Here is a 72,089-nt window from a genome sequence, read left to right on the forward strand (position 1 = left end):
TTCTCTCTCTAAGGGTTTTAAGAAATTATGAGAGAAAGTGGGAGAAAGTGGGTGTAAAATGTAGTGGAAGGTGTGAGGATTAAGAATATGTAAAAATTTTAAGGTTTTGATGGATGAATTTGAGAAGATCTTAGAAAGAATATGAGGTTGAAGGTTTAAAAATGGATGTTTTAGAGAGAGAAAGTGTGAATAAAGAAGAAGAAGTAAGAAAGAAAAAGAAATGAAAGGGGGAGAAGGAGGAATTAATCCTCCGGATTTTAGACGCGCCCGATCGGGCAAGCCTCGCCCGATCGGGCGAATCTAGGTGCTTCGGGAATGTGAAGTGCGCGCCCGATCGGGCGAGCTTCATCCGATATTTCTTTTCGTGGCACTCGATTTCTCCAAATTTCCGCCCGATCGGGAGAAATTTCCCTTGATTTTCTTCCTCACTTGCGCGCCCGATTGGGCGTGCCTCGCCCGATCGGGCGATGATAAGCTCCGATAAAATGCATATTTTGCGCCTGTACCCAATCCGGAGCTTCTCTTTTCTTCGCCTTTTTCTCTTGAAAACTCCGTACTTTGTGATCTAAAACCTGTACAAAACACTCACAAAAGGTAAAATTTCACTCTCCTCACCACTCTGAGAAAAGGAATAAAAAATAAAATAAAAATAACGAAAAACTAGTTTAGAAAACAACAAATACGGGTTGCCTCACGCAAAGCGCTGGTTTATCTAGGTCTCGCACGACCCTCTTACCACATTGAAGCTCAAAGTGAATCGAAACTGCTTAGGTGAAGTAATTCAACTGCACCAATCGTAGCCCCCTCATGATATACCATGTGCATCGAAAACCTCCACAGAACCGAATTTATTGGCCCTTTTTACAATAAAAGGACCCGACCACCTTGACCTCAACTTTCCTGGGAATAGTTTAAGTCGAGATTTGAACAAAAACACTTTATCACCCTCTTTGAATTCTCTCGGAAGTATCATCTTGTCGTGCCACCTCTTTGTCTTCTCCTTGTAGACACGAGCACTATCATAGGTCGTCAACCTAAGCTCATCGAGTTGGTTAAGTTGAAGTAACCTTGTTTCTCTCGCTAGTTTGGCATCCAAATTGAGCTCCTTAATTGCCCAATATGCCTTATATTCTAATTCGACCGGGAGATGTCATGCTTTACCGTACACGAGTCTATATGGAGTAGTACCTATAGGGATCTTGAATGCAGTTCTGTACGCCGAAAGGGTGTCATCCAACTTATCGCTCCAATCTTTCCTTGACTTTGCTACCACCTTCTCTAGAATGGCCTTGATCTAACGGTTACAAACTTCAACTTGGCCACTAGTTTGGGGGTGGTAGGCTAAACCTATCCTATGGTAGACACCATACTTTTTTAGCAGGGTGTCAAACTTCCGCTCATGAAAGTGAGATCCTCCGACACTGATTATCGCTCTAGGCACGCCAAATCTTGGAAAGATGGTCTTCTTGAAAAGTCTATGGACCACCTTGGCATCATTAGTACGAGTAGCGATGGCCTGACTCCACTTGGATACATAGTCTACGATGACAAGTATATAGCGGTTCCCTTTTGAAGAAGGGAACAGTCCCATGTAATCAACACCCCAAACATTAAAAAATTCAACTTCTAGAATTCCGGTTTGAGGCATCTCATGCTGCCGCGAGATGTTGCCAGTCCTCTGGCAAGAGTCATAAGGCTGCACAAAAGTATTAGCATCCTTAAACATTGTAGGCCAATAAAAACCCGGCTCATTAATCTTGGCCACCGTTATAGTGGTGCTATGATGTCCTCCATATGGTGAGGTGTGACAACTAGTAAGCACACCGTGGACTTCCTATTCGGGAACACACTTGCGAAATAATCCATCTGCACACTCACGAAACAAAAAAGGATCATCCCAAAAATAATGTTTAACATTAAAAAGGAATTTCTTTTTTTGTTGATAGGACAAGTCAAGAGGTAGAGTACCACCCACTAAATAATTAGCAAAATTGGCATACCATGGGTGTTGCTCTACAACTGCATACAGGTTGTCATCAAGGAAAGAATCATCTAAAGGAAGAGAATCCTTACCCTCATCATACCTGATACGTGACAAGTGGTCTGCCCCTACGTTCTCTGCTCCCCTTTTATCTTTTATTTCGATGTTGAAATCTTGAGCAAAAGAACCCATCGGAGTAGCCTTGGCTTTGATTCCTCCTTAGCTAGCAAAAGAACCCATCTTTTATTTCGATGTTGAAATCTTGGAGCAAAAGAACCCATCAAGTACTTCAAAGCTGCATGGTCAGTAAAAACAATTACTTTAGAACCAACAAGATATGATCTAAATTTTTCTAAAGCATATATAACATCAATAAACTCCTTCTCCGTAGTAGCATAGTTGACTTGGGCTTCATCCAAAAATTTTCTTGCATAATAAATAGCATGCAAAACCTTGTTCTTTCTTTGTCCTAGCACGGCTCCTAGTGCAAAGTCACTTGCATCACACATGATCTCGAAAAGAAGATTCCAATCGGGAGCACATATAATGGGTGCTGATATCAAAGCCTGCTTAATCCTGTTGAAAGCCTCAAGACACTCGTCAGTAAAAATAAAAGGAGCATCCTTGAGCAAAAGCTGAGTCATTGGTTTAGCAATTTTAGAAAAAACTTTGATAAAGCGATGATAAAACCCCGCATGACCCAAGAAACTTCTAACTCCCTTAACATTAACCGGGGGAGGTAATTGCTCAATCACTGAAATCTTAGATTTGTCTACTTTTATGCCCTTATCAGATACAATGTGACCTAGAACTACTCCCTCTGTCACCATAAAGTGACATTTCTCCCAGTTTAGAACTAAGTTCCATTCTTCACATCGTTTTAAAATTTCAGCGAGATTAATTAGATATGAATCAAATAAAGAACCATACACGCTAAAATCATCCATAAAGACTTCCGAAATAGACTCTCTGAAATCAGAAAAGACACTCATCATACAACATTGAAAGGTAGCGGGAGCATTACATAAACCGAAAGGCATTCTACGATATGCAAAAGTGCCATAAGGGCATGTAAAGGTTGTCTTTTCCTTATCTTCAGGGTCAATCGGAATTTAGAAAAATCCCTAATACCCATCCAAATAGAAAAAGAACTTGTGGTTAGCTAACCTCTCAAGCATTTGATCTATAGAGGGAAGAGGGAACTGGTCCTTTTTAGTGGCAATATTCAGTCTACGATAATCATTACACATACCCCACCCTGTTACAGTTCTAGTGGGAATTAATTCATTTTTTTCATTAGTTATCACAGTTATCCCACCTTTTTTAGGCACTACCTGCACAGGACTTACCCACTTGGAGTTAGAAATAGGATAGGTAGTACATGCATCAAGTAATTTTATAACCACTTTCTTGACTACTTCCTGCATGTTAGGATACAATCTTCTTTGGGGTTAAATGCAGGGCTTATAGTTATCTTCTGGATGTATCCTGTGCATACAAAAATTAGGGCTAATACCCTTAAGATCATCAATATTGTACCCAATAACTTTCCTATGGGTTTCAAGAACCCCTAGAAGTTGGGAAGTTTGTAGGTCATTAAGTGCAGTACTGATGATCATGGGGTATAGTTCCTGTTCATCCAGAAAAATATATTTTAAATGAGAAGGGAGAGGTTTTAGTTCAGGTTTCTTGACCTCTGTAGGATTCGATTCCTAAACTAAATTTACTACCTTCATTGTTTCCTTGGGGCCTAACTCTTTTAAGGAAAGATCTCTTTCAATATCCTGTACCTCATTACCCTAAATGCTTGCATTATCTGTAGATAAATTCTCACAAAGAATTTCCTCTAAGGGATCCCTTGCAAGAACCTGTGGAAAGCTATCATAACAAATATCGTCCATTATATCAATTATATCAATAAAACAACAATTTTCCTCTAGCGTAGGCCCTTTCAAAACTTTCCCTAGATTAAAAGTAACATTATCATCACCAACAGAAAGGGTTAGTTTGCCATTTTTCACGTCAATAATGGCTCCTGCAGTATGGATAAAAGGCCCACCTAATATAATGGGTATTTGTGTATCCTCTGCCATGTCTAAAACAACAAATCAATAAGAATAAAAAATTTACCAACTCTGACAGGGGCATCCTTTAAAATACCTAGGGGTATTTTACAGAACGATCTGCTAATTGCAAATTTATATTAGTAACTTTTAATTCTCCCATATTAAGTTTAGCACAGGCAGATGATGGCATAACAATGACACTGGCACCAAAATCACACAAAGCTTTATCAATAAAAACATTCCCTATATGACAAGGGATAGAAAAACTACCGGGATCCTTTAATTTAGGAGGGAATTTATTTTGCAATAGAGCGCTACACTCCTCTGTGAAAGCTGCAGTTCTACTTCATTAAAGGCCCTTTTCCTAGTCAGAATGTCTTTCATAAATTTAGCATATGCAGGAACCTGAGTGATTAAATTGGTGAAAGGAACTGTTACCTGCAGGTTTTTCACAACCTCTAAAAATTTACCAAATTGTTTATCAAACTTACTCTTCAATTGTCTATTAGGGAACGGTAATTTGATAACCGGGCTCTGCACATCTACTCCCTTATCCTGAGATTTACCCTGCACAGAAACATTAGAAGGGTTAGTATCTGTTTGTAGCCCTGTAGGGTTAGCAGGATTAAAGTTTGGTATAGAGGAATCTAGATCAGGAACTGGTCCATCTTCCTTTGGCATAGGAGGTCCATCATAATGTGAACCACTCCTTAAAGAGATTGCATTGGCATGGTGTGTAGGATGGATAGGTTGTGATGGTAGAGCTCCCTGATTTGGTCTTGCGTGACCCCGGCTTGTCTAATGGTGTTACAATACTGGCAGAAATCTGCGATGTGAAGATTAGGATCTACACCCTTAGCTCCACTAAATTGCTTCCTCTTTATCATAGTGATGAATTTGGGCTTGATCTCAAATTGAACTCCATCTGGAGCCGGAGTGGGAGTAAGGTGCGGGAAATCTGTGAGCTTCGGCTGCGAGTAGTCATTGAGTTTCTTTTGGGCCGTCATCTTTGTTTTGAATCCGAAGGAATTTCTGCGTCACTAGAATCAGAGGGAGGGTCTCTTCGACTGTTGTCCTCCTCAAAACCCGCCAGAATTTGTCTATAAACTTTCCTTTGCCTATGAAACGAGCGCTCGATCTCAAGATCGAATGGAATGTAACCTGAGCTGGAACACCTGGGCATAAACAAGGAATTAAAAGACAAATATCAGAATTGCCTCAAAGAACTAACGTTCTCTTAGACAAAAGGGGATAATCTAGACTACAAAAAATAATCAGAAAATAAAAATAAAACCGTTTCCCCGGCAACGGCGCCAAATTTTGACAAGGTAAAGTCGTATCCCCTAATCAAAAGTATTACCTAAGTCCTCTAACTAATGCAGATAGGGAAGTACGGTCGAATCCACAGGGAAACAAGTCTTTCTACTCCTAATTAATTATTATAATCTAAATTATCAAGGTAACCAATGTTGTTGTAATTAAAGACTATACTACGAAGAATATAATCAGAGAAAGTAAAGTAGGGATAAATTAAATATTAAAAGGCCTAGGGCATAGGTTCACTAATAAACAGTATTCCAGGGCAAATCATAATAAACGATCATCAAGCATTGATTAATCAGATTATAAAGGACTTTCGCTACGTATTATAATCACAGAGTTAATTTACCGGTATTAAATCTCATGTGTCGAATCTCGACTTAACCATTTATAAATTAGTCTGCCTATTGAAACTAAGCCTAAACATCAATTCTCATCTGTCGAATGTCGAATTAATATTTCTAAACTCATACAATTAAATCTGGCCAAACCTAATTGCATAGCATTAATTCAACCAATAGGAAATTAACCAAGCATTGATAATCAACAATCACAAATTTACCCCTTCATATTATTTATTAGATCCCCATAAACCCTAGAAATAAAACTACTCAAGCATAATTAAATCTAAACTAATTAAATCAATAAAGAAAGACATAATAAAAGAATTAAATAAAATAACTGAAATTAAAAGAGAAGAAATTGTTACCAAAAGAAATCTGGATTAATGAATGTAATTAAGAACAATGTAGAGAGGAAGTTTAAGAGAGAAAAAATATCCTAAGTAGAGAGAGAAAATCTAAAAGAGAAGGTAATCAATAATTACGTACAAAATTCGTACTTAAACATCCTAAAAACAAATCCTTAAACAAAACTAATCAGGTCCTTAGAAAAACACGCGCCCGATCGGGCCCGCCTTTTTCACTACGCCCTTGCTGGTTTGTTGCGCCTGATCGAACCTACGCTCACCCTATCGGGCGCGGCTTCTTCCTTGGGGCTGCTTTGCACGCGCCCGCCTGATCGGGCAAGCCCGATCAGGCGTATCCTTGTCTGATCGGGCCCGACTTCTTCTTCGAGGCTTGGATTTTGATTGGGCTCGATTCCACGGCCCAATCAGGATTTCCTCATCGGGTCTTGATTACTTGATCCACTTGCCCCGGTATCACATATCGAGCCCTTAATCACCGACTCTCACCGGTCCTGGGCTTTAAGGATGGTCGTGTCCTCCTAACTCTCGTAGTTGCTTCGTGAAAAAACCGAAAAACGCTCTAAGTGTGAAATTTCCTACAAAACTCAAGCAAAACTACAAAAACACTAGAAAACACAAATTAGTAATAAAAGTGGCCCTAAAGAGCCAAAAACACTACTAATTATGACCATGGGACGATGGTAAAAAACTATATAAATTGGACGTATCAAAAGTCACACACATTGAAAAAAGCCTTTTGAATGAAATTAAACTCAAATGCATTAAACAAAGCTAATTGACTCAAGTAAAAGTTAAACATATTTAAACAAAGATTTTTAATAAAATTAAAGTGAAATGCATTTAGAAAGCTAACTTAATCAAATGAAAGTCAAACCTATTCAAACAAAGATTTTTCAATCAAATGAAAGTCAAATGCATTAAACAAAGCTAATTGAATCTGAAAATCAAAGACATTAAAAAAAAACTTTTTAAATCAAATGCAAGTCAAACACATTTAAACACATCCTTTTGAATCAGTTGAAAGTTAAATACATTTAACAAAAATAGTTGATTCAAATGAAAGTCAAATACATTCAAAGAAAACCTTTTAAATTAAATGAATGTTAAACACATTCAAAGAAAGCTTTTTAGTCAAATTTATGTCAAATGCGTACAACAATGCTAAAAGATTAAAATTAAAATCAAACACATTCAAAAAAAGCATTTTGAATTAAATGAAATTCAAACACATTCAAACCAAGCCTTTTGATTCAAATGAATGTCTAATGCATTCAACCAAGGTAATTGAATCAAATGAAAGTCAAACACATTCAAACAAAGCTGTTTTGATCAAATGAAAGTCAAACATATTCAAACAAAGCCTTTTAAATAAAATGAAAGTCAAATGCATTTAACAAAGTTAATCAACTTATGTGAAAATCAAACACATTTAAACAAATATTTTTAATTAAAATGAAAGTTAAATACATTTAGAAAGCTATCTTAATCAAATGAAAGTCAAACACAATCAAACGAAGCTTTTTCAATCAAATGAGAGTCAAATGCATTCAACAAAGCTAATTGAATCTGAAACTCAAAACACATTGAAAGAAAGCTTTTTTAATCAAATAAAATCAAACACATTCAAACAAAGCTTTTTGAATCAAATAAAAGTTAAATACATTGAACATAAATAGTTGAATCAAATGAAAGTCAAATACAATAAAATTAAACTTTTTGAATTAAATGAAAGTCAAACACATTCAAAGAAAGATTTTTAGTCAAATATAAGTCAAATGCATACAACAATGCAAATTGAATAAAATGAGAGTCAAACACATTCAAACAAAGCTTTTTGAATCAATGACAGTAAAACACATTAAAACAAAGCCTTTTGATTCAAATGAATGTCAAATGAATGAAACAAAGGTAATTGATTCCGGATTAATGTCAAAGACATTCAAACAAAGCTTTTTGAATTAAATAAAAGTCAAATGCGTTAGCCGAAGCCAATTGAATCAAATAAAAATTATACACATTAAAAAAAAGCTTTTTACATCAAATGAAAGTCATTCACATTAATTAAAGCTTTTTGAATCAAATGAAAGTCAATTATATTCTACAAAGGTAGTGGAATCAAATGAAAGTCAAAACCCTTTAAACAATACTTTTTTAATCAAATAAAAGTCAAACACATTCAAACAACACATTCAAACAAAGCTTTTTGAATCAAATGAAAGTCAAACACATTCAAACAAAGCTTTTTGAGTCAAATGTATTTAACACTTCTAATTGAAATAAATAAAAGCCTAACTTAATGAAACAAAGCATTTTGTAATCCCCCGTATTTTTAAATATTTTTTAAATGAAATTTTATTTTATTTATAATTTATATTTGTATTTTTTTGTAATTTAATTTTAAAAGTTTTAAATTATTAATTTGGGTTACAAAATATTTTAGCACAATTTATTTTATGAACCTATATCCTACATTCCATGATCATAAAAACAAAGCCTAACCCATTTATTTATTTAATTAGCCCATTATTTTAATCAGGCTTCATTCTACCCTACAATTCTCTCCTATTAATACCCCATGAATCCCTAAAAAATTTCCCACACAAAAAGGTTAGTCTTATTTTCTTTCTTCTTTGTTTTATTAATTTGTATAATTATAATTATTCATTTATGGGTTTTGATTTTATTGTTTGAAATTAATTTAATTAGTATCAAATTGTATTTTAATGATTAAACTTTATAATTTCATATTTTATAAATGTCATAATTTTCAAATTTTGTAAATTTTATAACCTAGGGTTTTTAATTATTAAAAATCATTATTTTAGGGTTTTTATGCACAATTGATTTAGAAATTTTATAGTAACGATGTTTTCAAAATTTGGTGATTATAATTAATGAATAGTTTAACTTAATTATAGATTATTTTGAACACGTAAATTTGTGATTTAATTTTGAGATTTTCGTTCGTTGATATTAATCCCGTTTTAATCCCTATCAGGATTTGAACTCATCCGATTTTTATAAATAAAGTAGTGTGTTCCATATGAAAAAACGTTTTAAGAAAGACTTACTACCTTTGGTAGTGAGTACCACACTCTCGTGGCCAAATTCACCCTGTAAATATGGTTTTCGGGTAGTTTTTGATTTTTAACAAAGTTATTTTTATGCTTAAAATTTTATCCTTGAGTTTGGTTAATAAAATATATGTTTAAAGTTATTTAAGCATAAATATATGTTTTTATTGAATTTTTAAGTGGTTTTTCATCATGTTATGTTGTTGAAAATTACTTGGATTAGTAATATTAATTGTTAGTTATTTTTTAGGAAGTGATTATTTCCTAGAAGACTTTTAATTGAGTATCAAATTGATGTTTTGATAAAGTTTTGAAGGGTTTCTAATTAACCCAAAGTACTACTTTTGATGTTTTATAAAGAGGGTTTAATCACCCAAAAAAGGGAGATTATTAAGGATTTTTAAATTATTTTAAGATTTTTATAACTTTAAACTTGCTGTAATTTCATGTATAAGAGTGTATTTTTTAGGTTTTAAGATGAAAATTTAAAGAACTATATATAAGCCTTTAATTTTAACTAAAGGCAAGATTTTAAAGTGTTGTTTCATTGGATTTTGAAGGTTTTTACGTAAGTTAGTATTGCAGTAAATTTATTTGCTTGGGTATTTATTAAATTATTGTTGTTTTGTTTAGGGGAGGACTTTATAGAAGGTGATTTCTAGTTAGTAAAGTGGCATACCAGCTCGTATATTCAAGGTACGTACAAGTTACGAAACCTTGCCTTCAGAAGCATGTTTAGGGATGTATCGAGAACTTAGTATCATTTATAGGGAAGACGACTAGGCTTAATTGTTTGGTTATACATTGTGATTTCCATATGTTGTGCACCATTTTACTTTGCAAGTATTATTTATGCATTAATTTTGCAAGATAGGCTTAGAGGAAAACGTATGTGATTTGATGGAATGATTTATTTATTACTCGTTCATGATTATTGAAATAGAATGATTAAAGGATAAATTTAAGTCTTATGAGACGAGGTTAAAGATTTTGGGGTGCCTTATGCACTCAAGGTGTTTATACACCGAGGTAGTTAAAGGAACCAATAATGAACATTGCTTGTCACTAATTAATCAAAAATTGAATAGAAAATTTGGTGTACTTGATTAAATGGATATTGGATTTATTGTATTGATTTCATATGAGTCATCACCAAGTATAAACCTGTCAATCACGTAGAGTGCATGATGGATGAGCAATAAAACTCTAGGATGGTGCACATCTAGAGTAATGACAATCAGGGGTTGGGGTACAGGGGGTTTTAGCCGTGTAATTTTCTCAAGGCCGTCTAATCTACGAGTCTCTTATTTCAAATACTTTTCAAAACTAGGAGTTAGATGAGATCTCATACTAGCTACGGTCATGAAGTCGCACCCGTGGTCATTGGATGTTTATTGATGTTTCAGAAAGGAGGCATGCGGTTTTCTTTTATTGATGTTCCAAATGAAGCATGGGATGGACAACCTTGTCTATTGCTTAATCCAGTGAATAAAATGAAATGATTTACCTATTATTAATTAGTGGAGTCTTATTAATGTAAACAGTTAATCATGTGTTTGAGTTTATAATTAAATTGTATTCAATGATTGATTATTAGTAGCATGCTAGGAATTTCTTATTATTTTTTGTAGCTTGGATGTACCTAGCTTTGTTGATTGCGTGCTTTTGTGTGTCTTTTCTTTGGTCATGGCTTTCGCCTTTCAATGACCATATAATGATCCAATATTTACACTTTTAATATTGGGGAGCAGACTCATCACAGGTGTTTACATAGTTTGACTTGCATCAAGGTGGTGGGAATTTGAGTGGAGAGTTTGTTATTGTTCACAGTTTATTTCTTTTCATAAGTTTGAATTTATTTAAACTCTTATTTTATTTATTTACTACTTTTGTGGGATTTTGAATAAAGGCCTTAATGGTTCCAACTTGTATCACTTAATTTGGTTTTATTTGTTGGTTTTGAAACTGATTTATAACTTATTAAGTTTTTCCACTGCTAATATTTTATATAACCTTCATGTTTGAACACGTGGCGGTAGCAGGCTAGTAATTCTCTTGGATTTTGTTGAGGGTATTTATAGGTTTTAGAGAGAATTATTGGGGTGTTACACATTTTGAATCAATTGTAAGTCAAACACATTCAATCAAAGCATTTTGCATTATATGAAAGTTAAACACATCCAACAATGCTTTTTGGATCAAATGAAATTAAGATGCATTCAACAAAGCTAATTGAATCCAATAAAATTGAACACATTCAAATAAAGCTTTTACAATCAAGTGAAAGTCAAATGCATTAAAAAAAGCTAATTGAATCAAAAGAACGTCCAACACATTCAAACAAAGCTTTTGGAATCAAATGAATGACCAAAGCATTCAACAAATCCAATTGAATCAAATGAAAGTTAAATACATTAAAACAAAGGTTTTTCATCCAACGAAAGTCAAAGACATTCAAAAAATGGTTGTTAAATCAAATGACAGTCAACATCATTCTACAAAGATAAATAAATCAAATGAAAGTCAAACACATTCACACAAAGCTTTTTAAATAAAATGAAAGTAAAATCAATTCAACAAAGATAGTTGATCAAATGAAAGTTAAACACATTCAAACAATTTTTCCTGAAACAAATGAAAGTCAACCACAATCAAAAAAAGATTTTTGAATCAAATGGAAGTCAAAAGTATTCAACAAAGATAGTTGAATTAAATGAAATTAAAACACATTCAAACAAATGTTTTTGAATTAAATAAATTATTATGCAATAAGAAAATCTAATCAAATCAAATGAAAGTTAAACACAACAAAACGAAGCTTTTTGAATCAAATGAAAGTCAAACACATTCAAACAAAGTTTTTTGAATTTAATGAAAGTCATATACATTTAACAAAGATAGTTGAATAAAATGAAAGTTAAACTCATTCAAAAAAAGCTTTTTTAGGCAAATGAAAGTCAAATGCATTCAACAAAGCTAATTGAATCAAATGAAAATAAAATACATTCAAACAAAGCTTTTGAATCAAATGAAAGTCATACCAATTCAAACAAAGCCTTTTTAATGAAATGAAAGTAAAATGCATTAAACAAAGCTAATTGACTCATGTAAAAGTCAAACACATTCAACCAAAGATTTTTAAATAAAATGAAAGTAAAATGCATTTAGAAAGCTAACTTAATCAAATGAAAATCAAACCCATTCAGACAAAGCTTTTTTAATCAAATGAAAATCAAATGCATTCAACAATGCTAATTCAATATGAAAATCAAACACATTCAAATACAACTTTTTAAATCAAATGCAAGTCAAACACATTTAAACAAAGCCTTTTGAATCAGTTAAAAGTTAAATAAATTTAACAAAAGTAGTTGAATCAAATGAAAGTCACATAGATTCAAAGAAAACCTTTTGAATTAAATGAATGTTAAACACATTCAAAGAAAGCTTTTGAGTCAAATTAAATTCAAATCATTCAACAAAGGTAATTGAATCAAATGAAAGTCAAACACAATAAAATAAAGCTTTTTGAATCAAATGTAATTCAACACACATTCAAACCAAACCTTTTAATTCAAATGAATGTCAAATGCATTCAACAAAGGTAATTGAATAAAATGAAAGTCAAACACATTCAAACAAAGCTGTTTGGATCAAATGAAAGTCAAACATATTCAAACAAAGCCTTTTGAATAAAATGAAAGTCAAATGCATTCAACAAAGCTAATTGACTTATGTGAAAGTCAAACACATTCAAAAAAATATTTTTAATTAAAATGAAAGTAAAATGCATTTAGAAAGCTATCATAATTAAATAAAAGTCAAACACATTCAAACAAAGCTTTTCAATCAAATGAGAGTCAAGTGCATTCAACAAAGCTAATTGAATCTGAAACTCAAACACATTCTAATAAATCTTTTTGAATCAAATAAAATCAAACACATTCAAACAATGCTTTTAAATCAAATGAAAGTTAAATGCATTGAACAAAAATAGTTGAATAATATGAAAGTAAAATACATTTACACAAAACTTTTTGAATTTAATGAAAGTCAAACACATTCAAAGAATGATTTTGAGTCAAATCAAAGTCAAATGCATACAACAATGTAAATTAAACAAAATGAAAGTCAAGCACATTCAAACAATGCTTTTTGAATTAATGAAAGTCAAACTCATTAAAACTAAGCCTTTTGATTCAAATGAATGTCAAAGATAGTTGATTCAGATAAAAGTCAAACACATTCAAACAAAGCTTTTTGAATTAAATAAAAGTCAAATGCGTTGGACGAAGCCAATTGAATCAAATAAAATTTATATACATTAAAACAAAGCTTTTTACATCAAATGATAGTCATACACATTAATTAAAACTTTTTGAATCAAATGAAAGTCAATTGTATTCTACAAAGGTAGTTGAATCAAATGAAAGTCAAAAACCTTCAAACAATACTTTTTTAACCAAATGAAAGTCAAACACATTCAAACAAGGATTTTTTAATCAAATGAAAGTCAAACACATTCAAACAAAACTTTTTGAGTCAAATGAAAGTTAAATGAATTTAACAATTCTAATTGAACCAATTAAAAGTCTAACACAATGAAACAAAGAATTTTGTAATCCCCCGTATTTTAAATATTTTATAAATGAAATTTTATTTTATTTATAATATATATTTATATTTTTTCGTAATTATTTTAATAGTTTTAAATTATTAATTTGGGTAAACAAAAAAATATTTTAGCACAAATTATTTTATGAATCTATATCCTACATTCTATGATCATAAAAACAAAGCCTAACCCATTTGTTTATTTAATTGGCCCATTATTTTCAGCAGGCCTAATCTACCCTACAATTCTCTCCTATAAATACCCCATGAATCCCTAAAAAATTTTCCACACAAAAATGTTAGTCTTATTTTCTTTCTCCTTTGTTTTATTATTTTTTATAATTATAATTATTGATTTATGGGTTTTGATTTTATTGTTTGAAATTAATTTAATTAGTATCAAATTGTATTTTGATGATTAAACTTTATAATTTCATATTTTATAAAAGTCATTATTTTTAGATTTTGTAAATTTTATAACCTAGAGTTTTTAATTATTTAAAATCATTATTTTAGGGTTTTTATGAACAATTGAATTATGGCTTTTATAGTATTGACGTTTTGAAATTTTGGTAATTATAACTAATTATTAGTTGACCTTAATTCCAGATTATTTTGAACATTTAAATCCGTGTTTTAACTTTTTGATTTCCGTTCGTCAATATTAATCTCGTTAGAATCCCAATCAGGTTCTGAACTCATCTGATTTTGATAAATATAGTGAATTCCATGTCGAAACAACGTTTTAAGAAAGACTCACTACCTTTGGTATTGAGTACCACCCTCTCGTGGCCAAATTCAGCCTGTAAATATGATTTTCGGGCAGTGTTTTTATTTTTAACGAAGTTTTTTTTATGCTTAAAATTTTATCCTTTAGTTTGATTATTAAAATATATGTTGAAAGTTAATTAAGCATGAATATATGTTTTTGTTGAAATTTCAAGAGGTTTTTCATCATGTTATATTGTTGGAAATTACTTAGGTTAGTAATATTAATTGTAGGTTATTTTTTAGGAAGTGATTATTTCCTAAGAGACTTCAAATTGAGTATAAAACTGATGTGTTTATAAATTTTTGAAGACTTTCTAATTAATCTAAAGTGCTGGAAATAGTTTCTAAGTACTACTTTTAATGTTTTATAAAGAGGGTGTAATCACCCATTAAAAAGGGAGATTACTAGGGGTTTTTAAATAATTTTTTGATTTTTTATTAAACTTTAAGCTTGCTGTAATTTCATGTATTAGAGTATATTTTAAGGTTTTTATGATAAAAATTTAAAGAACTATATATAAACCTTTAATTTTAACTAAATGCAAGGTTTTAAAGTGTTGTTTAATTGAATCTTGAAGGTTTTTACGTATGTAGGTATTGCTGTAAATTTAATTGCTTGGGTATTTATTAAATTATTGTTGGTTTGTTTAGGGGAGGACTTTATAGAAGGTAGTGTCTAGTTAGTAAAATGGCATACCAACTCGTATATTTAAGGTATGTACGAGTTACGAAACCTTGCCTTTAGAAGCATGTTTAGCGATGTATCGAGAACTTAGTATCACGTATAGGGAAGACGACTGGGCTTAATTAATTGTTTGGTTATACATTGTGATTTCATTATGTTGTGCACTATTCTACTTTGCAAGTATTATTTATGCATTAATATTGCAAGATACGCTTAGAGGAAAATATACGTGATTTGGTGGAATAATTTATTTATTACTCGTTCATGATTATTGAAATAGAATGGGTAAAGGATGAATTTAAGTCTTATAAGACGAGGTTAAGGATTTTGGGGTGCCTTATGCACTCAAGGTGTTTATACACCGAGGTAGTTAAAGGAACCAATAATGAACATTGCTTGTCACTAATTAATCAATAATAGAATTGGAAATTTGGTGTATTTGATTAAATGGATATTGGATTTATTGTATTGCTTGCATATGAGTAATCACCAAGTCTAAACTTCTGAATCATGTAGAGTGCATGATGGGTGATCAATCAAACTCTAGGATGGTGCACATCTAGATTAATGACAATCAAGGGTTGGGTACACGGGGTATTAGCCATGTACTTTTATCAAGGTCGTCTGATTTACGAGTCTCTTATTTCAAATACTTTTCAAAACTGGAGTTAGATGAGATCTCATACTAGCTACGGTTATAAATTCGCACCCGTGGTCGTTGGATGTTTATTGGTGTTTCAGAAAGGAGGCATGGGTTTTTCTTTTATTGATGTTCCAAATGAAGCATGGGATGGACAACCTTGTCTATTGCTTAATCCAATGAGTAAAATGAAATGATTTACCTATTATTAATTAGTGGAGTCTTAGTAATGTAAATAGTTGAGTCATGTGTTTGAGTTTATAATTAAATTGTATTCCGTGATTGATTATTAGTAGAATGCTAGGAATTTCATAATATTTTTTTGTAGCTTGTTTGTACTTAGCTATGCTGATTGCGTGCTTTTGTGTGTCTTGTCTTTGGTCATGGCCTTCGCCTTTCAATGAACCTGTATTGATCTAATCTTTACACTTGTAATATTGAAGAGAAGACTCATCACAGGTGTTTATATAGTTTTGACATGCATTAAGGTGGTGGGATTTTGAGTGGAGAGTTTGTTATTGTTCGCAGTTTATTTCTTTTCATATTATGAATTTATTTAAACTCTAGTTTTAGTTATTTACTACTTTTGTGGGATTTTGAATAAGGGTCTTAATGGTTCCAGCTTGTATCACTTAATTTAGTTTTTTTTGTTGGTTTTGAAACTTATTTATAACTGATTTAGTTTTTCCGATGCTAATATTTGATATAGCCTTAATGTTTGAACACATGGCGGTAGCATGCTTGTCATTCTCTTGGAATTTGTTCAGGGTATTTACAGGTTTTAAGAGAGAATTATTGGGGTGTTACACATTTTGAATTAATTGAAATTCAAACACATTCAATCAAAGCTTTTTGCATCATATGAAAATTAAACGCACTCAAATAGAGCTTTTTGAATCAAATGAAAATAAGATGCATTCAACAAAGGTAATTGAATCGAATAAAATTTAACACATTCAAATAAAGCTTTTACTATAAAATGAAAGTCAAATGCATTAAAAAAAGATAATTGAATCAAAAGAACGTCAAACACATTCAACATAGCTTTTGAATCAAATGAATTACCAATTCGTTCAACAAAGCCAATTAAATCAAATGAAAGTTAAACACATTAAAACAAAGGTTTTTACATCTAACGAAAGTCAAAGACATTCAAACAACGGTTTTTAAATCTAATAACAATCAACATCATACTACAAAGATAAATAAATCCAATGAAAGTCAAACACGTTCACACACAGCTTTTTGAATGAAATCAAAGTAAAATCAATTAAACAAAGATATTTGATCAAATGAAAGTTAAAAACATTCTAACAACTTTTTAAATCAAATAAAAGTTAAACGCAATCAAATAACACATTCAAACTATTCTTCTTGAAACAAATGAAAGTACCACAATCAAACAAAGATTTTTGAATCGGATGGAAGTCAAATGTATTCAACGATAGTTGAATCAAATGAAATTTAAACAGACTCAAACAAATCTTTTAGAATTCAATAAAGTAAAATGCACTCAGCAAATCTAATTAAATAAAATGAAAGTTAAGCACAACAAAACAAAGCTTTTTGAATCAAATGAAAGTCAAACACATTGAAACAAAGCTTTTAGAATCAAATGAAAGTCAAATGTATTTTACAAAGATAGGTGAATCAAATGAAAGTTAAACTCATTCAAAAAAAAGATTTTGAGTCAAATGAAAGTCAAATGCATAAAACCAAACTAATTAAGTTAAATGAAAGCCAAACACATTCAAACAAAGATTTTCAATCAAATGAAAGTCACACACATTTAAACAAAGCCTTTTGAATAAAATGAAAGTCAAATGCATTAAACAAAGCTAATTGACTCAAGTAAAAGTCAAACACATTCAAACAAAGATTTTTAAATAAAATGAAAGTGAAATGCATTTAGAAAGCTAACTTAATCAACTGAATGTCAAACCCATTCAAAACACATTTGGGGGCGTTGACTTTTCTCTTATCTCCTATCTTCTATGGCGATTTGAGTTTGCTTGTTTTCTCTTCAGCTTAGTCAAGTTTTAATGGCTCGAAAAAAGAAATAATCCACCCCCAAACCTCAAAATAACTAGAATCAATCTAATACATCTGATTTGATTGCTTTGAGTGATGGTGTAAATCAATAGAATGTTCTTTAATTTTCTGGATCTGCTTCAATTCCAGAAGTTGATGAAGATCCTGAAGAATTTGTCACTCCTCCTTCTCATTTGTGTTGTACGGGTGAGAAGATTACTAGAGCTGAGCTGAAAGCTCTTGAGGATTTCCATACTCGTTTGAATAAAACAATGCCTCAAACTATTGTTCCATTGGTGTTCAGAGCTACCTCTACTGGAAACAATGCTGGAAATGCTTCAAATAGTTAATCTATGTTGCTTGAAGTTAATCCTGAACTCAATTTTGGCTCAATCCCTAAGAATCCAAGTCCTGCAGTACCTAGGGTTTCTCAAGGTTCTGTTCCATTGGTTTCTAATCCCGATTATGTTTGTGTTGCTGAATCGATTGCCTCTGAGGTTGAAGTTGGAGTTCCTGACCACCCTAAAACGAATCGTGCCACTCAGAAGACAGCTCCTATTAAGCTTACTGCTAAGGGTTCTACTCTCTTCTTTGTGGCCCTTGTTCTTAAGGATGGGAAAGTTGTGGCTCAATTACAGCAAGATGAGCTTAAAGAAGGTACTCTTAAGTGGAAATTTGATGTGGTTTTCTATGTCATAGGTTATTATCCCACTATTGCTACTGTTCATAGGTATATTGCTAAAAATTGGGCTACTATAGCAAAACCCGATGTTTATTGACATGATGATGGCTATATCTTGATCAAAATGCATAATAGTGATGATATGAATGCTTTTCTTTGTGATGGCCTTCATATGTTTTTTAGCAAGGCTACTATTGTGAAGCCTTTGAGGGTTGTTCTGCTCTACAGGTGCATGATGTGAAAATGATGAATTCGGATTTAATTCAATGGGATACTCCCTTTAAGTATCTTTGCATCCCTCTAAATGCTAAGTATTTGAGGGTTTTTGACTTTGATGCTATTATTGATAAGATGCTAGCTAGGATTACCTGTTGATTTAGTAGGAATTAGTCTTATGCTGCTAGGGTGGTGCTAGTGAATCATGTGCTAATGAGCTTGCATAATTACTAGGATCAATGTGTGCTCCTGCCCAAGTCAGTTATTCTTAGAATTAACCAACTTTGCAGGGCTTTTCTTTGGTGTGGGGATGTTGTTCTATCCAAGAGTCCTCTCCTTCCCTGGTATTAGTTTTCTGAAGCCAAGAATGTTAGGGAATTGGGCCTGAGAGACTGGGGACTGTGGAATAAAGCTGCCTTAGGTAAGTGTGTAATCAAAAGTCAAAATTGGTGGTCTTACAGCCCTAAGAGATATGGTGGATAGGTTTGGAGGAAACTGTGTGCTATCAAGGAGAAGCTAAAGGTGGGGTTTGAGTAGAATAGCTTGCTGGGGAAGCCGTATAAGATTTCTAATTGCTACAATTAGCTGTAAGGGGATGATCCAATGGTGGACTGTTATAAATGGGTGTGGAACAAGTTTAATATCCCAAAGCATTCCTTTGTGGTTCTGAGGGGTACAAGTGTTTACTTTGTGGTGATGTGGTGGTGAACAAATTGCATTTAGTCTTTGAATGTATATACATTATAGAGTGCTTGCTGAAAGTAGCTTAGTGGTTGCATATTACAGTTAAGGCCTTTAGCATTAATGCCGTTTTTGGAATTATTGAAACAGACAAGTGAAGGATATTGTGTAGAAGAAAATTATTTTGGCCATTTTTGCGCAAATTGTGTATCATATTTTGTTTGCCAAGAATAATGCTTTCTGGCAGAAAGCTGTGATTTACCTAGACAAACTCATCAAAGCCATATGCAAGGTTAGTATGGATGGAATCAGGCAACTGGATTACCAACAAGTGGAGCAGGAAGCAGAGAAATTGGGTTTTTGGGTTATGTAGATGTATTCCTTTTTAGGGGTTGTGGTCTTTTTGCTTTGCAATAGCTGTTCTAGTTTTATTGTTCTTTTATGACTAGTTTTGTGTAGAGGGTTTTGGTCAGTGCTTGTGTTGGGGTTTGGTGAGTCCGACTCACCGCGGAAACAAACCCAAAAACAAGACCACACTCGTAATACCTAAAACCATAAAGCATAACTAACTTAATGACAAGATTAGGATAGTAATTATACCTTTGACGCATGATTCGCCCAACCTCACGGGGCTCTTACTTCAAAAGCAAGTCTCGAAAGTACGACGACCTCTAACAGAAGTCCACCCACAACTCGACAACCGACAAGGGTCTAATGCCTTGGAGTTGGAAAGGCCTGACCTAAACCCGCGTAATTAATGAGTTCAAAGGTTTTCACAATGGTGATAACTCTTACTCTAGTGCTTTTCCCAATACCCAAAGTTGGGTATTTATAGGGAAATGAAAAACTATGAAAAGCTCTCCCATCAATATGGGAGAATTTTATTTTCCCATTTTATTTTAAAGCTAAAATAAAATTAATATTTAAACTAGTAATAAATCAACAAGTGGGAAGCTCATAAGAAGGAGTAGGTGAGGACCATTTGGAGGGGGGGGACCAAGCTTGCTCCCCACTTCCTCTCCCATAACCGGCCACCTCAATCCCCAAAGCCACAATTATTTCGCGCCACGTGGCAGCTCACTTAGGCACCAAGGCACCTTTGTGGGCTGCCACCGATGCTGCTCAACATGCCACGAACCAAATGGCGTGGGCTGCTTGTGCCTCGGCCCACCACGCCACGCACCAAATGGCGCGGGCTGGTAGCTGTCGTCTACTAGCATTCCACACACATTGGGGCGGGCTGCTAGGTGTGGTATGCTAGCCAAGCCCTGCACTTGGTGCAGGCTGCTAGCATGGTCGCTCCCCTAGCAACCGATATTTCGATTCTAGGGGTATTTTGGTCAGTGATGATTTATTATTATTTTCACGTCTCGTCTTTTTACTATTTTCATCTCGACTTCCGACGCTTGGTTTCGACACTCCAAGCTCGAATTTCTAACGTCTATATATTAATTACTTGGTCTACTTATTAATTAACTCCTAATTAATTCGTTTTTTCGGCTTGTTAGTTGCTTGGGTGTGACCCGAAGGGTTTAGTCAAGATTAAGTTCTAATATAAATTATATATTAATATTACAGATCGGAAGCTTCCTTCAACCAGGAATTACAATCACTTGACCTCATTGAATAATGAAAGGAATGGTGTCTTTCGAACAAGTGTATTATTCTGATAGCGGGTTCAGAATTATTAGAAATCTAATATATTCCGTAAGGTCAAGTGATCGGAATGACTTAGTCAAGGCCGCTACTGATCAGTAATATTAATGTATAATTAATATTACAACTTAATCTTGACTGAACCCTTCGTGTCACACCCTAGCAAATATACGAACCGACTCGACTAATTACTTCAGAAGAAATTAATTTGACGCCCGAGTGTTAAATATTTAGACGTCGGAAATTCGAGCTCAGAGCGTCGAAACTGAGTGTCGAAAGTCGAGTAAAAAAAGTAAATGACGAGACATGAAAACAATAATAAATCAACAAGACCAAAATACCCCTAGCATCAGAATGCCCCGAGTAAACCGAGTGCAAGGGGCATTTGATATAGCATGGTGACTAGCATGCGCACAAAACCGAGCGTAGGCTGGCTGGTGCATGCAAGCGCACCAATGCTAGCATCGCAAGGCAAGCCGCAGTAGGCCAAGGCGCGCAAGCAACAACAGCTCTCAGTAGCAGCCCGCATCTTTTATGCCGGACTTCCTGGCTAGCATCGCTAGCAGCCCACACGCTTGTGGTGGGCCTGACGGCAGCCTACCTTTGGTGCCTTGGTAGCCAAGTGTGGTGCCATGTGGCGCAATTTTAGTGGAGCTTAAGAGGGTGTGTTGGCCGGTTTTTGGAGAGGGAGTGGGGAGCAAGTTTGGTCCCCCCCCCCTCCAAATGGTCCTCACCTAACCTCTCTTATGAGCTTGTCAATTGTTGATTTATTACTAGTTCGATTATTAATTTTATTTTTGCTTTAAAATATAATGGAAAAATCAAATTCGCCCACATTAATGGGAGATTTTTCACTCTCTTGTTTTCCCTATAAATACCTGATGAGTGTCATTTATGGCACTCATAGGGTAGTCTTTTAGGTTTATTTCTTTCCCTTTTTCATGCTTTTTTCTCTTATTTTGTTCTTTTTCCCTTTAGTTTCTCTATCTCCTCTTTTCTTTATGGTTCTCGTGTTTTTCTCGTGTTTTCCTTTTATTTGGCTCTTTTTCCCTTTTATTTCCTTTCTTTGTTTGCTTGTGTAGGTACTTGGAGAATCACCTTTGCAAAGGAATCAATTTGGGACCTTAATGACCAAGTAAGGAAGAAGCATTTGGCTAGAGAGGCCTTAGAGAGGCTTTGGAGAGGCCTCGGAGAGATCCCCAAGGTATTTCCAGCAGGCCGCGGGCGCGGGTCTATGAAGCCGCGGGCGCGAGCACAAGAAGCACAAATTGCCAGATTTTGGCAGGAGCTTCCCGCGGTTGCCCCGCGGGCTCTCCGCGGGTGCGGGAAATCTGGAGAGGGCACTCCGTCTCAGAGAGACCGCGGCCCCCTGATTGAGTTTTGGGAGCAGGGGATTAGCCGCGGGCGCGGCATCTTTGGCCGCGGGCGCGAATTATCCTGCCGCGGGCGCGGTTGTTGCCCAGAAAGCCCGCGGAGGGTTCCGTACCCATTTCTCCACGGCCGCGGATTCATCGGGAGAGGCCGCGGGATTTGCCGGTTTCTTCTTTACTTATAAATAGAATTGTAATTCCTTTTTGAAACCAACTTTTTGATAATATTTCATTAGCTTAGTTTTAGAGAGAGAATTTAGAGAGAAGTTAGAGAGAAGTTCTTGGTTTTTGATTTGTAACTCAACATTTGTCAATCAAGTTTGGATTTCTTCATTTTCAATCATCAATATTAGTGAGAACATCTTCCTTCTTTCATCTCTTACTTACATGCTATTTGATTTATGCTTGTTGCTTGTTTTTCTTTGGATTTGAGTTTGATAATGTTGAATATTTTGATTTCTCTTAGATTTTGATATAGAATGATAATTTATAGTTATTTGTTTTTGAATTTCACCATGATTAGTGAGTAGATTAGTTGCTAGGGAAAGGGGAAAGCATGTTTGATTAATGAAATTGCTAGTTGATGCTCTTTGATTGATTGATTTGTCGCAATTAAATTGGTTGACATAGTTTTGAATGTGACTGATTAGACTAGGAGTGATAAACCTATAAGATTAATCTAGATTGCATTGCAACTCTTAATGAAATGAACAATTGATTTGAAAGCTGCTCTAATTGATTGGGTTTGCTTGTGATTCTTCTTGATTTGCCTTTTATAGTGACACCTAGATTGGCCTATAGGAGATAGCATTTGAACTCTCTTGATTGCTACTATTGTTTGTCCATTGCAATACTTGAATTAATTGATTGAACTTGCATGTGGAACCCATATCCCTAGGTTTAGACCTTTGATTTACTTGATTAGACTTGTTTTAGTTTACCATAGTGCCAACCATAATCTCAACTCCATCTTCGAGGGAGCTTGACTTAGACTCTAGTTTTCATCATTGCATTCCCTATGGATCGACCCTTAACTTGCCCTATATTCATATAAGGTTGGTTAGGTGTTTACAAATTTAGTTTGACTTAGGGGAAGGGTAGATAACGACATACATTTTCCTCTCTTCAAAATGGCGTCGTTGCCGGGGATCGCTATTGGTGCTTAGCTTTTGTTGTTGAGTCTACTTCATTTTAATTGAAAAAAATACAAAAAGATATTGTTTATTTAGGATACGCTTGTAGCCGTGCTACTAATATTTTCTTTGAAGTTTTGCATGCATAGAGCTCGTGATCGATCCATTGTGCCTTTTGACCAGGAAATCGAAAGGACTCTCTCAAGGATAAGAATAGCTAATATATCCTTGGGGTATAGTTCTTTAAGTAATGAAGGGATTGAGGAAGAGCAAGGCATGGGAGAAAATCCGAGAGTGGCCTTGAAGGAGCTAGGAATACCCGGTGCATATAGGTTTGAGAGCGGTATAGCTCCGCCTACAACACCGACAAATGATTTCGAAATTCGGCCGACCATGATCACCTTAATTGAGAGGAGGCAATATAGTGGGGCTAAGAAGAGAGCCCGTTGAATCATCTTAAAGAATTTGAGAAATATTTCAACACCATAAAAGGCAACGGAGTTTCTCAAGAGTTCATCCGCCTGAAGTTGTTCCCCTTCCCTCTCATAGGAAGATCCTTACAGTGGCTAGATAAAGAAGTGAAGCCCAACTCCTTGAGAACATGGGATGATGTTACAAAGGCCTTCTTGTCCCGTTTCTGCCCTCAAAAGAAGACGGCGGATGCAAGAGCCTTGATTCAAGGGTTCAAGCAAAGGCCAAATGAAATTTTTTACGAAGCATGGGAGAGATACAAAGAGTATCAAAGGGAGTGCCCTCACCACGGAATCCCAACATACCAAGTGGTCCAAATCTTCTATGGCGGTTTAAGTCCCCAAGGCAAGTCATGCCTTGATGGGGGGGTCGGGGGTCCTATCATGAACAAGACCGAAGAAGAAGTGGTGGACATTATTGAGGACGTGGTGACGTACTATAGAGATTGGCAAAATAGGGAGAGGGACTCTTCATGCAAGCAATCTTCATTGTACTCGGTGGACTGCAATCAAAGCCAAGTTGGAGAGCACTTCTTCTTCTTCCCAAGCTTCGAATCTTCCCTCCCAATTTAAGGGGAGATGTACTCTTTCTATCTCTCATCCCCCTCCCTCTTCACATAATATGCCTATCGGTTGTTTGTTTTGTGATGCATGTGGAACGTATGATCATGACTCTAGTAATTGTCCTAATGAATGTGTTGATGAGTTTGATAACAATGAGAGTGAGCATGTGAATTATGTGTCAAATAATAATGCTCAAGGTTTGATAATCAAAGAGGTCAATGGAATAGGAATTACCAAAACCAAGGCAATTTTGACAACTATAACCAAGGTGGTGGTTATAGAAACCAAGGGGACCAAGGTTCTCGTGGTAGCTATAATAACCAAGATTATAGTGGCCAAAATCAAAGCCAAAATTATGGTAATCAAAACCAAGGTTATGGAAATCATAACCAAGGTAGTGGTAATCATAATCAAGGTGGTGGTAACCATAATCAAGGTTATGGTCAAAATCAAAATAGGGGTACTTGGAACAATCAAGGGAGGGTCAATTTTCAAAATAATGCTCAAAGAGGTCCCCCACCAAGGACTCAAGGTGAAAATTCCTAATCACAACGTTCTTCACCTAGGACCAATTTGGAATAAATAATTGAGAATCAAACCAAGTTGTTGAATACACACATGGCCGTTAGTGATAAAAAGTTCAATGAAATGATGACCCACAATATAATGCTTGAAAACCAATTTCTCAACTTGCTAATGCTTTGAAAGATCATGCAAGCTCTTCTTCTTTACCTTCCCAAGGTCTTGATCCCAAGAAACACGTGAATGCTATTGTTACAAGGAGTGGTAAGGTTCTTGAGGAGAGATTACCTAGGAAGGGTGAAGATAAGGAGATTCCTAAGGAAGCCTTGGTTGAGAATGAGGGGGATAGGGCATCATTGGATGAGGTTGTGGTTAAGAAACCTAGATAGGCGAGAGTAGAGAAATAAATTGTGAAACCCAAGCTCCCTTACCCACAAAAATTCATGAGACACAAATTGGATGAACAATTTGGGAGATTCATTGATATGCTAAAACAACTTCATATTTCTATACCTTTTACCGATGTGATCAACCAAATGCCAATTTATGCCAAATTCCTCAAGGACATTTTGAGTAGGAAAAGGACTTGTGAGGTTGTGGAGACTATCAATTTGACCAAAAATTGTAGTGCTATCATCATGAACAAAATGCCACCCAAATGAAAAGACCCCGGAAAATTCTCCATCCCTTGTGCCATAAACATGATGCAAATTGACAATGCCTTACGTGACTTGGGAGCTAGTGTGAGCATAATGCCATATTCGGTTTATCAAAGACTTGAACTAGGGGAACTCTTACCTTCTAACATTACCTTGCAATTAGCCTGTAGGTTAATCAAGTTTCCAAAAGGTAAGGTAGAAGATGTTCCATTGAGGGTTGGGAAGTTTGTGTTCCCGGTGGATTTTATTGTGCTTGAAATGGATAAAGATGCTACCATTCCAATCATTTTAGGTAGACCCTTTCTTGCTACCTCGGGTACTATGATTGATGTGAGGAGTGCAAAGATTTACCTTAAGGTAGGAGATGAGGTCATTGAATTTGATTTGAATGAAAGCATGAAGTATCCATCTTCTTCTCTAGAAAATTACATGATGATTGATTCACTTGATCATTTTGTGTCTTCCATGCATGAGCACTTGCTCACCTCTAACGATGCTCTTGAGAATGTTTTGTTGAACAAGGACAAAGTAGGTACACCATGCAAGGAAATGGCATTCTATGAGGAATTGCTTAATGGAAGCATGGAGGAAGTGGATGAGCAAATGTGCTTGAAAATCTCAAGCCAAGAAGCTTTGCAAGCGGCCACATCAACGGAAGGTAATGGTGTACCTATGGTAGAGCTCAAACCTCTACCATCACACCTTAGGTATGAGTTCTTGGGTCCTCATTCCACTTACCCTGTGATAGTTAGTGCATCCTTGAGCGTGAGCCAATCTCAAGCATTATGTGGTGTTTTGAGAAAGCACCAAGGTGCTTTGGGGTACACAATTGATGATCTTAAAGGTATAAGCCCTGCCTTGTGCCAACACCACATAACACTTGAGGAAGGCGCCCTTCCTTATATCGAACAACAAATAAAACTACATCCCCAAATGGGAGAGGTAGTTAGGAAGGAGATCACCAAGCTATTGGATGCGGGAATCATATTCCCCATCTCTAGCTCAAGGTGGGTCTCCCCCGTGCATGTCAATCCAAAGAAGGGGGCCATGACCGTGGTTGAGAATGAGAAGGGTGAGCTCATTCCAACTAGGACGGTCACGGGATGGCGGATGTGTATAGTCTATAGGCGTCTAAACATATCCACCAAGAAGGATCACTTCCCTCTTACATTTATTGATCAAATGCTTGAAAGACTAACAAGGCACAAGTTTTATTGTTTCCTCGATGGATATTTGGGATTCTTCCAAATCCCCATCCACCCCGATGATCATGAGAAAACTACCTTCACATGTCCTTATGGGACCTTTGCCTATCAAAGAATGCCCTTTGGGTTATGCAATGCTCCCGCTACATTCCAAAGGTGCATGATGAGTATTTTCGGGGATATGTTGGAGGAGGAAATGAAGGTCTTCATGGATGAATTTTCGGTGGGGGGTGTCTCATTTTAGGAGTGCCTTGTGAACCTTGAGAAGTGTTTGGAAAGATGTGTTAAGGTCAATCTTGTTTTGAATTGGGAGAAATGCCACTTCATGGTGGAGGAATTTATAGTGCTTGGGCACAAGATTTCAAATAGAGGCATTGAGGTAGATAAGACAAAAATAGAAGTGATTGAGAAACTTCCACCTCCGGTGAATGTCAAGGGTGTGAGATCGTTCCTTGCTCATGCGGGTTTCTATAGGAGATTCATCAAGGATTATTCACTTATTGCTAAGCCCCTAAATTACCTTCTTCACAAAGATGTTAAGTTCATTTTTTATGACAAATGCTTGAAGGCATTTGATAGATTGAAGAAGGCCCTAATCTCCACTCCTATTGTTCAAGCCCCAAGGTGGGATCTTCCTTTTGAATTTATGTGTGATGCTAGTGATTGGGCGTGATCCAAAGTGGACATCTAATGAACCTGTTGCTTTAGTCTTAGAGACTCTTGGATTTTATCCATTTACAAAGAAGGCTGAAGTTCTATGTTGCATTTCATGGGTAGATTGAAGATTGGGCGCATGGCGCGCTTCACTACAGTTTTGGCACGTTTCACTGCTATTTTGGGCGTGTGGATCCTAAGCCATTTACTAGTTATTATTATCTTATATTTTAGTTAATGTTGCTGAAATAATGCCAAGAGTTTAGCTCTTTGGCCGGTTGTAATAGGAAGTTATCATTAGGCTTTATTATGCTTTTATTATTTAGCTTAAATCAAGGAGGAAAACTGCTGGCTTTTGGCTGTTCATGCTTGGACGGTTTTCCTTGACTTTTGGTGTGTTTTTGCTGCTCCTTTCCTCTATAAAAGGGAGAGCAAAACAGAAATAAAAACCAGTTTTGAGTTTGGATAAAAACCTTGTGTTTTAGCATTTTAACTTAGAGTTTGTCTCAAGTTCAAGTGTTCCCTTATTGCTTTGAGTAAGTCTTGAGTGATAAGCTTAGGAGAGATTGAGTGAGTCTTATCTCTGGCCTAAAACCCCAAAACTTTGAGTGTGTCCTTGAGTTTTGGCCCTTTTATCTCGTTCCATGATATTTGAGTATTCTAACTATAAGTATTTTAAAATCCATCAACCCATATTCGGGAGGGTGTATTTAGATTTACATCAGGGCGATTGGAGGTTCTTTGGGACAACGTGTAGACAAGAAGCTTCATGTGATTTACTACATGTCCAAGACACTCAATGGGGCTCAAAAGAACTACACAACAACGAAAAAGGAATTTTTAGCAATTGTGCATTCTTTTGAGAAATTCCGTTGTCACTTGTTGGGTTCCAAGACCATAGTTTTCACGGATCACGCGGCCCTCAAGTATCTCTTTGCCAAGAAAGAGTCCAAGGCTAGGCTGATTCGATGGGTGCTTGAATTGCAAAATTTAGAGATTGAGATTAGGGACAAGAAGGGTGCGGAGAATGTTGTGGCGGACCATCTTTCTCGCCTTGAGGGTGATCAAATTCATGATGATGGTTCACCAATTGAGGATAGAATGCTTGATCACTTCTTGTATGCCATAGAGGTGAAGGACTCGCATGGTATGCCAACTTGGTGAATTTTCTAGCATGTAGGGAGTTTCCACCCTCTTTCTCAATGAACCAAAGGAAGAAAATCAAAAGGAAGGCAAGACATTACTTGTGGGATGATCCCATCCTATACAAAAGAGGGGTTGATGGCTTACTTAGGCGTTGTGTTCCAAATCAAGAGGTGCCTAGTGTTTTAAGGATGTGCCACTCGAACCCTAGTGGTGGGCATATGGGTGTTTCCAAGATCGCTACCAAGGTTCTTCGATGTGGTTTGTAATGGCCGCATCTCTTCAAGGACTCATGGGGCTTTTTGAAGTCATGCGACCGATGTCAAAGGGTTGGGAATATCTCCAAGAGGAATGAGATGCCTCAACAGCCCATTCTTGAGTTAGAGGTGTTCGATGTTTGGGGGATTGACTTCATGGGACCATTCCCATCTTCATATGGTAATCAATTCATTCTTGTGGCTGTGGACTATGTTTCTAAATGGGTTGAGGCCATTGCTTCCCCTACTAATGACCACAAAGTAGTGTTGAAGTTGTTCAACAAAATCATCTTCCCAAGGTTTGGCGTGCTTAAGGCTATGATAAGCAATAACGGATCTCATTTTGTTCACAACGCCTTCAAAAAGTTTTGAGGAAACATGGAGTGCATCAACGGTTCGGCCTTCCATATCATCCTCAATCGAGTGGCCAAGTCAAGGTCTCCAATCGTCAAATAAAGCTCATTCTTGAGAAGACGGTTGCAAGGAATAGAAAGGATTGGTCGGACAAGTTAGATGATGCACTTTGGGCTTATAAGACGACTTTCAAGACGTCTATTGGTACCACTCCATATCGCCTTGTCTATGGCAAATAATGCCATCTCCCTGTAGAGCTTGAACATCGTGCCTTGTGGGCCATCAAGAAGATAAATTTTGACTTAGCTAGTGCGGGGGAGAAGAGGTGGTTGGATCTTCATGAGCTAGAGGAACTTCGACTTGATGCTTACGATTGTGCTAGCACGTACAAATCTCGCTCCAAGGAGGTTCATGACAAGTTGATTGAGAAAAAGGAGTTTTGAGTAGGTGACAAAGTCCTCCTCTACAATTCAAGGATGAAGTTGTTCCCCGAAAAGCTCATGTAAAGATGGAGTGGACCATTCTTGGTGAAAGATGTTTTTGATAATGGTGCTATGGAGATTTTTCCTTTGAACTCCTCATCTTCATTTAAGGTTAATGGTCATCGGCTCAAGCAGTACTATGATAGAGTGTTTGTTGGACTTGTTCACAAAATGATTCTTTTTAAGCAACCTTGAGATGTTGGTGCACGTCGAGCTAACCACGTTAACCGAAAGCGCTTACGGGAGGCAACCCGGATTCTCATCTCATTTCTCTTTACATTCTTTTCTTTTATTTTTCCTTGATTAGTTTTTCATTTTTATTTTGAGTTGGTTTTGTGTTTGTTTTGTAGGTCGCCCATTATAATCACTTGTTGGAAAGAAGGGGTTTGATGAAGAGTTTAGAGTGCAGGGGAGAGGGCTCCCCGAGGGCTTGGAGAGACCTCGGGGGCCTCTTCACCTTTTTAAGGCATTTCAATCCAGGGACTTCCCGCGGTTGCCCCAGGGTCTCTCCGCGGGCGCGGGAAGTTTTAGAGAGGCCTCGGAAGTTTTGGAGAGGGCGCAGCCCTCATTTCAAGCTAAATTGAAGTTCAATCCAGGGAATTCCCGCGGTTGCCCCGCTGTCTCTCCGCGGGCGCGGGATGTTTTGGAGAGGGTGCGTCATGTCTGGAGAGGGCGCGGCCCTCAATTCAAGAAAATTTGGAAATTTTTATTCCAGGGACTTCCCGTGGTTGCCTCACGGTCTCTCCGCGGGCGCGGGAAGTTTTGGAGAGGGCGTGGCATTTTTGGAGAGGGCGCTGCCCCCCGTTAGGTAAAAAAGTTCCCAAAAATTCCAGGAGCTCTCCGCGGTTGTCCAGCGGTCTCTCCGCGGGCGCGAAAGAGTTGCCGCGGGCCCGACAGATTTGGAGAGGGCGTTGCGATCTGGGTTTGTTATACCCGGGCGCACCCTCTTCTCTCTCTTTCCTCTCTTATTTTCTCTTCTTCTCCTTATTTTTCCCCTTTCTCTCTCTACCTCCTCTCAAACCCTAACCCCAAAACATCAATTTTTCACCTATTTCTTCAATTTTCGCCTAAAATTTTCAAAAATTCTTCCATATTCCTCCATTTTCAACACTCCTACTCTTCTTTGTCGTGGTTTTTTCGGGAAATTTCGGGTCTTTGAAGTGCTTTGAGTTTAATTTGAGTCTCCAATCTTGGTATACTTCTAACCTTTGTAATATTTTTGTCAATTTCAATTGATTTCTTTACATTGGTTTTTTTACTTTTATTTTGAGCATGATTTTTGTGTTTTATGGTTGATTTATGGGAAATTTGGTATATTTGGGTGATTGTTACTTTTTCTTGTTGATTCATGATTATATTGATGATTGATTTTTGATATTGTTGTTTGTTGTTGGATTTTGGTTGCTGTGTTGATTGGAACAGGTACCTTGTAGTTTCTGGTGGTTTGGTTGGATTTGTAAGGAGGGTTGTGAGTAATTTTGGTGGTAGTTGTTTTGTTTGAGGGAATTTGTGTTGTTCTTGTGAATTGTGTGAATTTTGTCAAAATGGATTTGATAAGAAGAGTGAAAAGTAGCAACATGCGCTCAAACCAATCCCCCGGCCAATCTTCTCAAGGCAAATCCTCAAACCCTCAACCCCAACCGCATTCCACATCTCAAGATGATGCTCCTCCTCCTCCTCTACCCCCTCTCAAGTTTTGGAACCGGTCTAATCAAACCCCCATCTATAACAAAATGAAAGACCGGAAGTTTAGACCCTCCCGCAATTACTTTCGTGAGGACATGGCCAAGCTAGGAATTGAAAATGACCTTGACATCCTTCTAAACAACCTAAGCTAGAATGAGTTTATAAAGTCTTCCTCAAGAACCTATTTGGAGCCTTCCATTGAGTTTTTCTCCAAATTTGAGTTCAATAAGGTGGGGGAAACTGACTTTATTATTTCCTTCCTACTCTTCAATGTCAAACACACCATGAACCTAGCCGAGTTCAATGTAGCCCTTGGTTTCAACCCCAATGGTGATATCTTCGAGCCCCTTATCTCCCTAGTCCAAACTAAGTATAATGAGGTTTCTTGGTGGAAATCCATAGCCAACAGGAGGGAGTTTGATTCAAAGAAGTCCCTTGCTAGTGAGATTATCCATCCGGCCCTTAGGATCCTTCATAGAATTCTTGGGTATTCGATCTTTAATAAGCAAGATTTGGGGAAGTTACCTCGAGAGGAGATTATGGTGTTATGGATGGCTACCAAGCCGGAGTTAGGGTCAAGGATTAATTTTGGCTATATCTTCATGAATTGTTGTAAGGAGATAATGTATGGGGTCAAAACGGGGGAAATTCATTGTGGGGGCATGGTGACACGTCTTGTGTCGTATTTTAAGCAAAAGGGGTTCTTGAAGTCTTGCACTTTGGTTGGAAGGAGTGAATACGTGTGGATTAGTTTGAAACAATTTAACAATTTAACAAGATTTCCAAGGAGATTCTTATCTCCGAGAGATGGAGGCCATGAGAGCCAACATGGAGCGCATGCAATTAAGCATGCAAGGTATGTACTCAGACCACCAAACTTTGTCTTATCAAACTAGCGCCTTGTATGACGCTAGTGTGCGTAGGGGGGAGGTCACACCTCCAGTCAATTACCCTTATGTGCCGCCCCAACAAGGGCCGGTACCTTCATGGGGTGGTGACAACCTCCCTACGTACCCATATTGGCCCGGGGTTGAGGACCCCGATGTGCCATGGCGCGACTTCCCACCTTATGATTTTAGGGTCTCGGGGGGGAGTGATTATCGGGGTGATCCCGCATACTACTATGTTCACCCCCATCACCCCGAGCCCCTTGTTCAGCATGAGCCCTACGAGCAATTGACCCGATCCCAACTTGACCTATTCAAGGGTCACTATGGATTTACTCCCGGTTACACCGAAGGTTGGGATACGGGTGATGATGGTGCCGGCCCTAGTGGCCAATAGTCCCCTTATGCATTTTTGTTTCCCTTTTTGTTCTCCCCGTTCTCTATTTTGCATGTTTATAGGCATCGCGGTCGATGCCTTCATTTTGTGAGGGGGGAGGGTCAAAAAGGATGTTTTATGGTTGGTTTGGGGGAGCCACCTTGGCTCGGTGGGAAGTCCTTAATAGGGTTTTTGGTGGATTTTTGCTAATGGTCTCGTTGGTTTGTTGCTTGATGTTGTTTTGTTTCACTTCATGATGTTTTTGGGAGTTTCTTGAAAAAAAAAAAGAAATTTTTTTTTTTGATGATGATGGGTTTCTCTTGGTTTTTGTATATAGCTTGTGTCTAAGTGTTTTATCATTTGCTTTTGTTTGGAAGTTACTAACAATTTCATTTTGTATATATAGCCTTTTTCTTTAACTCACCTTGCTCGTAGCCTATGCTTTGGATTGCGGAGCCTTTTGAAGAAGCACGTTCCTACTCCTTGGGTACTTTAGTTTAGCACGGATGCTTGGTGAGGCCTTTCTTATTTTACCTCTTTATTTTACTTCTTTATTTTCCTGGTTGCTTAGATTAGGATTAGATTTAGGGGAAGTTGAACGGTTCGAGGATGTATGAATTTAACACCTAGTGTGTTTGGGGTCTTTGGCGATGTGGCCATTAGACCGCTTGTATGTCGATTCGGATAAACGTGTTATGATTGCATCTTTGCCCTTTTCCTCTTTCCTTTTCTTGTCCTTGTATAAGTTTTCCATCTTTTCTTTTCTTTTCTTTCCCTTTCTTTTATTCTTGTTTGTGTGCATAACTTTTTGAGGCTTTATTTTCACTCTTTCTCTTTTTGAAAATTAGACTTGTATGCAATGGAATTTTGCTTTTGAATAATAGTCTTCCTAGGTAATAATGGTATTCACGGTTTGAGATTACGTTTGGTTGATTCTAGGATAAAGCATGCTAAGATAGTTGTCTAGAACTAGGGGGATCATGAAACCGGATTCTATTCATTTGTGGCATGTTGGTAGTTGCTCCCTATCTTTGATTTGACAACCTTAGTGAGTTTTTGCTACAACCATGTGAGATGTATATTTGTTCAAGATTTCATCAAATTCTTGCATTAGCGGCATGGATCCTTGATTTTCGCAAACCTAATCTAGAATCTTAGCGTATGATTCCTAAGACCGTGACCGAACTACCTAGGGAGGACAAACGCAACTTTTCGGGGAGGTATTTTATTTTTCTAGGATAGTCCCTTTATGTTTACCTATTTTTTGGTTTAAGATGCATTTGCCTACTTGTTACCCCTTTGAACCTTTTTCCCTCTTTTCAAGCCGCATAATGAGATATCTTGAGCCTTTTGTTTCATTCTCCTTCTTTTTGGTTTTTGTGAAGCAAGGTTCAATGTTTGGTGATTGTGGTCTATGAAGTTGAAGTTTGGTTCGAATTGGTACGCATAATTGAGTTGTTTATATTTGGTAAATAATGGCAAATGCTTATGTAAAAGTCGTCCTTAGTAAAAGAGGCAAGGATGTTAATAAATGCATATTTGAAAAAAGCCGTCCGAATTGAAAAAAGGCAAGGACTAATGCTTTTAAGGAGTACGAAAAATTACAAACAAATTTATAAATGAGAAAATGCAAAAACAAAAAAAAAAAAAAAAAAAAAAAAAAAAAAAAAAAAAAAAACGGGAAAAACCATAAAAATTCAAGTGTCTTTCTCCTCTCTATGCATTGAGGACAATGTTTCTTTTAGCTTGGGGGGAAAAACATTTGCCCTTTTTGTTCTTATGTTTGTAGATTGTTGCTTGGAATAAGATTGGGGGTGTTAATACGTTTTTGTTTGGTGATTACTTAAGTTTGGTGTTGAGATTTGGCCGGTCTTTGCTTCACAATTTAGGATAACCACCAAATTTTAAATTTTAGCCTACCTTAACCCTTCTTGCCTTACGGTACAACCTTTGGGATGACCTTTGGACCTAGGAGTTGAGTCTTTCATCGGTGGAGGGAATCATGGGTTGTAGACTAAGGAAAGGGGATGCGAAATCAAGATGTACAGTAGCCCAAAATATTGATCTTTTTCCGGTTCCTTCGCGGAATCTATGAGATGCTCACTAAGGGGAGATATGAGATTAGTAAGGGAAAACGCGGTAAGACCGTTTGGGATGAAAGTGGAGTGTGATAACTAGTTCTTATGCTTAGCATATTTATGTTTCAATCAACCTTAGGTATCTTATAACGTGCATACCATAATTCACTTTAGAAAGGTTGTTATTTATTTGAATTATAGTCTCTTTGTAAAGTCCATTTCGTAAAGATTTTGTTTCCTTTTTCCTCTTTCTTCTCCTTTTATGGTTTGCCTCTTGGGGGTTTGGTGAAGAGTTATGGGTAAACTCTTAGGATACCCTTACGAGAGCATCACTCGTCCTCTAGGGCGATCTAGGGGTTTAAATGGCTTGTTGTAGATAAAAACAACCGTGATTCCTACGACAGTGAGTTTTAGTGTAAATTCTCGCCCCTCTTTTTTTCTTTTTGTTTTGAATAAGCCCTTCTTTTTCCTTTTTACCCTTTGTTTTGCGGGACGAGAAAAAGTCTAGCTTGGGGGAATTGCCCAAGTTGGGGTATTGGGAAAATCACTTGATTAAGAGTTGAAAAAGGCATCACCATTGCGAAAACCTTTGAACTCATTTAAACACTCAGGTTTTGGTCGGACCTTGCTAACTCCAAAGTAGCGGACCTAACAAGTCAGTGTTCGTCCTTTGTGGGTAGATGCCGTTGGAGGCTCGGTATTTTCGGAGCTAAAACTTTCAAGTAAGAGCCCATTAGGTTGGGCGAAGCACGCGTCAAAGGTAAATTCCGATTTTATCCTTTTGTGTTTATTTTTTATGCTTTATGGTTTTAATAATTGCGAGTGGTTCTTTGGGTCGGGGTCGTTTCCACGGTAAGTTGGACTTACCAAAATTCAACAATGGTATCAGAGCCACGCTTGTTTATTTTTAAAGCATAATATTTTTCAAGGTGATTTTTATGGCTTAATTTTTCTAGTTTAAGTTGCTAATTAAATTAGTAGATCGTATTATCTATTTTAACCTCGTATTTAAGCTACCTTCAGCCCCGAACCCAGATTTCGACTAAAAAATAGTGAATTTTTGGTGGAAAATGTGTTTTGGAAATGGTTTTACCCTTTCAAGATACGATTTTTAGCCAAAAAAGGACCTGAAATGCTATTTTCGAGGGTTATTTTTGTTTTTACAAATATTTTAAGTCTGTCTAACCTTGAAAATTAATTGCATATTTATGGTGGTTATGTAATTGTCCCAATACATATTTTATATGCAATTTTAAACCTCTTAAGGCATGATTACTTGGTAGTAATTTGTGCTTGAATGCTTGGTGTTATTTTTCACAGAATTGCAAACTAATTATATTAAGTGTGAAATTGTAGTTCTTTGAGGCTTCCAAGTATCAAAGATTCAATCTTTAATTATGTTAAGTAATTGAAACTTTATATTACTAAATTCCATGAATTTTTGCAAAACTTTGGTAATTTAATCATTTTTTAGTTGATTGGAGTCATAAAGTTTGAAACTTTGTGATAGAAAAATTGTTTATCTTCATATTGGAAGATATAATTTTTCAAGGATTCACAAGTATTAAAGTTGGAATCCTTATTAAATTTATGTTTATTTATCCAACTCCTTATTTTATCAAAATATCAAGGATAATTTAAATTAATTAAATTAATAGGGAGTTATTGCCCTATTATTTATGTTGCACCAAGTTAAACCAATTTAATTAAATAATGGTTCTTGAGAATTACTTTGGTTACATGCACTTTAAAAATTTTATTTAAGTTAGACATGTTTAATTTTTTTTTTTGTTTTTGCTCAAATGAATTAGTTCTAAAATTAATTAAGAATTAATTACAAAAGTCACGCAAAATTTTGGGATCAAAAACCCGAGGCTAATGGCACGCAAAATAAGCCATGCCCTGTGCGTGCAGCCAAGCCGTGGCTGGTGCGCACGGCCGCAAGCAGCAGCACGTCGACAGCAGCACAGCAGCAGCACGCTGCCATGTACATGCGTGCGTGTGTGTGTGCTGTGTTGCGTGGTGCTTGGAGCTGCTGTGGCGCGGGTGTGGGGGCATGAGCAAATGGTGCATTGCTTGGGACTTGGTAAATACGTCGTGTAATTAGGGGTATGCGTAGACGTTGCTTGCGAAGAAATGTAGTGCAATGAATTCGTTCAACATGGCCATCAAGGGCCACATTATTGATGTGTGAAAGTTCTGTGAGCGGTGTAACGCTTTGCGACATCGGCCCACTCCCACGTTCGTTGAGCATCAAACGATTGAGCGCAATGTGAGCACTCCATGTCTTAGTGCAGGCACTTAGACACTTTGGACTACGTATTTTTTCTAAAAAATTATCGTTTTAATTATTTTTAATCTAATTTGTTTTAATTCTTTTAATAATTTTGGAGGCTAGGCCTCGGTTTTGAGCAGCATTGGCAAAATTTATTTTGACTAATTTTGGGAATTACCGGCTTAATTAATTGGATTATTTAGGTTGGATGCGGAATTTAGTGGGAGCTTCAAATGTTAATTATGCTAATTTAAATAACCAATTAAAACAACTTTGTATAGTTTTAATTAGGGGTGCTAATTGGATTAACCACCATTAGTTACTAGTTCACGCGTGTTTTGGCATTGTTACTTGTTTATCGTTGTAAAATGCATGGGCTATTCACAAATATTAAATGGATGAATGGAATGTATATTCTCTCACAGGTTTTATGAAATGGCAACTAGTGGGTCTCGATTAGGATAGAAAATACGGACTACGATCTGTGATGTATTTTTGTAAATCAAAATACGGTCTGCGTACCATTGAGTATTTTTGTACCTTAATATTTAGATTAGTCCTAACCGTAGATACTAGTAGTTGCATTTAATTATGGTCAAGTCTTGAAGATAGAGGTTCTTGGAAGACATATCCTTGAAGTTGCAAATGAAGACCTTTTAAAGATTTGAAGATCTCAAGGGATCATGCTAGTTGCCAAATGCATCTATATTTATGTATTTCGATATCTATATATGTTTATGTATATGAATTATATGTTAGATGCATGTTTAGGATTTCGAATGTTGTGATGATTAATTAAGTTCACTTAAATCAACCAACATAGAAACCCTAGGTCCCTGAATATTAAGTAAAAACTTGTCGTTCCAAAACAACACTTACCAGCCGAACGAGGGTAGTGGTGGGCTATGCCAAAGCGAGGCATCACTACCTCTCCTAGGAGTGTAACGCATACCGGGTATTCAAGTTGGTTTTGGTTGTACTCAATGATATGAGTGATGGAGTCCTAACATGGCGTGGCAAAGTGAATAAATTGTTGAGAGAGAGCATTAGATGAGATAATTTATTCAACGAAGAGTAGCTTGGAGCCATTAGCAAAGCGTTGCTTACCTTAAGAGATTGAGTGTTAAGACAAGACAAAGCATGCTTAACCACTCTTTGTTTTTTTGGATCTTAGAACCGACTTATTCTCACCAAATTGGGGACAACTTTAAATGTGTGAATAAGACATTTTAAATAAGTTTGATTAAAAATGCATGAATTCAATATTAGTTAAATATCATGAATGGTTTTTCATTTCAAAATTCTATCAAATGTAGAATCACGTCTTCAACTATCGACAACAATCTTATGTTCCCAGAACTTCCCGAGAAGTTATCATTTAGCTTGAATTTGGTAAACTTCAAGGAATGGGAAGAGGAACTCCGTTTGACCCTCCGCAATTGCTACCTAGAGCATATCTTGGATATTCCAATCCCGAGTTTCTACTCAAAAGGGATTATGAGCGATATGGCTCATGAGGAGTGGAGTTATGATTGCAAGAGATTCTCTCGACTCATAGAAAACTCCATTCCGGGACAGTGGAAAAAGAAATTCTCCAACTATCTTCCGAATGTAATTCTCAAGGCTCTAGAAGATGTAGTCAATTTGAGGGTAACAAAGAGAGATAAGGGAAACTATGATGGACTTGTGGAAGAAGTGACTAGGTCATTGTCTAACATGAGGATCAAGCCACCGCAAGATGGATGTCTTATCAAAGAAAGGCAAGAAGTATGGGCTAGGGTCTATAGTGCAAGACTTAGACCCGGGATGCCACTTCAGGCCCTTGTGCAAAAGATGACAAGGTTATTTAACCATTTGGAACTGATTGGTAAACCGGTGGAGGATGAGCAAGCGGCTCATATGCTTTAAATATTATTCCACTCGAGGTATGTTGCAATTAAGATGCGACTTACCAACAATCGGAACAAAGTGTCCTACAAGGAAGTTGTCCAAGAGCTCCAGAAAATTTATTCTTGCAAGGCGGCTACGTTTGCTCTAAGGCTCAAGAAAAAGGAGTTCAAAAACAAGGCAAAGATGCGCCGCTTCTATTGTAGTAAGCAAGGCCACTGCAAAAGAGAATGTTGCGAGTATCTGGAAGATGAGGCAAGAGGAAAGATAGCCTCAATCTTAGGTATCATCCGCACACTTGAAAATAAGCAATTTATAAGGTATTAGATATCGGAAAATTTACTCATTTTTGCTCTTATTTCAGGAACAAAATGAGCGGTGTTTTTCAAGTGGTCATGAGAACACTAGTAGAAGATGAAGAAAATCTATCCAAAGAAAGCTCGTAATCTCATTTATTTTGTCTAAATTCTAAAACTTGTTAAGTTTTATCTACCATACTTTGATCTTGCGACGTTGGACGTCATTTTAAACCTTGATTACAAGACCTTTTGTTAAAATGTCTTGTTTATATTTATGGAAATTACACCTTTTGTGTGTTTAGACAAAATTGTTTATATTTATGGCTTGGCCACATTAACATCAAACGCATCAAGAGACTTCTAAAAGAAGGTGTTCTTGACTCTTTCGATTTAGAATCGTTTGAGAACTGCGAGGGATGTTTATTAGGCAAGATAATTAAGCAGCAATTCTCCAAGCAGGGAGAAAGGGCAGGAGACTTATTAGGTCTAATACACACTGATGTATGTGGACCAATGAGCTCAACCATAAGAAATGGACATCGATATTTTATCACCTTTATAGATGACTATAGTAGATATTGTTATGTCTACCTAATGTCTCATAAATTTGAATCGTTTGAAAAGTTCGAAGAATTTTAGAGTGAAGTTGAAAATCAACTTGGCAAGAAAATCAAAGCCCTTCGATCGAATTGAGGTGGTGAATACTTGAGCTAAGAATTTGATGACCATCTGAAAGAAAAGGGTATACTTTCATAATGGACACCTCCTAGAACTCCACAATGGAATGGAGTATCCGAAAGGAGAAATTGGACCTTGTTAGACATGGTACGATCAACAATGGGTATTAGTGATCTTCCTATCTCTTTCTGGGGACACGCACTTCTAACTGTGGCAATAACACTGAACGTGCACCATGAAAATCTGTAGAAAAACTCCATATGAATTATGAACAAAGAAACCTCCTAGGTTGTCTTTTCTAAAGATATGGGGATGCGAAGCATATGTCAAAAATTTGATTTCTGACAAACTTCATCCCAAATCTGACAAGGTTTACTTTGTGGGCTATCTAAAAGAAACCTAAGGGTATTACTTCTACAACAAATCGGGGAACAAAGTGTTTGCTGCTGGCGATGGTGTCTTTTTGGAGAAGGAACACCTTTCCAAGATGACCAGTGGGAGGAAAATCAAAATCGACGAAGTTCGTGAGGATGAGCAACAAAATCAGAATGACAGTCAAAGTGCTCAAACAGCATCTGTTGACGCAGGTCAAAATGATCATATGTGCAAAGTCAAACCAACAATGCAAATGCTCAATCCATTACCCTACATAGGTGTCACAGGGCGAGATCTCAACCGGATAAATATCTTGGTTTAGTATTAACCGAGATATCAGAGGAAATCTTGATTATAGATGGAGATGAACCGGTAACCTACAAGCAAGTGATGGCAAGCACCGACTCTACTAAATGGCATGAGGCCATGAGATCTGAAATGGATTCCATGTTTGAAAATCAAGTCTGGGACTTGGTTGACATACCCGAAGGATATAAACCTATCGGATGTAAGTGGATTTTCAAGATGAAAACCGAAAAAGATGGAAATGTATTCATTTACAAAGCTAGATTGGTGGAAAAAGGTTATAGACAAGTTCATGGTATTGATTACGATGAAACCTTTTCACCAGTCGCAATGCTTAAATCTGTTCGGATTCTCCTAGCGATTGCTGCATATTATTACTATGAAATATGGTTGATGGACGTCAAAAACGCCTTCTTAAATTGTGATTTGGAAGAAACTGTGTACATGACACAGCCTAAAGGTTTTGTCTACCAATACAATGCTGGGAAGGTGTTGGGAAGGTTTATAAGCTTAATAAGTCCATTTATAGACTAAAGCAAGCTAACAGAAGTTGGAATCTTCAATTTGATGAGGCTATCGGTAAGTTTGGTTTTATCAAGAATCCAGATGAATCTCGTGTTTACAAGAAGGTCAATGGGAGTGACATCGCCTTCTTAGTATTATATGTTGATGACATATTGCTTATTGGAAACAGCATTTCGTTGTCAGAGTCTTTAAAGGCCTGGCTTGGAAAATGTTTTTCAATTAAAGACTTAGGAGTGGCTCAATACATACTAGGCCTCAAGATCAATAGGGATAGATAAAAAAGGATGATTGGATTGAGTCAAAGTACTTATATTGATAAGGTACTTGCTCAATTTAGCATGGAGGGGTCAAAAGAGGTCACCTGCCAATGTCACATGGCATAACCCTGAGCAAGAAGTAGTGTCCACAAACACCTGATGAGCGGGAAAGAATGAATCTGATTTCATATGCTTTGCTTATTGGATCGATCATGTATGCCATGATATGTACTATGCCAGATGTATCGTATGCCTTGAGTGCTACGAGACGTTACCAATCAGATCCATGAGAGGCCCATTGGACTGCGGCCAAGAATATCCTAAAGTACCTGAAAAGGAACAAGGATAAATTCGTGGTGTATGGTGGTTTAGAGGAATTAGTTGTTGAAGGTTATACCGACGCAAACTTCCAGATAAACAAAGAACATTTCAAATCGCAATCTCGATATGTGTTTTGTTTAAATGGAAGAGCGTTCAGTTGGAAGAGTGCCAAGCAGAGTACAACTACAGATTCTACAACTAAAGCCGAGTACTTAGAAGCTGCTGAAGCGGCTAAGGAGGCTGTTTGGATTCGTAAGTTCATTGGTGAACTTGATGTTGTGCCCTCCATCAAGGGTCCAATAGCCCTCTATTGTGACAATAATGGAGCTATTGCTCAGGCCAGAGAGCCAAGGGAACATCATAAAGTCAAACATGTTAAATGGCGGTTTCACATGATTTGAGAATGGAAATCAGAAGGTGAAATCAGAATTTGCAAAGTTGGAACGGATGATAATGTAGCCGATCCACTTACTAAGCCTTTGCCTCAAGTGAAGCACAACAAGCACGTTGAGGCAATGGGAATCAGGCATGTAGGAGACTGGCTTTGATTTCCTTGTTTAGTGTTTTAGTTAAATTTTGAACATTTAATGTAAGACACTAAGAAAAATCATTCATTTTTTTGGAGTATTATAAATTTCATGCAATATTTTATTACTCCGTTTGTTATTTAATTGTGGTTTAGGATTAAATAATGAGTCCATTCGATTCCTGGAATATATAAAATAGGGTATCAAGACCAGTCTTGGTAAGACAACACCTATTAAGTGAACATTGAATATTATAATCGAAAATTATCCCTAATCGAGGTCATTTAAACAATGGACGATTAATGACCAATTGAGATTAGTGTGTAGTATGATTTATAGCACTGTTTCTTGTGCTACGAGAACATGATTGTGATAAATCATTTTCTTAGGTATTGATTTAGAACCATACTGGATAAACCTATGAGAATAATTTAAGAGATTAAAAGTCATCATAAGTATACTTCTCATTATGGCTATCGGAACCTATTTCCTTGACCATGAGTATTGTGAGTTCTCCTGTTTGAGTACTAGTCCGCTTTGATGTTGTCAAGCGTCTGCCGTAATAGGGGATTATAACGGCAACACTCGGGTAGCTAGGTCCTCTTAGTAAGAGGAGCTACATTACAAGACTAGGAATGTCCCCTACTAAAATAGGGAAGATGTCTTTGTTGTATACAAGGCCTCTTGTAGAGCAACATTGTAAAAATGCATGGCCGTGCTTGGATGGATTTTAGAAATCATCTGTTTATTGACAGTCGTACTCAGAATCGAGAAACACTTCTAGACGTAATAAGGATGACGAAATAATCTTACCTTATAGTTCATGAAGAGACATGAAGTGACATAGGAAAGGGGCTACACACTAAATGCTCACTTGTCCGAATGGACAAGTGGGAGATTGAAAGGAATGGTATCCTTCGAACAAGTGTATTATTTTGATAGCGGGTTCTAAATTATTAGAAAACTAATATATACAGTAAGGTTAAGTGATCGGAATTTTTGGGTGGAGGCTGCTTCCGATCAATAATATTAATGTATAATTAATATTACAGCTTAATCTTGATTGAACCCTTTTGGTCACACCCTAGCAAATATACGAACCGACTTGACGAATTAATTCGGAAGAAATTAATTTGTCTCCTCAGTAATAAATATTTAGAAGTCGGAAATTCGAGCTTAGAGCGTCGAAACCGAGCGTCGGAAGTAGAGTCGAAATAGTGAAAGACGAGACATGAAAATAATGATAAATTAACAAGACCAAAATACCCCTATCATCGGAATGCCCCGAGAAAATCGAGTGCAAGGGGCATTTGATATAGCATGGTGGCTAGCATGCGCACCAAGCCAAGCCTTGGCTGGCTGGTGCTTGCTGGTGCACCAATGCGACCATCGCAAGGCCAGCCGCGTTGGGCCAAGGCGCGTAAGAAGCAGCAGCTCTCAGCAGCTGCCCGCATCTTTGATGCGTGGCTCACTGGCTCAGAGCACGATCAGCCCGCACAAGCTGCTGGGCTTGATGGCTAGCAGCATTAGCGGCTCGCACGCTTGTATTGGGCGTGATGGCAGCCGCGCATGGCAGCCCACCTTGGGTGCCTTGGTGCCCAAGTGTGGTGCCATGTGTCGTAATTTTAGTGGAGCTTAAGGGGGTGTGTTGGCCGGTTTTTGGAGAGGGAGTGGGAAGCAAGTTTCCCCCCCCTCCTCCAAATAGTCCTCACCTAACCTCTCTCATGAGCTTGCCACTTGTTGATTTATTACTAGTTTGATTATTAATTTTATTTTAGCTTTAAAATAAAACAGAAAAATCAAATTCTCCAACATTGATGGGAGAGCTTTTTCACTCTCTTTTTTTCCCTTTAAATACCCAAGTTGGGGTATTGGGAAAATCACTTGAGTGAGAGTTGAAAAAGGCATCATCATTGTGAAAACCTTTGAACTTATTTAATCACTCGGGTTTTGGTCGGACCTTGCTAACTCCAAGGTAGCGGACCTAAAAAGTCGGTGTTCGTCCTTTATGGGTGGATATCGTTGGAAGCTCGGTATTTTCGGAGCCAAAGCTTTCAAGTAAGAGCCCATTATGTTGGGCAAAGCTCACGTCAAAGGTAAATTCCGATTTTATCCATTTTGTGCGATTTGTTATGCTTTATGGTTTTACTAATTGCGAGTGGTTCTTTGGGTCAGGGTCGTTTCCGCGGTAAGTTGGACTTACAAAGCCCCAACAATTAATTAGCTCTCTAATAATTCCGAACACCCTATCGGAACAATACACTTATTCGAAGGACACCATTCCTTTCAATCTCCCACTTTTCCGTCCGCACAAGTGAGCTTTTAGTGTATAGACCATTTCCTATGTCGCTTAATGCCTTTTCATGAACTACAAGGTAAGATTTTTTTTTGTCAACCTTATTACATCCAAAATTATTTCTTGATTTCTAGTCCAACTGTCAATAAACAAATGATTTCTAAATTCCATCCGAGCACGACCATGCATTTTATAGTCTTGCTCTTCAGGAGGCCTTGTAAACAACAAAGACATCTTCCCTATTTTTTATCGGGGGACATTTCCAGTCTTGTAATGTATCTTCTCTTACTCAGAGGATCTAGCCACCCGAGTGTTTCCGTTATAATCCCCTATTGCGGTAGACGTTTGACAACCATCAAAGCACACTAGTACTCAAACAAGAAAGCTCACAATACTCTTGGTCGAGGAAAAAGGTTTCGATATCAATAATGAGAAGTATACTTATGACGATTTCTAATCTCTTAAAGTATTCTCATAGGTCGATCCAGTATGGTTCTAAACCAATACCCGTGTTAATGTTTTATGATGATCATGTCCTTGTACCACAAGAAACGGTGATATAAATCAAACTACACACTAATCTCAAATGGTCATTAATTGTCCATCGCCTAAATGACCTCGATTAGGTATAATTTTCGATTATTAATATTCAATGTTCACTTCATTGGTGTTTCTTTATCAAAAACATTGTCTTAATACCTGTTAACTCGAATGAATAATACACGAGGGGGGGTGAATTGTATTGTAGAGGAACTAGGGTAATTTTTGCGGAATTCTGAAAGAAACTTAAACAAAACTTTAAAGTGCAAGAGAGATTTTACGTGGTAAACTTCTTGGCCCTAATAAAGACGAAAAACCACGACCACAAGGGATTTTAATCACAACTCTTAATAATAATAGGGCAAACAACCTATTACAAATTAAGACTTCTAATCTCAAGTTCCTCTACGAACTTAAGTTCCCCCTCAACTGATCCCTCAATCAGTGGAGCTCTTGAATCTCTCTCTTTCTCCTTGCTTCACTCAAAGCAATTTCACACTCTAGAGTTTACCCAAACTCTACCCCAATACAACTCAATATAAAACTACTAAGATGCTAAGTACAAATACGCTCAAGGACTTAAGTGGATTTTTGACTCTTTTAGAAAAGCTAAGAATCGTAATGCTCAAGTGTGTTTCTCAAAACAGAAAACTAATCCTATTTATACAGAAGGAAAGCAGTTGAAAACCTTACGTTTTCCTTAGCTCCCACTATACCACAACTTCCATGAAATAAGGAAATGCAATTCGTGGATGCTTGGGCAACAAGCTGAAGCGCACAGCAAGGAGGTGGTTCTTACATTTTCTCAACCTCCTTTACAAAGTAAAAACCGTTTGAAAAATAGTTTTTACCAAGTCAGATTTTCCAAAATGTTAGGATAAAATCAGAACATAAAATCTTTTAATAAAGAAGATATTTTTACTTAAAAGATATTTTTCCGAAATAAAATTAAATCTTTGTTAAAGAAAGGAAAAATAAAATCTTTATAAACTGAAATAAAATCCACTTAAATCCTATCAAATAACAATGTACTTAACATATATACAAGAAGCCTAAAATAAATAATAAAGATACAATAGACCCCTTGGAACACAGTGAAGCTTCGACTCTGGAGCTTCAGTTCCTCCCTAAAGGAACTTGGCTTCTGATTGGCTTTTATGCTCGTCCATAGCTCATCCTTTAGACTTGTTCCATGCTCCATTCTAACTCTAGAACTTTGTTGCATATAAAACCTGTCAATACATCAAAGCTAATAGACAAAAGTTAAAGCCCCTATGGGTTTTCTTAGGTTCCTTGAGTCATCATCAAAGCTTAAGATCAACAATATTCCCTCTTTTTGATGAATGGCAAACCTAAGCAAACTCACAAAATAAAAAATTTCGAAAAACAATAAAAAAACGAAAAACTTAAAAACATGAACTAGCTAAATTTAAACAAGGAATTGAATGAAAGTTATAGTTATACCAAACTTAAAAAAATGAACTAGCTAAATTTAAACAAGGAACTAAATGAAAGTTATAGTTATACCTTCTATTGTAAATGGATGGAGAGCTTGTCAACAATTGAGTTTGCCTTCTTTTCCCCCTTTTGGCGTTCATCAAAATTAATGCACACAAATATACATATCTAAACACAACACCATTTTATTAGTTTGTGTCCAAAGCATAGAACAAAGCACATATAGGCAGAAATAGTATGCAAATAGTCATAAAGCAATCAAGCAACATCCATATAAACAAACTAATGTTCCTCCAGAACATCAAAAATAAAAGAAAATACCCTGTTTAATTGTTTACAGACCAAAAGAAGCAAAATAAAACAAGTTCAAGTTAGATCAAGTTCAAGAAAATAAAGTTTTAGAGCTAAGACAGAAGGAAAACATCAAGCTTTAGGGGAAGAGGACTGGGTCTCTTCTTCAGCATCATTCGCCGGCGCCTCTTCAATGACCAAGTCCTCCAATTTCTTCAACAAGTCAGCCTGCCCTTTGGAAAGAGTTGATGTGTTCTGATGCATTGCTGAGGTGAGCTTTGTGGAAGCTTTCACCAAGTCTAACACTACCTTCTCAAGAGCTTCAATCCTTTGAATCAACCCTGGTTGAGTGTCAACTAGCTTTTGTACTGTCTCCTTGAGAGCCTTAAGTTCCAAGGTGGAACTCACTGTGTTGAAATTAGCAAAACCTGACCCTGTAGGAAAAGTTTTTTCAACAGAAGCTTGAAGGATGCCCTGTTCCCCCTGAGAACCAGTTTTCTCTTCAAGGATCCCTTGATCCCCAGGTGCACTATTTCTCTCTTCGCTCAGATCAACCACTGCGGCAGACTCATCCTTGTCCTTCCCTCTTCCCAGAGCTTTGATTACTCTTTTGGTTTGGCATCACAATCACCTCTTTCTTTTTCTGTTCACCTTCTTTCTCATTGTCCTCTCCCTCCAGCACAACCTCAAAACATCCATCCACAACCTTCATCTTATGGTTTTCAAGAAAAATGGGCTGCATGTACTCGGTGTTTTTGAGGGGAAGGGGTTCTTTATCAACAAAGGAAATACCAAAGCTTTCAAAGACATAGGTGAGAAGGTTACCATATCCCACCTTCCAACATTTTGGAACATAGTGAGAGAGGTGTTGAACCATGATAGAGGGAAAGTTTATTTGGATCTTTTTGGCTAGGCAATAGATGAGAACAGAGTCAAGCTTGTTGGCACTGTATTTCTTTTGGGTGCGAGGGAAAATATCATTAAAAACAAATTTTAGCAGAGTTTTGTCAAGAGGGGTTAGGTCATTGTGATTTATGTAGGTTTCCTGCGGGGCTTCACCTAGGAACTCTACTATTTCATCAATATTTGCATCAGGAAGAGGGTTCCTTATCACATTACTCTTAAAATACAAGTCATATCCAGTATTAGGAACATCAAACAGCTCAACCAAGTACATCGCATCAAATTCAATTTCTTTTTCATACACACAACAACGAATAACACCTTTAGAGTATTTGAAACTTTTGCGAAAATCCCTCATAGCATCAACATACATACTCCGATTAAAGCATTCACTCAACAAATTCACCCAATTTTGAGCCTCAATTAAGTCAAGCAGTTCATACAACTTAATAGACTTACACCAAGGAAGATTAATGGTCAAACCTGTCACAAAGTGACCACTGATCTTCTCTTGCCTTTTCATGGCTGCTGGTTTGTCCCGGTAATTGACACCTAGTTCCGGAGCGCTTTCTTCTTCTTCTTGCATGTCGTCAGACTTCCTTTTTTGCGAAGACTGGGATTCGGTAGTTGAATCCACTTTTGGAGGCTCTTGGTCATCAATGGGGTTTGTGTTTAGGTCGGCTTCAATTTTCGGTGGGATTTCCATGGTAATTTCTGGAGTTGGGTTTGTGTTTAGGTCAGCTTCAATTTGGGTTTTTGGAGAGGTAGATATTGGAGAGTAATTTTGATCGAAGTGATGAGAGAGAAGGTAATTTTTGTGTGGTGTAAATTTGTGTGAGGCTGACATCTTTTATGGTGGAGGTAAATTGGTGAAGTGAGGTATCGCTTGGGAGGTGAGGTTAATTTTGTTTATTTGACACTCATATTTATTGCTTAGGGAAACCCAAACCGTGTTTCAAGAGAGTAGTGTAAGTGGGCTACTTTTTGAACAAAAGATAATGATGAATTTAGATGCATTCATCCGATTTTTGTGTTTAGATAAAAAGAATTTGGAATTTTGAAAAATAGATAAACAAAACAATTTTATCTCTTGAATTTTATAAGTAAAGAACACTTGCAAATACAACTTGATACACGGAACAAATCAACAAGGCTCATGCAACCAATTTTGGACTTTTCATATTCTATGACTTTCAAATTTACATGCCCTTAGTAAATATTACTCCTGCTCACAACATGTCTTAACTATGTAATTAAACATATAACACTTGTGCATAGTATACAACAGATTAAACATGTCAGTTTGAGTTTCATACATGAGGGAACTTGATGCATTTTTCTCAGTATAACTTAATCATCCCAGATTCCATTCTCATCTTCTCATGCCTTTCTCTATTCAAGGGTTTTGTTAATATATTTGCAATTTGATTGTCAGTTTGGCAGAAATTTAATTTAATCAAACCCTTTTAAACATTATCCTTAAGGAAATGATGTCTTATATGAAAATGCTTAACTCTTGAATGATGGACTGGATCTTTAGATATGCAAATTGCACTAGTTTTATCACATTATATAGTAATGCAATTAAATTTAATACCAAAGTCACGTAACTGTTGTTTAATCCAGAGGACTTGAGAGCAACAAGCAGCTGCTGCTACATACTCAGCCTCTGCAGTAGACAATGCAACATTATTTTGTTTCTTGGAACCCCAAGAAACTAGACAAGAGCCAAGGAACTAAACCATACCTTAGGTGCTTTTCCTATTGACTAGGTCACCTGAATAGTCAGCATCTGTGAATCCTCTAAGCATAAAGTAATCACTTCTAGGATAGAACAGACACATGTCATCTGTTCCTTTGAGGTATCTCAAAATTCTCTTAACAGCCGTTAGATGTGATTCTTTAGGATTAGATTGAAATCTAGCGCACAATCCAACATTAAAAGAAATGTCAGGCCTACTGGCTGTTAGATTGAAATGAACCAATCATACCTATGTAAGAGGTTTAATCCTCACTTGTTCCTTGTGGATCCTCATCAAGTCTTGTTGCTGTTCCCATAGGTGTATGACTTGTCTTGGCATTCTCAATGTTGTACTTCTTCAGAAGTTCCTTGACACACTTCTGTTGGTGAATCATTATTCCTTCAGCTGTTTGCTTTATTTGAAGTCCAAGGAAGAACTTTAATTCACCCATCATGCTCATCTCAAATTCACCACCCATTAGCTCAGCAAAGTACTTGCACAAACCATTGTTTGTAGCACCAAATATAATATCATCTGCATAGATCTGTACAACTAACAAATCAGTTCCTCGAGATTTAAGAAAAAGAGTTTTGTCTACTTTTCCGCTTTTGAAATCATTTTTCATAGGAACTTTGAAAGTCTTTCATAAGAAAAAGAGTTTTATCAAGCTTTAAAACATGATTTGGATATTTAGGATTTTTGAAACCTGGAGGTTGTTCAACAAACACCTCCTCATTTAAGAAAACATTTAGAAAAGCACATTTCACATCCATTTGATAGAGTTTGAAACCCATAAAAGAAGCAAAAGCTACTAGGATTCTAATAGCTTCTAATCTAGCTACAAGAGCAAAGGTTTCATCGAAATCAACACCTTCCTGTTGGTTGTAGCCTTTCACAACCAATGTAGCCTTGTTCCTTACAATGGTTCCATGTTCATCAAGCTTGTTCCTAAACACCCATTTGAGCTCAATTACTTTCTTTCCCTTAGGCTTTGGTTCAAGGTGCCAAACTTTTTTCCTTTCGAACTCATTGAGTTCCTCTTGCATGACCACTATCCAATCAGCATCTCCCAAGGCTTCTTGATGATATCTTGGCTCTAGAATGGACAGAAATGCATGGAATGCGTAGTAGTTCCTCATTTGTGATCTTGTTTGAGTTCCTTTTTCTTATATCACTGATAATTAGATCAGTTGGATGGGAACCTCGATACTTGAATGGCCTGGGTTGAAATTCCTTTGCTGGAACACCAATTTGAGGAGCTTCTGGTTCTGTTCCTCCTGCTTCTTCCGCTTGTTCCTCATTTACCTGTTCATCGGGTTGAGGAACCTCTCCATTTTCTTAATGATCCTCTTCTGGAGCAGGCTGCTTTTCCTTGGTTTGCTTCTAAGTCTCTTCTTCATCCCTGTCTCTTATCAATCCAATTTCAAAATCATTATTATCCTCTAGTTCCTACACACTCACAAATTGGTTAACTTCATATAAGATTATATGAATGCTTTCCTCAACACATATTGAGCTTTTATTGTAAACTCTATAAGCTTTTCTATCAGAGGCATATACTAGAAATATGGCTTCTTCACTTCTTCCATCAAATTTCCCTAGGTTTTTCTTACCATTGTTATGTACAAAGCACTTACAACCAAAGGCTCTAAGATAAGATATGTTTGGCTTCCTTCCCTTGAATAATTCATAGGGAGTCTTGTTGATGATACTTCTGATTGTTACCCTGTTAAGGATGTAACATGCTGTATACACGGCTTCAGCCTAGAAGTTCCTTGGCAATCCACTTGCAATCAGCATTGTTCTAGCCATTTCCTCAAGGGTTCGATTTTTCCTTTCTACAACTCCATTCCGTTGAGGATTCTTTGGAGCCGAGAAGTTATGGTTCATGCCATTTTCCCTGCAAAACTCATCGAATCTTGAGTTCTCAAATTCAGTTCCGTGATCTGATTTGAGATGGACTATGGAGTGACCACTGATTTTCTGTATTTTCTTGGCAAAAGCAACAAACTAGTTAAAAGTTTCATCTTTAATAGCAAGAAAAATAACCCAAGTGAATCTAGAATAATCATCAACAATAACCAAAACATATTTCTTGCCAATCCTGCTTTGAATTCTCATGGGACCACACAAATCCATATGGATTAATTCAAAAGGCTTTGAAGTGCTTACCATTTTCTTCAATTTAAAAGATGAGCGAACATGCTTGCCTTTCACACATGCATCACAAACTTTGTTCTGTAGGAACTTGATAATAGGAAGTCCTACAACCAAGTTCCTTGCCCTCAGCTTGTCCAGTAATGAAAAGCTATCATGTACAAAACGTTTATGCCATAGCAGGGGATCATCTTCAACAACACCTAGACATGTAAGGTTGTTCCTTGGGATTAAGTTGAGGTCAACTGTATAAGTGTTCCCTTTTCTTGTTCCTTATAGAACAACCTTTCCTGACTTGTTGTTGATGATGTTGCAAGAATCCGAAGTAAAACTTACAGAGTTTCCTTTATCACTGAATTGAGATATACTGAGCAAATTGTGCATTAAGCCCTCGACCAGGAACACATTATCAATGGAATGAGATTTAGATCTTCCAATTTTGCCTTTTCCAATGATCTCGCCCTTCTTATTATCCCCAAAGGTTAATGTTCCTCCAGGGCAGTCTTCTAGTGACAGGAATTTTGATTTATCACCTGTCATATGCTTTGAACAACCGTTGTCGAGATACCACGAGTTGTTACCCCTCACTAGGACCTGCAAGAAAACTAAGCATTAGGATCAGGAACCAAGGTTTCCTTGGGTTCCTTAGACGTGGATGCAATATCAGTTTTCTTTACCCACACTTGTTTTACATTTCTTTTATCAGCTTCTTCTCTTATCGTACACTGTCCATAGAGATGTCTAGTCTTACCACAAAAACTGCATACCTTCATGCTAGGAAGCTCAACATATTTCTTTTGCTTACCTTTCTTCTTGGTCATATAACCAAGGTCTTCAGTTCTTTTTCCTTGAGCTTCGATTATCCACTTAAGTATGACTTTTGGGTCAATACTTCTATCCTTTCTAGAATTCTGTTCCGATTCAAGTTGATCCTTTTGGGTTTTTAAAGTAGAAAGCTCATTTTTCAAATTTTCAAAATCAACATTGAATTTAAGCAACTGATCGCTTGAGGAATTGCTAGAACTGATATCAGAATTTATGAGCTTATACTGAGTTAATTCAACGTTCAGAAGAATACTTTCATTCTTAATTCTATCAGCTATCTCAGTTATGTGTTTGTATTTAAAATCAAGCTCTCTTAGTTTGCTTTGAGACTTGGCATAGACTGTTTCCAACCAAGCACCATGTTCTTTGCAAACCTTAAGATCTTTTCACATTTGTTCAACTTTACACATGTATCTCTAAATAATTCTTCTTCTTCTAGACATATATCTATTAAGACATCTTTAGAGAGAGTTTTAAGCTATTTAGGATCAAGAAATATCTCTTTCTGGAGTTCCTTAAGGTAAGCCTTTTCATCATCTAATTTGGCATCAAACAAAGATTGGCCGTCTCCTCTTCTGGTTGGTCATCATCTTCTTCTTCACTCTCTGAGTCTCCCCAGGCTGCTATCATGGCCTTCCTCATGTTTGACTTTTGATAGTTTGCTTTGCTGAATTTTTCTCTTCCCTGTTCCTTAGCCTTTCCTTTCCCTTTATCATTTTCCCATAGGGGGCAGTCTCTGATAAAGTGATCTGGGGATCCACACTTGTGGCAGCTGTAGTCAGGCTTTGTATTTGAGGTCTTTCTCCCGATCGCGAAGTTCCTTAAGGTTCGGCCTTTCTTGAACATCTTTTTAAATCTTCGCACAATTAGGGAAGCCTCATCCTCGTCCACTTCTGAGTCTTCCTCCTCATCAGCCTTACGAGCCAATCCCTTGTTCCTCATGGGTTCAGTGTTGACTCCAAGGTGTAGCTCATGAGTCATGAGAGAACCTGCTAGTTGTTCAATATTGAACTTGGTAAAGTCCTTTGTTTCCTGTAGGGCTGTCACCTTAGCTCTCCACCTCTCATCTTGTGGAAGACTTCTAAGAACTTTCCTAACCTGCTCATCTATAGGAATCTGTCTACCAAGGGAAACTAACTCATTTATGTTGTTAGTAAAACGGGTTAGCATCTCTTGAATGGTTTCCTTAGGATGCATTTTAAATCTTTCATACTTAGACATAAGTAGATCGATTTTTGAGCGTTTAACCTCATTAGTTCCTTCATGAGTAATCTGCAGCAAATCCCAGATTTCCTTAGCGTTCTTGCACCCCATAACACAATTGTGTTCGTGAGGTCCAAGTCCACTGTGGAGTAATTTCACAGCCATAGCATTTATTTCCATTTTATCAAAGTCCTCTTTTTCATATTCAGACATAGGCTTAGGGATTACCTCGTTCTGAGCATTTGTTTTGGTGACTTCAAAATCACCAACCTCGATGACCCTCCAGACTTGGTAGTTCTCTGCCTTGATAAAGATCTCCATGCGGTTCTTCTAGTAGGTATAGAACTTGCCGTTGAACATAGGAGGCCTCTGTGTTTAGTATCCTTTCTCGTACTTCTCATGAGTATTCATTTTCTCCAAGACCTTTCTTCTTCAGGGTTTCCTAAATTTCCTAGAAGTTAGGCTTTGATACCAATTGTTGTTTTAATGAATACTACAAGAAGGGGGGGTTTGAATTGTTGTATGAGAATTTAGCTAAACTTTTTGCGGAATTAAAATTAAGTTAGCTAAAGGAACTGAAAGATTAACTAAAGGAACTAAAGAATGCAAGAGAGATTTTACGTGGAAAACTCCTTGGCCCTAACAAGGAGAAAAACAACGACCACTTGGGATTTTGGGAAAAGAATCTTCACTATAATAGGGAAAATGAACCTATTACAAGCTAACGACTCAAACTCAAGTTCCTCTACGAACTTGAGACCCTGAGGAACAAGTCACCCAACTTGTTACTCGTCTCTTCTCTTTCTCTCTTCTCACTTCTCGGTTCTTTCTTCTCTTTCTCTTCTCTTTCTCTTCTCTTTCTCATTTCTATTTCTCATATGCAAACATTCACTCGAACTTCCCCATTTCCCAAATTACAACTTGAAAGATAAACAAACTCTAGTATAATAACATTAAGAACACTCTAATGAACTTGTGTGGAATTGACACTTGACTCGATTTGAAGCTTGAAAACTTATGTGAGCAAGGGTGATTTTTTCCAACAGAAATCAATGGTTATTTATAGATCAACAAATGCTTGGAAAAATTTTCTTTGTGCAGCAACACCAGTACGGCACTACTCATACCCACTAAGAAGATCATGTTTCTAGAATTAAGTAACCATGAACTCCTCAATGTGCAAAACCATGACTGACATAGAACATGGGAGAGTAAGCCGTAAGTTTTGGAAAACATGGTGATTTTATTTTTTCAGAAGATATTTTCAAAAATAAGAAAATAAAATAAAATCTTTTTTCACAAGATATTTTCGAAATTTTAAAATAAAATCCCTTTCAAAAGATAAACGTTTTAGAAAGCAACCGTTTTCCTAAAAACTAGCATGCACAATTTTATCTTTTTAAACCAATTCCACATAGAGTTTTCGAGTGCCATTTAATATCTTATACTTACATAAATACTAAAATATAAAAATATATTTAGTCTTCATGTTCTCTGATGAAGCTTCTACTCCGATGCTTCTGTACCTTGGGAGGAACTTCTCCTCTCTAATGAGGCTTCTTTTGTTCCCTGAGGGAACCTTCTCTTCTCCAGTCTTCATTTCTGAAGAGCCAGTTCCTGTGAGGGAACTCTTCAATATGGATAGCTCTACTTCTGGCCTTCTTGTTCCTCATGGTATTTTTACAAGACACTTCATTTTCCTAGTCTTTGTAACTGAGTACACACTAGAACAGTCAAGCACTTATTAGTTTGTAAGTAAGTGAGGTTGTGTCCTCATCAAAATCATTAAGTCCAACAGATTATGGCAAATATAAAAAGGGGGCATGATCTACTTCCTTTATCTTCTAAAAACAAGAAAATCTGAGCTTCGTAAAGGGAGAAAGGGGCAAAAATGGTGAAGGAAGAAGAAAGAGAGTGCGAAATAAAAAATCGCGCTCAGTGATTTCATTTTGCTGATATAAATGTCGCGCGCAACTGAATCTGTTGCGCATGACATTTCAGCGCAACTCAAAACGTTGCACGTGCCTTGCCAGCGTGGCCCACTGAGTTGCGCGCGGATACTGGTCACCATAATGACCCGAATCCTAATTTTGTTTCGTTTGATCTTTTTTCGACGGTTTTTGCTCGTTATTAGATGTAATGGCGCGCAAATTATCAAAATCTTTTAAATTGCTTTGCATATTGTAGCTTGTTTTCTTCTTTAATAGTTTTCTGCATCATTCTTGCATATATACTGTGCTTTATGCCTCCCTAACCATACGTTTTGAACGTTTTTCGTAAGAGTTTCTTAAGACGTTCCATGGTGGTGCTTTACGTAAAAGAACCCACAAATAGGTTTATCATTTTACTGTACTAACGTTACAAATGTCCGGCTTTTCTTCTTTTTTCTCCTCCGAAGCAAAAAGGATGGCGTTGTCATGCAGCGTAAAAATACAAAAGGAGTATCGTACGGGGTAGGTGTTGCGTAAAATTTCACTTCAACTCAAGCTTTGCAAGATCCACCTCTCGGCACTAAAATGCGGTGGATTACTTTTTGCGTTAGCTCACGAGTCAACAGGCGCGCCGAACCATCAGGAACAGACACTACTTGATCGGAAGCAAACACGGTAGTTAGTGAGCTTACCAGCTTACCGGACAGTTAGGGTGTCCGTCCACCCCTTGTATAAAGAAGCGACGAGACGATGTCACGCCTATGTAGTCAGGTGCCCCTAGTCCTGAGACACATGCACTCATCTTGTTGACAAAACTGCTGACAGAGTTGCTGACTTTCTTCCCTCTCATTGGATTTTGATATATGCCTCCTGTCCTGAGACATGTAATTCTATCTTGAAGACATCCAGCTAGGGACCATTTCGGCTTGAATACCGAAAACCCCTTTTCATCTTTTTACTTTGTTAAAGTCAACCTAAATTTTTGAATGACATATTGAGGGACTTTAGACCAACGATGACATGATTGAGAGGAAATCATCCCCTTTTATTTTTTTTATATAACCGATTTCTTCTCATGACTGGACATCACCCAGAACACCTTTGCTTATAAAAGCGTTCTACAATTGCAAAGGGCCAACCTAGATTCTATAGCACGTTAAGACTAGGAAAAACTTTTTCTAGCCTTCATAGCTACATGTTTCAAACAATTAGCGAATCAAGGATCGTTTCGACATCCTTAACATTTCTGAAAGATTCTCTATTATTTGAGAACTTTGCAAAATGAGTCTTGAATTTATTTCCTTGACTACTTTGATAATCGTCTATTCTAGACTCAATCAAAGTGGGGGCTAACTATAGACATCTACTTTTGGCCTCCTGTCTCGACTGGAAGTGCAATGCCGATAAGTAAAACTATCTTTGTGTTAGATTGAAGTGGAGAATGCTTATAGATTAGTGGTTAAGCCACAAAACACAAAAACTAGCCCAAACAAAAAAAAACAAAGCTAAACGAGGTCTAATTTACTAAATTCGATCTATATTAGGCTTAAGCCCGTGCTTAAAACCCAATAATGACGGATTTAGGAGCGCTTAAGTTAAATTTTAATGCTGCCGTAGGAAAATTTGCACGCATCTCAATCAGTCGCGCTGGGCAGGCGCGCGCACTGATTTAGTTGCGCGCGACACTCAACGCAACCTCTAGAGATGCTGTAGGGAATAATTTCAAGCCTTAAATCCCACTAGCTTGAACCCCACTGTGATCATACACTAAAGTACGGTGGCGTCCAAAAGGGAAGAAGATAGAGCAAAAGAGTCGCCAACAAGTTTTAGGAACTTGTAAACCGTTCACGAGGTGAAAGTTACACCCCTTAACGATCCAAGAGATCGTCAACTCCATAAGGTCTAGAACCAAATAAGGGTTCGGAGATGAAGGTAAAATTCCAACCTAAAAGAGATTGAACCTGCCCTAATAATAGGTCTCTACTTTATTCTGATCGTATTCATGTGCGCTTTTCGATTAACATGCAATCAATAGATTAACCCTAAACCTGTTTAATCTATGTTGGTTGAATTTAATGCACAAATAAACTATTATTGGCGATCACTTGAATTTATAATCACAATTAACCCTAAACAAGATTGTTAATATCTTATTAAGCATGATTACAAGTACCAAATTCCCTTTAAACATTCATAAAAGGCGTGATCAAGCAATAAATAAATATCAAACAACATGATAATCAATAATAATAAAATATAATCATCATAAATAAAATAATCATCATAAATTATAACAATTATAATCATAATCATGTTAAAGCAAGATCCTAGGCATGATACTAACACGATTAATAACAAACCGTAGCATGTCACTAAGCATTAAAAATCAAATATTTAACTCTAACATGATACTAACAATCATAAATATTAGGAAGAACATAGGAAGCATCATACTTTTAATCATACTTAATATTAAAATTACCCTAGACATGATACTAGGAATATCATAATAACAATGAATACATGATTTCTACATCATAATATCAATAAATCAATTAAAGTACTTACTTTGATGTCTCGTACCTCTTTCTAATAATAAAATACACACGTTAGTAACTTCAAGAAAAATAATAATCAAACAATTAAATTAAATAATTAAAATAGAGATTTGGGACCAAACCCTCAGAAATTAAACCTTTCACGTCTAGGGCGAAGGCAACTTAGAATATGGCTAGGTGTTTCTAGATCTTGTGAATGCGGAATTTTATATGAAAAGCAAAGTGTGGAAAAGAGAAAGAAAGAAAGATTAAGAAAACTGATTGTCGTTGAATATTCGTAAGAATTGGTGAATTGGTGAGAATTGGTGAAAAAACGGAGTTTTTTAATACGATATTTATAGAGAAAGCAGCCAAAAAGATAAATTAAACAAAACAGAGTCTAGCGCACAGAAAACAGAGCTGGAGCCACCCTTGGCTAGCTGGCGCCAGGCACCAACACTAGCGCCAGGCGCCAGGCCTGGTTCCAGGCGCAAAAGCCTGGGGTTTGGCGCCAAGCCTGATTTCAACACGTTTTCAAAAATCAGATAAATTTACCTTACTGGAGGATAAAATCATATAATTTCCTCGAAAATGCTATTTGATTTTGATTAAAACTCTGAAAAGTCAACAAAAGTCAATTTATTAATGCTAATTGAATTAGGAATGAAAAGAACCTTCTAGAAGATTCTAGAAGACTAAAACCTTTCCTAATTTCATTAGGAATGAAAAATCATATTAGGCGCTCCCCTAGATCATTGGGCCGTATATAAAGATCAAACCGAGCCCCGTTTAGTAAATTGGCCATAACTTAGTCAATATTCATCGGAATTGGGCTTATAATATATCGTTGGAAAAGCCTTTGCAAGCCCCATCCAACTACACTACTATTGGACCCATATCATGGACCAACCAAATTGGATTGGCTGTTTTCTTAAAATAAGTTTTCAAAAACAGAGAGAAGAGGAAAGAAAATAAAACTTTCCACAACACTAGACTTTCCACACTTTGACTTCATTCGATTATGATTCGACGTGAACGGTATTCATCACTGGGTTTGGTTTTGGGGAGACACATTTGGGTGTCTACAGAAGCCCCCACTTTGACTGAGTTTGGAGAAACGCAAGTTTCGAAAAACGAAAGCCAAAGTAGCGAAAGGGACGGAGAATGACTCAGAACGTTCTGCGATCCTAAATCAATCTGCACCGCCGATACCTGCAAATTAGCGTTAGTTAAACAAATAAAAGAGTTAAGAAATGTGTATCTTGCACCGTCGAGCACACGTCTCTAAAAGTAACCGATTGTTACTGTCGCTTTGCTGTTTTGATGACCTCCTTACAGAATTGTTATCCCGGTTGAAAACCGCTACGCTTGTAACTGCTTCCAATTTTGGAAGATTGCTTCGCCTGAAACGATCCTCCACCGCATTGATAATATTCCGCGTCCAAGGGAATACTATCGAAGATTGCTTCTCTTGAAACAAATCCTCATCCGCATTGACAATATACCACATCCTATGGAACACCATCGAAGATTATTTCTCTTGAAACAATCTCCCTCCGCGTTATGACCATCTTCCATGCCTAAGGGAATATGATCGAAGACAACTTTTCCCGAAATTACCTTCAGTTGTTTGTGACAACTCTCCACAAGCTAGGCAACGCTGTCGAAGATATCTTCTCTTGAAGTCATCTTCATTTGATGTGATAATTCTCTTAAGGGAATCACCGAAGATCCACGCCTGTCGATCTTTAAAAGTTCGCCTGAACTTTGCTCCCGCTATGCCTGTACGTCGGCGCTCCTGTTGTTTTGAACCTGTACGTCGGTGCCCTTTTGCTTTTGAACCTATATGTCGGTGCTTTTTGCTAATGAGCCAATGCTTAGGCGCTTTATGCTAAGTGAGACGATATTTCATCAGGTTGATCACATTACGTAATCAAACCGATTACTAAATTATGTCAAATTGCTTAGAGGGGATAACTGGCGTACCAAGGAACCCAAAAATATGTTGCAGAAGGCTAGCACAACCTAGCGCCAAGCCAAATTTGTAACGCCAATGCACAGGGCTTGGCGCCAACACGGGAATTTCCTTAAATACCCCTTTCCCCTTCATTTTGCTGCTACTCGTCGCGATTTTGCTCGAAAGAAAGACCGAAAACTTCAATTGCTCGGTCCTTGCTCATTTCTCAACTGAATTCGCTCAAATTTGTTGCAAATCAAAGTTCTTTTCATCTATTTTCCCGATCTATGAAAGTTTTCTTCAAACTCACATTAGTTTTCATGGATTTTTGGCATGTTCATTCACGAATTTCATGAAAATTCGAAACTTATAATGCTCAACTTGCTTTGTTTATCAAGTTTTATGCCATGAAATTGCTTGATTATGTTTATATATTGCCTTGGGGGTAATTTGAGACTTGTTTGACTCAATTTAGTGAAGAAATGAGCAATTTGCCATTTGTTGGACCTCTTAAGGCCGTGAAGAACAATGTGACTCGTTCTTGATATTTTTGCTAGCAATTCTTGTCCAATTTGTCACAGTAATCACTATAGTGTTGCAAGAAATTGTTTGATTGCTTGAAAAAATGTCGTTATGCCCAATTCGAATTTGTGCTCTTTTTTAGTACTACATACTCTGTTTTTGCGAACATAGTGCCATGCGGCTAGGCGAACCTTAGATACTATAGAACCTAAATTTATGATAATTTTGCACAATGTAGCATGGCTAGACAGCGAGGCTCGGGTTCACGGTCCCGAAATACTAGACGGGAGTATGAGCTTGTAGAGGACGACATCACGCCTTCCACTTCGCTTGGTCGGCTTCCGGAGTGGGATGAGCGGACCCTATTCTTCACCCCTGTCCACCACATTTTTAAGAGCGTGAGAGAGGGCATTGTGCCCGGGAGGACACGACATCATGGCTCTGGCTGTGATGGTTTAGGTGATTTGTACAACATGTACATCGCTAGAGATCTTTAGACGAGGCTCCTATGGGAGTCTTGCGGACTAGTTACTCTGTTCGAGACCTCCGAGGCTATGATTACCTCCAGCGGGGGTCACTATGTAGTACGCGCTTTGGTGGAGTTCTTCTGGGACACCACCAACACCTTTCATTTCCCTTGGGACGAGATGATGGTCACCCCTACGGACTTCAGTCTCATCACAGGACTGGAGTTCACCTCTGTGCCACTGCCTTTTGACAGTGGAATCGACGTCTTCTCTTCGGAGGTCGAGGAGCTGTTGGGGCCAATCGCTATTCGGGCCCGAGCTGAGGTCAAGACGACTTAGTTTAGTGCTAGAGGAATTCGCCGCTCGACGCTAGTAGCGGCTCTTGATGACGATGCGACCACCCGAGAGCAGCGAGTGCGCATCTTTGTGTTGACGTCGTTGTCAGGGACATTCTGCCCTGACAAGGGTAGTAGGGCATTGTTTTACTACCTCCCTGCTGTCCGTGATCTCCATCGGATCGGGACTTATGACTGGGCCAGCTTGGCTTATGCTGACTTTGTTCGTGCGCTGAGGGACTCGTGTCGACACCGGTCCTTTGGGATGAACGTTGCTTTGTCTGCCTTTTGGAAGATCGTAGAGGTAAATGTTATAGGGAGTAAATGTTCTGGTTCTACGAGTACTTTCCTTCTACTACGCCGGCGAGACCATCGCCGCGGGGATTTCCAGTGAGCGCCTCTTGGGGAGGCCATCATGTGTATATGTCTACTGCACATGTCCGGAACTGGAGCATCTCGGTAGGACTTTTATTGTTTATTTTGCTTTTCCGCGGTGCTTTAAGTATACCTTCGCCTGATTGATGTTTGTTGTAGGGACCTTAGGTGGTGTACCGGCCGTAGGGCGGTTGGACAGTCCCTGGATTAGCCGCACATTATTCTGCTAAGCGTCGCTATTTAGGAGAGAGGGTTTTTACACAGCATTCCTCTAATGTCTTCGTCGTTCCTACTGCTCCACCACGTCATATGTTCGACGAGGCGCGGTTGTCGAAAATGTCTGAGGGAGATGGAACCCCTTGGCGGTCCTGTGTGATCCTCAGGCGGTGCTATGCTGAGGAGCTATTACCTTTGTTAGCTCCAGCCCCCGTACTGGCTGAGGATGTGAGGGTAAGATTTTCAGTTCTTTACTTTCCACTAAGTAGTGTCCAAGTAATGTTTTACTGATCTTTTTGTCTTATCAGGACGGTGCTGCTGAGTTCGTGCCACCCCATATGTCCATCCACTATTAGGAGATGTACGGGCCGATTGAGGAGATGATTTCTCCAGCTCCCGAGGGTGAGCGCTTCGTAGAGCGGTGAATTCCTCGCCACCGGACTCGAGTAAGCCTAGTTCACAATTTTTGTTTTTGTCCATATATCACGCATGTTTGTTGACTTATTTTTCTGACAGTTTTCACGTGAGGTGGTTTCGGTGATGGCACGATGCATAGATGCCTTCCGGAGCCAGCTCGTCCGGATGAGGAACGCGACCACTTGCCGTCGGGATGACGTCACCCGAGAGGTAGTCTTTCTTTATATATTTTCTTGCATTACTGTATCAATTTTGCCCTGTTTCTGATTTAATTCTTTTTGCAGGGCCAGCCTATCGCTTCTCACACCCGCGCGAGACCTGAGGGGCGGAGGGATCCGGCGAGGTCCAGCTCGAGACGTCGTCGTACTTCGTCAGGGGGTAGAGGTGGTCGCTCCGAGGCTGCCCATGCTGACGTTGCTGAGGGCTCGGGATCTTCTTCTAAGGGTGCTCATGCTGCACTGGTAATAGAGGCTACCTCTGATTTAAGAGGTGGTGGGATGTATGAGGTAGGCTCGTCATCGCAGCAGCCTCCGCGGCCTCAACATCAGATTGATCCTGGGTGGAGTGGTCCTATATTGAGTCTTCCTCCTCGTACGGCGAAGTTTTATGATATGATGGGCCTACGTCCTCCAGCGCCGTAGTTTATTCCTGTGTATATTTTATTTTGACTTATTTTATAGAACTTTGCCTTAGACTCATTATTTATAGACACATTTTGTAAATTTATGCTATTATAAATTTATTTGATTGTTATTATTATGTGCAAGAAAAGTGTGACAAACAATTTTGCGCAAAAATTCCTGTCATTTTTATTATTGATGGAGGGTATCCGACTCTTACCTTCAAAAAGAAAAAATAAAAAAGGAAAAAAATCGAATAAAATGTCGGGTGTTTGGAGTCCAAAAAGAAAAATAATAATTAAAAATAGTAGCTATATTTAATTAATTAAGAAAAAGGATAAAAAATAAGGATGTTTAGGAAAATTAAACTGAGCCATAAAGTCATTAACCGACTCGAGTTTAATATTAAAAACGCAAGTTAAGCATGCGCGGCAGACCTGGCAACTTGGCGCTGATTCCGTATTTCATTCTGATTAAAATTCTTCACAATTTGTGTATAAATATCCCCCTTCCCAGTCGATTCTTCTCATAATTCCAGCAAATAAATAATTCTCTTCTTTAGAAAAACAATAATCATGTCTTTAGTCACCAAAACCTTCACCCAATAACTCATGAATGGTGTCGATCTCTTAATGCTAAGGAGAGAAAAGAATTAGATTTATTTCACTTGGGGAGAATTTATGGCATCAAAGGGTTGGATCTTGACTTAGATTTCATAGATACCACTTTAGAATTTTGGAATGTTGATACTCATTGTTTCAGAATAGGGTATGATGAGATTAGCCCTTTGCCGGAAGAATTTTGGTGCTATCTTAGGCTTCCCTGCAATAGACCTTATAGCAATCCCTAGAGTAGATGCATATTATTATAAGGATTTTGAGCGCTTCTTTAATTTGAAAGAAAGGGATTTATCAAAAATAGTAGATGGCAACATAGTTAATTTGAAAGAATTTGCACGCCATTATTTTGATAAACCTCTTTCTGAATCTTTTCATATATATAGAAGAACGCCATTCCTATTTTGCATGCTTAATCAATTTTTTCTTAGTAGTGGTAAAAATAAAGAGGGCCAATCAATTATAACCACTGTTTTAGAACAAATTGAATCAGGGAGAAATCCAATACCATTGATAGTTGGAGAGACTATGATTAGTCTGGATTAATTGAAAAGGGACCCAAAAAAAGCCTTTTCGCGGCTCTCTAATTTTATTACAGGTAGAAAATTAATATTTTTAATTACAGAAATAAAAAAAATATATTTTTGTATTGTAATAATAATTTATTTGCATTGCAATTTTTTCACAGATGTGGCTAATGGAGAGGCTAGGATTAATTAGCCCTCCGGACGATCTTGAAAAGTATACTCCCAATTGCTTCGTGAGAAGGAAAAAGCGCATCCCTAAAATTGGGCGCCATGGATGGAAAAAATTCTTTGAATCACGTGATTTTGCTATCAAGTGGGTCGTCCCATGGTGGAAAATAGAAAGGATAGTTAGTGTTAACAAGAAACCTTTCTGCCATCTTCCAAGCTTGTCTCGTGTGACTTATTATTATCCCTGCAGGGTGAAAAGACAATACGGCTTGCTTCAAAATATTCCTTCCGGGGATCTTCGTCCTCCCTATGAGTAACCTGTATCACAAGAAGTAGATAGATTTGATGTTTACTGGAGCAATAGATCTTTATGGGAAGTGATTACCCAAAAGGTTCCTCCTTCTTTGCCCAATTATGTAAAGAAGTGGTTGCTGAAAAAACTTTCGATTGATCAGGGTAGAACCGATGTGAAGAATCGTCTAGGTGACAGGGTGACTCCCGCCAAGGAACGCTTAGGTGCAAGAATTGAATTTAAAACACCTGCAATGTCTAGGAAGAAGGGTGTTACCAAAGACAAAGGAAAAAGGAAAGTTAACACCACAGATAAAAAGGCTTGGGTGGAAAAGAAGCATGGAGTGTTAGCTGAAGGGGAGACCATCTACTCCAAAATTGAATGTAGGTCCTCTAAAGGATGCCTACTAGCTAAAGTTATGGATGAGGAGGAGGAAGCAGACAAAAATTGGAAAAGAGCTAGAAAGGAAAAGAAAGATTAAGAGCATTGCTTAGCTTTTGATTTATTAGACTTAGATTATTATTTTTATTTAAAGTTAATATATTTAAGCTTTATTTAAATTCCATCAATAATGTAATTTTATTTTGTTAATGAAATTTGAGCTTTCAATTAAATTGTTTACTTTAAATTTATTTTATTAAAGCAATGAAAATCGAAAAAATTAATTTTCCAGAAATTCTTCGAGTACGGAAGTCGAAAATTTCCCGAAAAACACTGAAATTCGCCCAGAGTTTGTTTCCGAATTGGCGCCTGTTATTTGCATTTGGCGCCTACTATTGAAGTCTGGCGTCAGGCGCCAATTCCATCGGCCGGCGCTAATGCCTTCTGGCTAGCGCCAAGCTCTTCTTTTCGACGCCGATGATTCGCCGATTTTCTGTTGAATTTTTATTTCATTCTGGAACGTGGAGATGTCGAAAAATAAATTGGCCGCACCCGTAAAGGGTTTCCTATGTATCCTATCTTAAGGAATCAGGCCGAACGTAGCTCTCTTGAGTATCCTACTCAAGTAATCATGGGTATTATTTCTTAAGTTGGTCAAGATTTGTCATGTTTGAGAATTCATTGCCATCCATATCAGTTAGTTTTGCTGCACCTCCTGACAGGATTGTTTTGACAATGTAGGGTCCAGACCAATTAGGTCTAAATTTACCCCTTGGGTCTAAAACATTTTTTCTTAGTTCTTTTAATACCAAGTCTCCTACTTTGATATTTCTTGTCTTGACCTTATTATTAAAATGCCTAGCTATACGAGTCTGGTAACACTGAGTGTGATGTAGTGACTCTAGTCGTTTCTCATCGAGTAGGATCAATTCTTCATATCTTGCCCTAGTCCATTCAACTTCATCGAGTTTACTCTCTAACGCAATGCGTAGAGATGGTATTTCTAGTACGACAGGTTGTACGACATCCATTCCATAAACCAAGGAAAATGGCGTATTTCCTATTGATGTTCGAATTGACGTGCAATAACCCCACAATGCGAAGTGAAGCTTGTCAGGCCAATCCTTATAATTTTCCGTCATTTTCTCGATGATAGTCTTTAAATTTTTATTAGTTGCCTCAACTGCTCCGTTTTCTTGAGGTTTATAAGGGGAAGAATGATGATTTTGAATGCCATATTTTTGTAGCAATCCTTCACATTCGGCTTGAAAGTGAGTTCCATTGTCACTTATCATTTCATGTGGGACTCCATATCGAAAAATAATAATTCTTTCGATAAAGAGTGCTACATGTTTTGCAGTGAGTTTAGCGTATAATTGTGCTTCGACCCACTTTGTAAAGTAATCAATTGCTAATAGGATAAATTTGTGGCCTCCTGTTCCTGGGGGAGTGATTTTGCCAATGATGTAAATTCCCCATGTAGAGAATGGTCATGGCGATGTGTAGGTGTAGTGCAAATATGGAGGGACATGTTGTAAATTGGCATATATTTTGCACTTAGAGCATCTTTTTATGTATTGATGGCAATCCCTAGTCATTGTGGTCCAATAATATCCTTCTCGCATTATTTTCTAGACTAACATTTTGCCATTTATACGTGTCCCACAAATTCCTTCGTGGACTATTCGCATTGCTCTTTATGCATCATTCTTTCCCACGCATAGGAGGGCTCGACCTTTAGGTACCCTTTTATGTATCTCGTTGTCTATGAGTACATATTGAGAAGCCAAAACTCTTAATGCTCGCTTTGCTCTTTTGTCAGCATGAGGAGGGTATTCTCCATTAGTGACATAATTGAGTATGTCGGTGTACCATGGTTCTTCTTCTTCTTCTTCTTCGCCTTGGACTACTTCGTCGTCTTCTATAGCCTGGATGTATGCTGGTTTGTGCCTTTTTTCGATAGTTAGAGGCATTTGCTCGATTTCTGTGGGAATCCTAACCATTAAGGCTAATCTTGTCAAGGCATCAGCAAATTGGTCTTCTTCTCTAGGTAGATATGTGTATTCTACCTTCTCTAACTGATCGGTAAGAGTTTCCAGATAGGTTTGGTAAGGGGCTAGGCTTTCGCTCCTTACTTTCCACCTCTTAGATATCTAATTGATGATTAAAGAAGAGTCTCCGAATATTCTTAAATTCTTTACTCCCAATACCAAAGCTGTTTCAAGGCCTACCACACATGCTTCATATTCAGCAGCATTGTTGGTAACGTAGAAATCGAGCTTTATTGAGATTGGAACGTGCTCTTGTTTAGGTGATACTAGTAGTACTCCGACGCCACATCCCTTTTGTTTTGAAGCTCTGTCGAAATACAAGGTCCAAGTATCATCTTCGTTAACCATTAGGTCTTCATCTAGAAATTCATTGTCTTATATTGGCGTCGAGTCTTCTATTGGAAAATCTGCTAGAAAGTCTTACACGACAGATCCTTTAATAGCTTTTTGTGGCATAAACCTTACATCGAACTGGGCTAGATTGACTATCCATCTTGATATGCGTCCATTGAGTGTAGATTTCTCGAACAGATACTTGAGTGGATCTAATCTGGAGACTACGAAAACAGTATGCACCAACATATAATGTCTTAACTTAGTTGTGGCCCACACCAAGGCGAGGCACAATTTCTCGAGCGGTGTATAGCGTGTTTCGTATTCGAGCATCTTTTTACTTAGGTAATAGATTGCGTTCTCTTTGCCTTCTACTTCTTGTGCTAGCATAGCTCCATTGTCTCTTTGGTAACCGTCAAATATAACCTAAGAGATATTCCGGGAAGTGCTGGTGCTAATACGGGAGGATTTGATCTTTTCAAAGGCTTTTTGACACTCGTCATCCCATATTAATAGTACATTCTTCTTGACCTTCTTGAAGATTGGTTCACATATTGTCGTCAGTTTTGATATGAACCTACTTATGTATTGCAACAGGCCAACAAATCCTCGAATTTGTTTCTCAGTCTTGGGCGGTGGCATTGACATGATTGCTTTGCTCTTGGTTGGGTCTACCTCTATTCCTCTAGAGCTTATGACGTATCCCAAGAGCTTGCATGAGGCGACTCCAAAAGCACATTTTGATGGATTCAACCTCATGTTATATTTTCTTAGCCTTTCGAAAAATTTCCTTAAGGCTACTTGATGGCCTGGACGGTCATTTGATTTTATAATCATGTCGTCGACATATACCTCGACTTCTTTGTGCATCATGTCATGGAGTAAGGCAGTTTCTGCACGTTGGTAAGTAGCACCCGCGTTTTTCAACCCGAATGGCATTACCGTATAGCAGTAAGTGCCCCATGGTGTTATAAAGGTTGTTTTCTCCATATCTTCTTCTGCCATGAGAATCTGGTTGAAACCTGCGTACCCATCGATGAACGAGAGAAGTGCGTGATTTTTCGTGTTATCTACCAGAATATCGATGTGTGGCAAAGGGAAGTCGTCCTTTGGATTGGCCTTATTTAGATCTCGGTAGTCGACACACATTCTTACCCTTCCGTCTTTCATCGGAACTGGGACGGCGTTGGCGACCCATTCGGGGTATTTGGATACCTTTATGAAACCTGCAATTATTTGTTTTTGAACATCTTCTTTTATTTTAAGTGCTATGTCGGGTTTCATTCGACGCAACTTTTATTTTACAGGTTTCATTCCTGGAATTAGTGGTATAGTGTGTTGAGCTATTTCTCTATTAATGCCTGGCATATCTTCATATGACCAAGCAAATACATCGATAAATTCTTTAAGTAATTTAATTAAATCGATTCTTTCTTGTTTATTCAATGTTAATCCAATTTTAACTTCTCTTTTATGAGTTGAATCATTCGAGATGTCAACTGTTTCAGTTTCTTCAATTACCGGTGTTTTTTTTCGAGTGTTTCCATTGCTTTAATAATTTCTTTGTCTTTTTCATCGTTAGCTAAGCAATGCTCGTCATCTTGGGTTAGAGAAGAACACGAGAAGTAAGGAGAACGAGAAATATTATTATACTCTGAGATCATTACATCAAAGAGTGATATGTCCTCAGGGACTGGATCACTAACTATCCTAGGGGAAGAAATAAGAGGGGGAGGTGTTACTACTAAATACTTAGAAGAATTTAGAGGGATAGACTCTGACTCGGACTCCGACTCAGACGACTCCTCAAACATCGGTCCTTGTCCTATCGTGATTGATATCTTCCTTCCGCTTGGAGTAGTCACTTTGATAGTCTTGCGCCACCCTTGTAGTGATCCTTCAGCTAGAGTAATTAGTTTCGAGGGATCAAAACTTTTATTTTGTAGTACTGTTTGAATGAGCGAGGAGTTATCTTCTACATAAGTTGGCTCATTCTTTTCTCTCCCAAACAGTAATCCCATGACGTTAAAGTCAAAGCATGGGGGTGCTTTCTCCTTATGGACGGGTTGGGATTTCATCAGTAAAGTAGCAATCCAAGAAAATCTCGAATCCCGGTTGTCTTATGCCGTTTACAACAAATGGCTCGGGAAATTCATGGCATGGATAGTCCTCTCCTTCTTTTATGAATTGACCATTAAGCGTAAGAGGGTACTGATCCATTGGAATTGCTTTCTTTTGAATGTGAGCATCCCTACATGCTTTCAAATTTTCCTGGGCTCGCTTGTGATCTTTCCGAGTCGGTTCAAAACCAAGTCCTAAAGTGTCTAACTTAGGGAGGCCAGGTGACTCCAGCGGTTTTGCCATTCCTTTCTTCTTTCCTAAAGTCATCCCAGGAAAGTTTCCTTGTTTTTTTCAGCATGGCGTTGACAATCATGTTTGAATGGGGGTCATGGCAAAGAAGGGTCCTTTCATCCTCCTGAATTAAGGAGACTTCTTTGTTAAAGCCCCATAGGTCTTCATCATCCTCGTCGTGTTCCACATTAATAATTTTATTTTCTATAGATTTTATTTTCATTGGCGAAGCATCTATAGTGATTGGAATTCCCCCAACTATAGCTTTTACTTGTTGGTAGAGAGATGAGGGGACGGCCTTTAGATCATGAAGCCAAGGGCGTCCCAACAATAAGTTGAATGAAGCTATGATGTCTACTACTTTGAAAGGTGTAGGATGTTCTATCGCTCCTGCCGTTACATTTAGGGTAATCTTGCCAAGAGCTGTCTACGAGTATTATCGTAGGCTCTTATTCCTTGTGTGGACGGAGTTAAGTCTTCATCCCCTATGCCGAGCATCCTCGCAGTTCTATGTGGACAGACATTGATATCCGATCAATTGTCTACAAGAGTCATAGGAACATTCATCCTTTTGCAAACTACCGTGAGGTTTTATGCCTTGTAGTGTTTGTCACCTTCTGGGGGTAAATCTTTGTAAGAAAAGGTGATCAAATTAATCGGACTAGGAAGGTCACTTGTGAGGAAGTTAGCTAGTCCCTCAGGAGTAGTGTCAGAATCTATCCCGATTTTATCCAAGGCATTCATTATAGCCAACTTGTGCTCTCGAGATGCTGCTAGAAGTTTCCACACATTCATCTCAACTTTTGTCTTCTTAAACAGTTTAACAATGTCATTATCTTGGATGATAGGTATGGGAACTTGATGTATGGTTGGCATAGGTTGTTTCGAAACGGGAGGTTGCATTCTCCCAGATCTTGTGAGGACATCTATCGATGAATCTTCTTCAGCCCAAATGTCATCTGTGGTGTGTGACACAGAAGGTGAAGGTCCTACTATGTCCTTTAGATAGACATCTTCTTCATCACTGTCCCAAACTCCATTAATGGTTGTATCCTCTTCTTGTTGAACTTGGACTAGTTTCTTTTCATCAATCATTTTTTGTACCAAATCCTTGAATTTGAAACAGTTTTCTATAATTTGACCCCCTGATTGATGATACAGACCGTAGTATCTATCTGTCCTTTTCAATGATTCGAATGGTCTCGGTTTGAGAGGTTTGATCTCACCACTCTCGGAGAGCATTTCGAACATTTGTGCTCTTCTTGGGTTTTTCATTGACTTGTAAGGGAAAATATTTTTCCTCATATGTCGTTCTCACTGGTGTGGATTCTCTTTTAGGTTCATCTTTCGGAAGTGGAAGCTCATCATATTTCTTATGGAGTTCGTTCATAACCTTGAGAGCTTCACGTAGTAGTTGTGATACTTCTTTCATGGACACTGTGAGCAATTGTATATCTTCCTTATTTGCCAGTTCTGGAAGGCTATCTTTTACATCGAAAAAGATCTCCTCTTCTTTTTCTATAGCACTGATCTCTTTGACAGGTTTAATGAGAGAGGAGGGATCAACCTCGTTTTCCTCATCGGAGATAGCCAGGGTATGAGCTAGAGGTTCATTGTCAATACTTGGCTTCTTACTGGCAGGAGGCAATGGCAAATTGTTATTGTCGATTAGGTCTTGGATAGCTTCCTTAAGCTTCCAACTGTTTTGAGTAAGATGGCCCCTACCTTGGTGATACTTGCAGTGTGCATTGGGGTTCCAGTTAACTAACCTTTTCTTAATTGGTGGGTCCCCAAATGGTCCAATAGGAGTTATAAGACCTTTTGCATTTAATCGGTCAAATGCGGTGTCATAACTCATGCCAATAGGAGTGACGTTCCTCCTAAATGGTTTCTTCTGTCCTTAGTTGTTCATGGCAAGAACTTCTCCTAAATCAAAGGTGCTAACATTATTTGAGTGGGCAGTTTTGGAAGAAGAAGAATTGTCGTTCTTCTTTCCTTTCCAGCCACTGTTGGAGTTATTGTTGGCAGCTTTTGACTTAGCCAAGTCATCTTCAATATTGATCCCAATGTCATAAACGACCTTGAAGGTATGGAGATTATTTTGATACTTGAGATGCTTGGAATATTTTTCTTGAAGATTTTTGATGAACAGTCTCACAG

At 37.5% G+C, this 72,089-nt stretch overlaps 1 protein-coding gene across 1 annotated transcript; it reads right to left on the reverse strand.

Moving 5' to 3' along the window:
• Window positions 1–51,410: 51,410 nt before the first annotated feature.
• LOC110715248 lies at window positions 51,411–54,152 on the reverse strand. Its single transcript, XM_021893816.1, has 5 exons — window positions 53,183–54,152; window positions 52,571–53,010; window positions 52,089–52,397; window positions 51,819–51,935; window positions 51,411–51,656 (listed from the first exon to the last, which is right to left on the reverse strand). Exons 1-5 carry the CDS (start codon window positions 54,150–54,152, stop codon window positions 51,411–51,413), a joined length of 2,082 nt encoding a protein of 693 aa, XP_021749508.1.
• Between the last annotated feature and the right edge of the window lie 17,937 nt (window positions 54,153–72,089).

The sequence above is a fragment of the Chenopodium quinoa genome, unplaced genomic scaffold, assembly GCF_001683475.1.
Source record: "Chenopodium quinoa cultivar QQ74 unplaced genomic scaffold, ASM168347v1, whole genome shotgun sequence".
Classification (NCBI taxonomy): domain Eukaryota; kingdom Viridiplantae; phylum Streptophyta; class Magnoliopsida; order Caryophyllales; family Amaranthaceae; genus Chenopodium; species Chenopodium quinoa.

Excerpts from the sequence above, each read along its gene's own strand:
- LOC110715248 (XM_021893816.1), bottom strand. The coding sequence starts at position 54,152 with ATGGAGATCTTTATCAAGGCAGAGAACTACCAAGTCTGGAGGGTCATC. Across the intron at positions 51,936-52,088 it reads TCAACAACAAGTCAGGAAAG|CTGAGGGCAAGGAACTTGGT; the intron begins GTTGTTCTATAA and ends TTACTGGACAAG. Across the intron at positions 51,657-51,818 it reads CTTTTAAATTGAAGAAAATG|TTTGTTGCTTTTGCCAAGAA; the intron begins GTAAGCACTTCA and ends ACTTTTAACTAG.